The sequence below is a fragment of the Psammomys obesus genome, unplaced genomic scaffold (genome assembly GCF_907164565.1).
Source record: "Psammomys obesus unplaced genomic scaffold, mPsaObe1.curated_primary_1811, whole genome shotgun sequence".
NCBI lineage: Eukaryota > Metazoa > Chordata > Mammalia > Rodentia > Muridae > Psammomys > Psammomys obesus.
The window spans coordinates 34,111,227-34,183,315 of NW_026596069.1; the positions used below are offsets into that span (position 1 = coordinate 34,111,227).

The 72,089-nt window shown below is 41.1% G+C and overlaps 1 protein-coding gene across 1 annotated transcript; it reads right to left on the reverse strand.

Moving 5' to 3' along the window:
• Positions 1–5,645: 5,645 nt before the first annotated feature.
• Cmya5 (cardiomyopathy associated 5) lies at positions 5,646–54,611 on the reverse strand. Its single transcript, XM_055625286.1, has 16 exons — positions 52,643–54,611; positions 52,167–52,564; positions 50,664–52,115; positions 49,439–50,333; positions 45,066–49,030; positions 42,124–42,219; positions 40,347–40,580; positions 38,576–38,598; positions 34,651–34,766; positions 32,072–32,221; positions 28,668–28,814; positions 27,251–27,398; positions 14,230–14,363; positions 12,963–13,062; positions 10,444–10,617; positions 5,646–6,449 (listed from the first exon to the last, which is right to left on the reverse strand). The coding sequence occupies exons 1-16, from the start codon at positions 54,594–54,596 to the stop codon at positions 6,203–6,205; spliced, it is 10,233 nt and encodes a 3,410-aa protein (XP_055481261.1). The 5' UTR covers positions 54,597–54,611; the 3' UTR covers positions 5,646–6,202.
• Between the last annotated feature and the right edge of the window lie 17,478 nt (positions 54,612–72,089).

Consider the following 72,089-nt stretch of genomic DNA (forward strand, 5'->3'; position numbering starts at 1 on the left):
CTTCCTCTCTGGGACACGGACTACACTCCTGGTAATAAGACTGTTTGATCACTTCTGCATCCCTATGCACCTACCATAAGACCTGGTTCCTTTCACTGGGTAAATGTTTGTTATATGCATATATGAACAACTTTATGGCATGGTACCTATGACTAATCCTATATTTTTACAGTGAGTCTCGTAAGAGAGACGAAAGTTTGTCCAAAGTCACAGAGCAATGAAGCAGAGCCATAAGCCCATATCTCTGAGACTCCAGGAGCTAAGCTCTGAGCTGTTCTTGCATCAATTACAACCCACCTGAAGTCAATCTAAGTGAGAGGCAGTAAGATAGGACATGACATCTTGCAGGATGGTTTCCTTCTGACTAATAAGTTTGGAATCTTTGCACATAATAGTGTTCCATCTTCTGCAATAGTCACAGAGACAGTCCTGAGGTTGTTCACATCAAAGGCAGGAGGCAGGGGCTTCAAAACTCACATCAGGCATTCACCGATTGAAGGAGAAACAACAGTCTTAAAGGTGGTCCCATTTTATTTTCTTTTCCAGTGCACGATGTTGAAGATGGGGACGATTTCATAAGAGTGCCTCACCACCCAGTTACACCCACAGCCCAGGGTCTCTATTTAAAGCCATTTTTAAGGAACAGATTGCTTTGAACTCGGGCAGAAGACATAGGAATGCCTCAAAACATGAGCTTTTCAGGGGATCCCTATGCTGCTACAGGAAGAACAGACAGACAAGTAAACCCAAATGGATCTGGGCCTGTGGCCACTTGGCTCAGGAATGCTGACCACGACCGTCATCCACTTAACTTGCCTTGATCACCAAGCAACCCTCAACAGGCCTGGCACTTCTCCAGGGTATGTGGAAGTTGGGAGGAAAGTAGTCTGAAGCAGCGTGCAGCCCAGCACCAAACCAAGTTGGGAGCCTGTGGGCAATGCAGCCTGGGGGTCCCAATGAAACGAAACCTCTGGCCAGTGGGTACATGTTCTCCAGCCACCTTGGACATTCGATTTTATACAAGTCACACAATTGCCATCCTGATTTGTCAAGTTTCCATGGGTTGGTTAATGTAGGACACAAGCACCCTGACTTTTGGGGAAATACTAATAAGCTCAGCTTTTAGATCTTCAGGAAAACCAACCATGCACTCTGGTGATAATTATGACCCTGTACTCTTTCAACCCCAGTGAACACACACTTTCCATATATGCACACACATTAAACAGCCAGACATATTTACACATGTGTACACACACTTGCCTGCATGTAGGAGACATCTGAAGTCCTGCTGAGCTAGCCACCTCCTTGGGTGACAACTTCCTTTCACCTTTCCTGGAACTGCAAAATGGTGCAGTTGAAATGATGGGAAACCTTTGCACCTGCCTTTCTCCATCTTTGGTGTCGCTGCTTTGCCAGGGAGGGTTAGCAGGGTGCTCAGCACAAAGTCAACCTGGATACAACAATATGGCTTCCCTAGGGGTTCTAAGCAACCAGGCCGTGGGGGCTGCTCCTTTTGAAGCAGGGAGTGAACAGGGCTACAGAGTTCCTGGGCAGCGCTGAGAGGAAAACAATGAGTGTCTTTTCATCTCTCTCCTTACATGAGGCCTTTTTGGACCTTTCTCTGCAGGAGCTGAGACCTGGCAAAGGCCAGCCCCAGGGGCCTTTAGAAAACTCCTGTTTAACATTGAGAGAGACAGCACAAAAAAAAAAAAAAAAAAAAAAAAAAACATAAGAAACTACATCTCTCATGTAATGACCCCCACCACCACCACAATAAGAATCAATAAATGTGGTCAATGAACTAACTGTGCTTTTCCTTTCCTGTTTCCTGATTTCTTCCTTTTGTAGTTATTTCACCTACTTCTCCTAACATTTTAAAATATCTAAACAGCATGTTGGCTCTAGAAGGCTGTTGCAGGGAGTGAAGGAAGCCTTGAGTAAATGTGTAAGGTGTTGCTGAAGTCCTGAGTGAACGTATATTATTGGCATGCGTACAGCCATGTCAAGGACACCAATTCATCAGACTGTGAGACTGGCAAAGCCTTCCCTAGGTGAGATTCTGAGGCTCAGAGGGATGGCAGATCTTTCCTGTGCTTCAAGTACTGATGTTGGCATTGAGTGTGGGAGCCAGCAGCCCCAGCTGTCCCCTCCAGGGTGCCTGTTCTCCTACAAAGACTTCAGTTAAACCTACATCCTCATTCAACCATATACAATAAGCCTGCCTCCTCAATTCTTATGTATTAAATACACAGGCTAAAGTTCCAGGCTGCTGTTACAGTGAGTGCCACTCACCAGAGTGGGCACAGCCCACCAGATACCAACTTTTGTGTATGTTTCAGGGTGTCTGTCCTTTCTTCGTTCCCTCATCACCCCAGTTATGGCAATCCCCAAAGACACACACAGCCATGCAGACTGTCACCTCTCTCTGAAGTCTTCTATGGAGTGAGGTCCTTCATGGTATTGGGGGGGTTCAGCCTGGAAGATCCACTTGTCCGCGAAGATAAATATCCCTGAGTATAAGGAATTGCTTTAATGCAACTCTTAGTTCTGAGAGGCCCAGAGACTTGTGGAAGATAAAAGAGGCAGATACAAAGAAGGCATATTTTGCTCTCAGATTGTTACAAAAGATGTCTATTCTAGTGAGAGGTTTTCCCATTTTGATGTTTTCTAGTTCCACTGTCTGACCTAAAAAAAAAAAAAAAACCCACAAAACCAACTCAAGAGAGAAGAAGCTGGAAGTGTAAAGAAACAAAGTTAAGCAGAAAGGGGCTGTTTGCTACAGCAGGAAGGTCACGCTGAAGACAAGATCAGAAGAGACTTTGAACAAAGGTAATGTTTCAGCTGAGTGTTTTGTGTTCTTTGAAAATGTCCCCCACTGGCCCCAAATCTTTTTTTTTTTTATAAGTCTCACTAGCTGTCCTAGAACTCACTATGTAGACTAATCTGCCTTAAACTCTCAAGAGATTCACATGCCTCTGCCTTCCAAATGCTAGGATTAAAGGTGTGAGCCATGATGCCCAGATATAGCCCCAAGTCTTAACCCAAGTTATGTCAACTACAGCCTTGTGTTAGTGTCCTGTAAGACATTCAAAGGCACCATTTCTGTGTCTGGGGACAATACTGACCAAAAGGGCCTAGGAAAAATGGCACAGTGATGAAATGACCAGAGGTGAGGAGGGAGAAATCTGAAAGCAGAGAAAAATGTAATCATAGACAAGACATCCAGAACTTTGGGCTAGGAGGCAGAACATTGTACGGTCAGTGTTATATCTGAATGTGGATAGAAAGAGATAGATCCTCTCCAGAATGGGAGAGTACAGCCTCTTGGATCACCCTGAGTCAACAGAGAATGTAATCCAGTCATTGAAACACAGACGCCCTCTTATCAAATGTATTAAGCCATGTGAAATGGGTTATGGAGTTTGAACCCATGCCTACTTGGCTTTCCCATCAGATGGCATGCTGGGTTCCAGGCATCTCTGTGGAATACCATCCCACATACCAAGGGCAGTTTCAAATCATGGATACAGAACCCAAAGCAGGAGTCTGTTGTTTTTTTCTTTTTTGCTTACTTGCTTGCTTTTTAAGTCATTTCTTAAGTCATGATCAACCTTGCAAATGCAGAGCTTTTATTGGTTCTCTCCTTTCACCATGTGGATTCTTGGTTACAAACTCAGGACTTCAAATTCAGCAGCAAGTGTCATGCCCTAACTGTCATGCCCTCATGTTGATTTTACTGACCACATTATGGAAACATCCTAGCAGCTAGGATGGACTATAGGACCATACATTTCTAGCAAGAGTTAGGCCACTTTTAATTGAAAGCATGCATCCCTGCAGAGCCACTGACCCTTGGGCAGTGTCAGGGACCCTAAAGTCTGAAAACAAGTGATATTCTATAGTCATGTAACCACTTATCATTTCAGAACACAGTATCTTGGCCTGTGAGCATGACTTAATAATAATCATTGAGTATTTAATTTATGCTTGGTTTTGGTGAAGCATGGTCAGAGAGCTGAGATTCAAAGGTTAGGGCTAGTCACATGACTAGAGTCTCACCACAACATGCCATCACTACCACAAACAAGATTTAAGCTTTTTGGTTCCAAGGCTTCAATTACACAGTGGTGAAGGTTTAAGCCCGGAGACAAGGTGAACACTTTCTCTCAGCAACTGGACACGTATTGGTTCATAAACACAGTGTGTTGAGAAGGGATTTCAGAAATCCATGAGATCTGAAGGATGTTGCCCATTTCAAAATGATGGTGTCTGATCTTTAAAGCATTTGTGTTGGTTTGTGAGGTTATGGATGGCAATGTTTCAGTGCCCATTCAGTGTTGCTAAGTGGATATGCAGAAACACGGGAAGGAGGAAGGGAGAGAGAACACAACCGCAGCATTATTTTCCTTTTCTTTTCTCACATCTCCTTTACTAACTATGATGATCTGCATCCATGCCAGAAGTAGTATGTGCTTTCACATGACATGCCTTTCAGGAAAACTTCCAGCCGCTGAGGCTTGTTGCATGTTCACCTCTGCTGTTTTCCATGTGACCTCCAGCTAAAGTAACCCCAGACCATTGCCTGCCAGAGCTGCCTTCTCACTTTGCCCAATTCCTTGATTGCCCTTCCTTGGAATCTATATGAACAGGTAATGCTAAGTTTTAGGTCTACATCTGGAGAAACCCAAACAAACTCTAAAGTCCATGTGATTGCTTAAACTGGTATTGTCTTTAAAAGCTACATTAACATCCTCATTGTTAAAAAAAAAAAAAAAAAAAAAAAAAAAAAAAAAGCATGGTGGCTCATCAGTCAGAACCCAAGGCAAACACTTCCGAGTCTTGAATAAAAGTGGGGATTACATTCACCACAGGCAGCAGGGTATTCCTGCAGTTTCACCAAGAACCATCTTGCCAACAGCTGCTCTAATTTGAAAAAGAGGTGTCAGGGGCTCTATAGGGCAGGAGCAGATACAGATTGGAGAGATTGGGTTTTCTAGCTATTAAAAAAAAACCCAAACCCCATTTTAGATACATTTTAGAATGTATCAAAGAAAATGTTAAATGTGATTTCTTAAGTCAAGAAAATAACTGAACTGCCAATCACAGAGGCATGTGCTTCTAATGCCAGCACTCAAGAGCAGAGGCCATCAGACCTCTGAGTATGAGACCAGCCTGGCCTCCATAGCGAACTCCAAGCTAGCCAGGACTACACAGTGAGTATTACTAAAAATCCTACAAAATCCTAAATATGATTAAAGAAAGCATTTACATCCCCAAGAGAAGATCAATCAGCACACCTTCTAGATTAAAAAATATTTTTTACACATACTTTAGGAAGATTTTGAGGACTTTGAGTACAACATCTAAAAAACAAGTAAGAGTATTTTTTCATAAAGAGAGATTTACAACTCCTAATAATTGGCTTTATGAACAACTATATACACTCTATGGGCTGAGAGCACTTTTATTTTAAAAAAAAAATCTGTGTGCTAAGCTATCTGATGAGAATCCATGGTAACACTGCTCCCTAAAATGTGATGGGTATTTTCTCTCTGCTGTGTCTTGTCTGAGATGCCAGGCTGATACGTCACGTGCAATAAGTTCACACAATATATTTTATTTTATAAGATGCTAGCCATTTATTTAACAAAATGGAAATCTCTGATATCTAGTACTTTTCTACATTTCCAGTTTCAGAGAAGTGAGGCTTCGCTTTATAGCATATGTGATAATAAAAATTCATTGTAAATTTAGATCAGCTAAAGCATCTTCTCTAGTGACTAGGACTCATCCTCTAGTGAAGTAAGGTGACATTTTCTTGTGGCAGAGTCGATGTCTCTTTGTCAGAGGTGATGTGCCAGTAACACAACCTTCCCTCCCCTCTGACCTAGCTACCTGGGAAATTGTTTGATCAATATAGCAGGTAGTCCATTTCTCTGGTTTTGGTTCCTGGGTCAAGTGTAAATCCTTTGAATTTATGAAACAACTCAACCAAAGGATGGAGGCTCCATTTCCAGCCTCTCACACACTGTGCCGTAAGTCACCATGTCCCTGGCTTTTGTCACACACTGACAGTGGCATGCATAGCCTGTACTACTGCAGGTGTGTATATCTGAATAATATGCAGAGCATGAGAGAGAATGACAGCTCTCTTCCCCAAACTTGACTTCTTACTCTTAGAAACTCTGAGTGCTCAGGATCACTTGTGCCTGACAGAATCTGGGGGCTCTAAGCCCAGATGCAGAGTACATTTCCCAGGCTTCTCCAGAGCAAAGGCAGGGTGTGCACCCTCACTAAACCTGTGCCTCACGGTGAAGAGCAGCTGTCCACTCTCGGCGTTTATAAACACAAGTCTCTGGTTGCTGTAGTCCAGCAGAATGCCCACTCTGGCTGGGCGCTCGGTCGCATGTACCTCGCTCAGAATGCCACTGTAGAAAAATGTGTACCTAAAATGAAACAGAATGGGAAAGTCAGTTTTTAAAATCTCTGGAAATCCTTAAGATTTAATAAGAAAAAAATCGCTTGGAAAGAATCAAGGCCTCACTTTGTCAATTCGGTTCACAGTAACAAGCTGCAATAATGCTGTCCAAAGTACTTTTGCAAGAGTCCTTCTAAGCACTGGAATGCGTGGCTTATCCCAGCAGAGGTGGGTTTTAACCATCTACTCCTTCCGTGCTGGGGGGCAGGCCCAGAATAACCAGCAAATGCCCCCTTTGTGATTTTTCTCCACATTCTAATTCTTTTCCAGCTGCCCACATGTTTTAACTGCCGCATTCATGGTGTGTCATTCTTCTGAATAAAACTCCTTTGAGGCTGCCATGTATTTAAACAGTACTGTGGGCTTCCCTTCCATACAATGTATTAATTTTACAGTTTTAAAGATTTATAGGGAACTTACATAAGGGCCTTTATGAAGTTCAAGAGCAATGCCATTAGTTTTGCCAACTTCAAGATATGAATAAGCTCCCCTTGCCCAGACCAAGTTTCCCTTTTTATCCTAAGTTTTCAGCAGCCTTACAGCCAGAAGGGTTGCCTTCAGTGTCTCTCCCCAATACAAACACTTCACAGGTATTGCATGGGAATGTCTGTGTGCCTCAGTCCTCCCTGGGCCCTCTGGGGGTGTGGAGACTCACCCTAGCCCATCAGGAATGGACAGGACCAGAGTGGGGGGAAGAGGAAGGAGAAAGCTCAGGAGAGAGAGCAGTAGGAGTGGACTGAGACAGCAGAATAGGCAAGGTGTAGGGAAGAACATAGCCATCTGCCTGGCAGTGGGAGAGGACATGGGACACCATCATAGGTCTGGGAAGTGTCTTCAAGGTGGCAGAGATCCCAGGGTTGGCAGGTCCGGGATCGCACAGGTATTAAGACTTGAGGTTCCAGGTGATTCTTGTTTGAATAGAGAGAGACTAGCAGTCCCAAATAGCCACTAGCTGCATCTGGCCATTTAAATTAAAATGAACATTTAACAATATATAAAATTGTGATTTTCAGTCTCATCAGCCAAAAGCTGTAAAGGCAGATGATAATGATGATGATGATTATCATTATTATTGAAGGTACTATGTACAACATAGGTCTAGATCTGTGGGTCCCAACCTTCCTAATACTATAACCCTTTAATACCGTTCCTCATGTTGTGGTGACCCCAACCATAAACTTATTTCCATTGCTACCTTATAACTGTAATTTTGCTACTGTTATGAATTGTAATATAAATATCTGCGTTTTCCAATAGTTTTAAGAGACCCCCCAAAGGGGTCATGACCCTCAGGTTAAGAACCACTGGTCTAGAGGGTTTTGAATGACCAAATGAGCTGATGCCCTTCACCTGTGGCTTGGAAAGGCCTATTCCCAAAAGGCCAATCACCAATTGGTTCCAAGACAGCCCCCAATATGGAGACAAGAGAGGAAGATACCCCGTCAAGTCTTGACTCCATCAGCGCTAAAGGGCCTGGAATGTGTCCCTGCTTCTGCTGTTTCCTCCTTAGCACATTACTCCTCCAGTGGAATCATGTGGTTATCACAGGCCTGTATCCCTGTGCTACAGCCCTGGCCAGCACCCTGTGCAAAGACAGAGGGTGGATTCCTTAGGAAGCAGGGTTTCATGGCAGGAAATTAGGGCACTGGGGGAGCCCTTTGACATAGGTAGTGAGCCATGATTCCTTCCTTTCTTTCTGCTCAGTGGCCTTGATGAGGCAAACTGTCTTCCTCTGCAGTGTGCTGTCACAGGTCCAAACCAACCAGGCCAAATAACCTGGAGAGGAAAGCCTAAGCCAAACCAGGCTTCCCTCTGCTGGAGTTGGCTTTCTTTAATCTTGCTCGGGCATGACCCTACCCCACCCCCATATCCCACCCCCATGCTCAGTTTTTGCCAGTTCCTATTTGGGACTGCTGGTCGCTATTCAAACAAGAATCACCCAGAACCTGACCTTGACGCCCTGGGTCTCTGACCACCCAAACATGAGCTGACCTAGGCTCAGCCGGACCCTTTTCACACTGGAGACAACTTTCCTCTAGCTTTCTCCTCCTTTAGGGAAGCTTTCTGGTTTTCCTTCTTCACTGTGTCCTGTAAGTGCCCCTCTATCTGAGTTCTGCTACCGCCAGAGATATTTATGGACTGATATGATGAAATAAGTTATAAAACACTGTCTGCTTGCAGTAGCCAGGGCATCTTAGACACAGATGGCATGGCTAGGATGAGACTGATCAAGGATGAATGGCCTTGAACTAGCACATAGAGTTAGGAGGGACCAGGAATGGAACCTCTGATGTCTCTCAAAACCATCTTCATGCTTAGGTCCAATCAAGGCATAGAGCTGGTTTAAAGTCACGAGAAAGCTGAGGCCCACAGGTGGGTATGCTGCACCACTCTCCCAGAATCCTAAAGGCCACGGTGCCTCATATAACATTGTCAGAGCCTGAGACTGGCCTCTGCGCTGTGACCGCAAGGATATATTTGCTTTCCAGTAGCTCACACTGGGTCTGAAAGAACCAGTGACCAGAGTTGTAGATAGGACCTGTCACAAAATATACAATTCTGTCTTCTACAAAGTAAGCTCCAGGAATTTGGGATTCCTATGCATGTGTGCCAGGGTCAGAGCAGAGCTTCTGGCAATTCTCCCCTTTAGCCATGGATTCCAGAGATGGAACTCAGGCTGGTCAGGCTTGCATAGCAAGCAGTTTCACCCACTGAGCCATCTTCCTAGCCTGGAAAGAATTTTTAAAAATGAAATTAATACCTATGTTGGGTTCTGATAATTTTCTAACTGTAAACTCAAGGTTTAAATGATTTTAAACTCTGGGCATGGTTGATTCCTTAAGCTCAGCTCAGCACTGAATATCAATTAATCATAATTATTCTAACTTGATGAAATGCAGCTTTAAATAGCATCCTTATGAACCATCTCAGAGAATCAGAACTGTCAAGTAGAATGTGGGGGGAAATGTGCAGCTGAAGATATGTGAAATCCCAGTCTGGGGGCCTCAGCTGAGATGCAGGAGCCCCCAAAAGACAGCTTCTTGTTTAAAGTCTTGTATTTGAATAATGTCTGCCACTTAGGAGACAAATTACAATGCCAAAGCTTCTCCTTGTCTCTGATTTTATGTCATGCTACAACCCCAAAAGGTCAGGCCTCAATCCTACCAAGCATTTGAATTGCATAAAGAACTGCTCCAAGGGCTAACCAACTCATGGAGAGTAACCAATAGGTGGCAGAATTAAAGGTAAAGCCAGGATGAAAATCAGACCATCCTGTAAGCATACTGAGATCACATCATTAGTCCTAAAGACCAATGGCTAATGGCTTTCAACATTCACCTGCCAAACAATAGGAATCATAGAAACCAGGGTTTGGCAAACTTATTTATAAAGAGACTGTTTTCTAATAAAACTTTATTTACTAAAAGTGAGCATGGGATCAAGTTTGGCCCTATATGCTATAGTTTGTCAGCTCTGTTATAAGTGAAAGCTGGGCAGAGAGCTGGGGAAGCACCTTTCTCATTTCTGCCAACTCCTTCTCTGTAGAGGAAGCCCTCTGAGAACCACCGTGGCACTTCTCTCCTCCTGGGAGAAGGTTAGAAGGGAAAACTGCCAGAGTCTTCCTCTCCTTGTCTCTTTGTCATGGCTGGTGAGGGGACATACACTCTACTCTGCCTCTCCAGAGAGCAACTGTGCCTCACAGAGCAGGAAGGCTGACTCTAACATGGCTTCGGGCTGGCTAAATCTGTGTGGTAATGATGTTGATATAGGATGTCCTCCTGTCTAGTTTCTGCAGAATCAGAGTGATGCTTTAGCTGCCATACACTTTACAGTTGCTGTCTTACTTATTTAGAACTTGGGCAAAGACATGGGAAGCTGCTCATTAGGTTGCTCAAAGCTTCCTGCCTAGACACTGTAATTGACCTATGGATTACGTTAGGAGAGGCAGGGCCCCAGCTTACCTCTGTGACTCAGAGCAATGCATGTACCATGAGGTCTCCCCTTGTCCCAGGGCACCAGCCCTCACAGCTGAGCTGGAACAGATGCCAAGTCGATATGCAGGACAGTCTGTGACTGTGGTTTCCCAGTAATGCTGGCCACAGGCAGGCAGCTCCTCACCCAGCACTGAGGGGATCCTGCAAGCAGAGTTGACCAGATGAGGCTTCTCACAGGGATCACCAGCCTGTGTTTCATGAACATCAACCTTACATGCCCTTTAGGAAGGGGTCTAGCTTCAGAAATTACCAGCAATTGACTAAAGACACCTTCTTCTCCTTATGTTTCTAACTCTGGCCAGATTGCCCCAGGATTCATCTACCTCCAACATGCATTTGACATATGCCTACTGTCCTGCAGCATGCACATGTGGTACACTGTGTCTCTTAAGGAGCCTGGGAACCAGGAGATGACTGGAATAATGATAAGAAGGAAAAGAAATTCTATAACCTCTGTTTTTAGGGAAGCAGAAGGAAGGTAACACAGGCAGGTGGGAGAGCATGGCTGACAAAGGTTTCTTCTTCCAAAATCTGCAAAACTAAAAATGCAACCTCCAAAATCTTTCACATTTTGCATTTCTGACACATAGGCTCACTATATAGCTCAGGTTGGCCTCAAACCATATGATCCACCTGCCTCAGCCACTGGTTGCTGGGATTACAGGTGCACACAATCAAGCTCAGGCTTTCAAACCTTCTAGAACTGAGTTTGAGTATGTGCTGACCTTCCTGTGACTGCAGTCCTGTAGCACAGAGCTTTCAAATGTCATGACCAGGTAGCATGGCCCGCACGAGGTATAGAACTGAGCATCATGACCAGTGACTTTGGGGAGTCGCTTTCATGACTGTAGGTGTCCCTGGAAAGTGAGTTCAAGGCCTCTTTCTGCCTGACCATAGCTATTTTGATAAAGAGCACAGGGAAAAAAAACCCAACCACTTTCAACCATAGACAGGTGGCCTTGTTTATGTGGGTTGCTCAGTTTTGTTAGAAAGTGCTGAGACAGCAAGGAGGTATTGTTTTTAACTTGATAGTGTTAACATTCCGGCAGCGCTCTCTCCCTCTACCCTTGAATAGATGAGAAAATGATTAATACAAGTCTTGTATTTTATTTGTTCTATGTCTTTACCCAATAACTTCATTTCAGAGAGGTACCAACTGACAAGCCCTCACTCCCTGGAGCAAAGCCAGGCTTGCTGATATTTATGAGCTGATTTTCTTACTAATAATAAATAAACAAAAGTCTATAAAATATATCCCAGTTTCCATCAGATAGCATCTATGAACTCCTGCAAGTCCAAACTATCCAGTCTACTTCTTTTTTGTTATTATTCTTTTTTGGAGAAATCCCATGGGTTTTGTTTTGTTTTACAATTTTTTTTTTAAATTATGTGTATGTGTTGTTATGTGTCTCTGCGTGGATATGTGAACACGAGTGAAGGTGTCTACAGAGGCCAGAAGAGGGCATCCCAACATGGATGCAGGGAACCTAACTCAGGTCTTCTGCAAGAATAGCAGGTTCTCTTAACCATGGGGCATCTCTCCAGCCTCACTCCATCTATTCTTCAATCATTTTTTAAACAGGTATATTTTGAACACCTACAATGTTTCAATCCCTATGCTAGATTGTGGGAATTCAAAGAGACATAAGACAGGGTTGCTGACCAGCAATTACTCGTGATTAAATGATGGGTAAACAGCCTCATGGATACAGATCAGAGGTCCTGGGGCCAGGGGAATACTTGGCCATTTGCAGGAGCAAGCAACACCTAAATCTGGCAGTGGACAGTAGAGCACCAAGATGGGACCCTAGCATGTACAAGTCACCAGGCACAGGGGCGAACGCTTCACCGCTGCTCCTACTGGCAGCCTACACCTGTGCATATCAGTGTCCTCTGCAGCATGTATTTCAAAAGCTTTACCCATACTTTCTCCAATTTAGCCACTTCAACCCTCAAAATAGCTGAGAGATAAAGGAGATAGACAGAGACAGAAAAACAAAAAGACAGAAGACAGCAAGAAATAGAGAGATAGAGCAGGCAAATTGGCAGGCAATCTCCTACCCAGCCCAAGCTGTTTGGCTCATGTTTTTTTGATATCACTAGCTTTTGTGGAAGGTACTGGAGGACAAGATTTTGTGGCCAGAACTAAGAACTCAATAACTTATCCTATTCCTATCCAAGCAGTTGACACCTGGGTTGCTATTGAAAATAACAGAACCATTACTGGATTTCTGTTTTTCACTGAACCAGAGATAACATCTTAAAAGCAGACAGTGTTTCAACCAAAACCATCTGCACTTATGGTCCCAATAAAAATGTTGACACTTGTTCCAAGTAGTGACCATTCGCCCAACTCCACACCGCACGTTTCCATAACCGAGCGAGCTCATTAAACCAAGAAGGCATTCGGGTGATGTGACGCTCAGGAAACTGATCCTGAGTGCAGGATGGGGTGTCCGCCCAGTGTGCTTGCCTCTTTTACTTACTCCGTCAGCCGTCTCCTCTCAGAGAAGCTGATCACCGTCCCGTCGGAGGAGATCTGGAGAGCTGGGTGAGCTGTTTCTCTCAGTAAGAGAAATCTAGTTCCTACGGCAGTAAAGAAAAGATGACAACACTGTCACATTGCTAAGCACTAGGCCAACACATACATTTCAAACCCTAGGCTCCCATTCTCCTGAAGTCAGAAGTCCTGACCTGGTACTTTTCACAGCTAAAACTCCATTTGTGAGCAAGCATTAGTGGGCACCCGGGGCTGGTCATGCCCACCTGCTGCTGCAGGTGCAGGTGGGCCCACACAGGTGGATGCTATGCCAGGCAAAGCATGGTCTTTGTACCATCCACATCACCTGGAAATGCAGACCCTACCCTGGATCTACTGACCCTGAATGTCTACTTGGACAAGATGCTCAACTGAGCATGATTTAAAATTGGGAGCATATTAAAACAGCTTATAGGGATTCCATTGATGGAATGTGCAAGCAGTGTGCTGAGATGGTTGGAGGAAATTCCTGGATAGGCAGACCTCCCACCTTTTCCTATAACTCAGGTAGGTCCTACTGGCATCACATACAGGGCATAACATGGTGATTTAGTGTGACCCCTCAATCTTGTGCCATCTGTGGATCTAAGGTAAGGCAGCATAATTACTACCTTCCGATTCCTCACTCCTCAAAGCAGCCAAATGCTTTTGGTTAATGTTCTCTGGGGATTCCCTCCCCCCAAATGTTACCGAACCGTTTTGTCACTTAGTTGAATTACTCATTTGTTCCATTCATTTGTTCACCCATTTGACAAACATTAATTAGCACAAATGAGGATAAGCAGAACAAAACTAGAAACTTGTCACAGAGTTCAAAGGCTAACAGAATTAGAAAATCATTGCACACATCCCATACCTACAAATTACAGAGCAGTAAGCAAACCATGAAGCACATGGGAAGACTCCTAAGCCTACACATGTTCCAGCCTGCCCATCTCCAGAGAAAAATAAGTCCATCCCTCTGAGGTCACGCCGGGGATCAGTGTTTTAAGCACCCTGACTTATTGCCAAACACAGCAAAGCATGGAAATCTATGAAGAATGGAAGCAAAAGAAACATCTCGATGCTGGATCTGTCTTGGGAACTCATAACAAACCCTCTCACTGACAGCAGATGGGAGCTTTCTGAAGTTGCCTTAGGTGTCTCCTCTGGATGGCAGAAGGTGGGGGGATGGAAACACCCAGATACCCTGGCTCTGCACTAAGCCAACGTACCTCTGGTGGAGATGAGGGCAGCTTCGCTCTGCTCACTTGTCCCGAATGCATTGATGGCTCTCACATAGAAGAAGTAATTGTCATTTGGTGGGAGGCTGACTCTGAGCTGGAGTCCTTTAATTCCAGAAAAAGATCTAAACACAGAGGGAAGATAATTCTGAGTATAATGTCATGTGACCGATACTTCACTTCTGTAGGAAAATGACATCTTTCATTAGCAACAAGTAACTTATTTTCTTTCTAATCAATGGACTTAACAAGACACATTCCTTTAAAAAAAAAATCACCATTGTCCACTAAGATTATTTCACTGAATTTTTTTCTATTTCCAATCATCTTTTGTTCAGTATTATGTCTTCTAGAATATTCTTCAGGACAAAAACAGACACCATCTTGAAAATTTTCAGGAAAAAAAAAAAAAGAATGCTAGTGGTCTTGTGGTTGGTGAGCCCAAGAACATGTCATTTTCTTAACTGATCTTGGATGAGGTGACTAAGACGGTGTTAAGTCAATTTACAGTACAAAGGACCCCAATCATCTCTTCAGCACATTCAAATTGTGGACATCTTAGAGTGCTTGATGATTTTGTACCTAGACTCGCCAATGCCACCAAGGTTAACAAAAACTGCAGCTCTTCAGAGAGGACAGTGTCTTTAAAAACCTTTATCTTGGCAAGAAGAGAAAATTCTAATTGCTGTCTCCCTCAAAGTCCTCAAAGCTGCTATTATTCCTAAATTGCCCATTTAAACGAAAGGGAAAGCACAGGTCTTGGCACCTAAGTGGTCTGCAAGTGAACTGTAATAGTCCAGCCATTTACACAGAGAATTCTCTGGACTTGAAGGCAGAGCTCTCTGGACTTGCCAATGAACTGGCATGTTTTGGGCTTCTTTCCCAGTTTCTATTCTTCTTGATACCCTGGCCTAGAGCTCAGCTACAAGTCCAAGGGCCTCTCTGCTTCAGACTGCATTGCAAGCTGGGATGCCTGCTAATGGAAGGACTATTAGCCTGCTGCTGGAGTGAAGATGTGCTCACAGGAAAAAGAAAGGCACCCTGCTCCAGCTCATTCTCTGGCTGGGGAGTTTGTTGTTATTGTTAATGAATGTGTTCCAAAAGCATTAAAATGAGATTCCCCCACTCCTCCTCCCAGAGGAGTTCTACATCTTTCTCTCTTCAATACCTATTGTGGAAAATAACATAGAAAACCAGAAAGAGAAAAAAATGCATGGCAAACCCAGAAAACAAGCAGATTATTGTCAGTGTTGGGGCTCAAACCAATGCCTGAGAGCCACTAAGCAGCATCCTCAAACCTTGTTCTTTTAGAGTACCCAGACTGACCTCAGAGCAACTCACAGTCTTCTTGGCTGCTGCCTCCTGAGTGCCAAGATTAAGGGAGTTCATCCAGAGCCTAGAATGTTTTTAAGGAAAATCAATGTCTCTATGGAATGCAATCCTGTCCTCACTTCATGACTTGCAAACACAAAATTCACAGTGTGGTCCTCAGGAGTGTGGGAGTAGGCGGCAGGCTCATTCTGCAATTCTGCTGGCTAGTGCCCAGAAAAGGTCAGCACATGTTCCCCTGATGATACTGGTTGTTGTTTCTGGGCCTACCACCTTCCCCAGGCCTCCAGAGAGCAAGGACAGGGTGAAACTGAGCCGTATAGCCATTAATGACTAGCTGGGCTACAGTTAATTTAGGGAAAACACACATCCTTCAGTGGCCAGTGTAACCCCAGCTAATAACTAGAATATTAGCCTAGGCAGATGCATTGCTTATCTGATTTAGGTTGGCAGCCAAAGAAATGTTTTAAATAAACACTGATCACAATCAGTAACAAAATTATTGTTTTAATACATGCACTCAGCATGAACTGAATTTTATACTTCATTTACTCATTAAATAACTGTGGATTGATCACTTGTCATTTTCACAGGCCCTGTCACCTTGGAGACTAAGGGGGAAGTGGCAGACAATGGAGAAACTTTAGCTCTAGAGACTAGATGTAATATAGCAGCCCTATTTTGTAATGACACAGTTGGTATATATCAAGAATGTTTTCTGAAGTCTGTTAAGGAGAGCAAATGGCACAATGCTACGTATACCATTACACACCATGTGCCACTATTTGGCTAAAGAGCAGAGATTATATGGCACTGAAATCAAAACACAGCATCTCACCCTATTCTCTGCATAGGAGGTGACCACACAGACGTGTGCAGGACCCTTGCCCTGTCTGTAAAATAAAAGCACCAAGCATAAAAACAGAAGATAGATTATGAACTGTGGTGGCATTTACTGTGACAAGCACTGTCTTCTGTTCTTCTGTTCAAGCTCTGGGTCAGGTGCAAATGTGCATCGCCCTATCTCCTTAGCTAGAGGTCACCCAAGTTTTCATGTTAGCCATGCCTGGTCTTCAGCCAAATGACAACTTAAAGGTTGCAATCTGAAGAGATACTCCCTTTCACAGTTTACAACTCTATTACCTCAAAACCAAAAACATACCAGGACTTCAACTGACTCCAAATGGAGCATGCCTAGATTAAAGCAGAATTTAGGTTCACAAAACACACAAAATGAAGTAAGTGAGCAGAAAGCAAATGGATCCGCAGTAAACTGTTGCTCCCTAATTAAAAAAAAGATATGAGGTGAGCATGATACTATACATTTAAAAACATCAGTACTCAGGCTAAGATAGGAGGGCCCTGAGTTCAAGTCCTAGCATGTGCTACACAGACATTCTCTCAGTGAGGGTATGGATGAGATTATACCAGGAAAAAGGGGGATTGTGATTAAAAGTCTAAGATGCCCCACAAACTGAAGAATGGATGCAGAAACTGTGGTACATCTATACAATTACTCAGCAATGAAAAATAAGGAAATCATGAAATTTGCAGGTAAATGGTGGGACCTGGAAAGGATCATCCTGAGTGAGTTGCCCCAGAAGCAAAAAGACATGCATGGTATAAACTCACTCATATAAACATACAATATAGAATAAACCCACTATATCTGTACATCTAAACAAACTAAGCAAAAGAGAGGACCCTAACTAAAATGTTCAATCCCCATCCTGAAAGGCAAAGAGGATGGACATCAGAAGAAAAAGAAAATAGGAAACAACCTCAGAACCTGCTACAGAGGGCCTCTGAAAGCCAGAAGAAGAAAACAGGAAACAACCTTGAAACCTGCCACAGAGGGCCTCTGAAAGCTTCTGCAGTATAGACTGTCAAAGCAGATGCTGAGCCTGATGGCCAACTGTCGGGCAGAGTGAATGGAATTCTATGTAAGAAGTGGGAAATAGTAAGAGCTGGAGGGGACGGGAACTCCACAAGGAGAGCAACAGAACAAGATAATTTGAACACAGGGAACTTCCCAGAAAATCATACTCCAACCAAGGACTATTCGTGGAGATGACCTGGAACCCCTGCACAGGTGTAGCCCATGGCAGTTCAGTGTCCAAGTGAGTTACATAGTAATGGGAAGAGGGACTGCCTCTGACATAATCTAATTGGCCTGCTCTTTGATCACTTCCCCCTGAGGGGGGAGCAGCCTTACCAGGCCACAGTAGAGGACAATGCAGCCACTTTTGATGAGAACTGATAGACTAAGATCAGAAAGAAGAGGAGAACCTCCCCTATCAGTGGACTTGGGGAGTGGCATGCATGCAGAAAGGGGAGGGAGGGTGGGATCGGCAGGGGAGGAGGGAGGGGCTTATGGGGGGATACAAAATGAATAAAGTGTAATTAATAAAAAATTTAAAAAAAAAGAACACAGCAAATGAGTAGCATTTAAAATAGAATGTAACTGGTTAATTCGACTTAAATTTTGAAATATATTTGCTACTATATGGGATAATTTTGTGATTTTTGTAGTCAATTTTCAACATTATATTCAATCACATATACAAATTTTTTTTGCTCCATCATCAGGTTTTCAGCTCTGATGATAAGCCCTGACATAAGCACAATAAGTAAGGAAGAATGAAATTAGAGAAATAAAACAAAAGACTGTACTAGTAAAAAAAAAAAAAAAAAAGTCTAGAACCAATAACACAACTCAAAGGACTATTAAAAATGGTTTCACTAACTACCTAGAGTCAGTTGAAGCTACACAACCTAACTCTGAAAATAAAATATGAACTAGACATAGAAAAAATATGAATGAGCTACCTAACCCCCAAAGACCCTTTGGGGTCCAAAGGAAAACTTTGCTACCAAAAAAAAATGTGCATAAGCACATTGGCGGGCAATGGAACAGAGTACAAAGTCAGAAGTGGAGCCAAGTGCATAGACTCTTGGGTAAGCATTTCAGATCACAAGAAGAAATAAGAACTTCTTTTAGCGACAACTATTAAAATATTGAGAGAGGGAAAGAGGTAGGTAGGGATGGAGAGAAGAGAGAAGAAAGAAGGGAGGGAGAAAGGAAGATGGGGAGAGGGAGAGAACGAGCACAGTGATACACAGCTGTAGCCTGTAACCCCAGCACTCATGAGGCAGATACAGGGAGGCTGGAGTAAATTCAGGCCAGCCTGCTCTATTGAGCAAGTTCCAGGCTAGAAAGAGCTACAGCAAGATCCAATTTCAAAATCAGCCAACCAATCAAAAAAGTTGGAATCTCTACTTCATACCTCCTACCAAAGTAAATCCCAAATGATAAAACATATTTTTAAAACAAAATTAAGAAAATGGAAGGACATGTATAATATACATGCATATATTCAGGAAGAAGGCATTTTAAAATATTATAAAAAAAAACCTAAACACTGTTTTTCAAAAGAAATTGATAAATTCAACTAAATTAACATGTTAAAATATTCATGACAAAATATGCTTCAAAATATTCCAAACTCACACATGGAAGCTAACTTCCTTTAAAACATACACACACAAAGAAGAGGATCTATGAATAAAAAAGAAAATGTCATAATCTAATGGGGGAGGGGATGGTAAGAGATGTGAGCAGCCACAGAAAAGAAAGTGCACAGCTCAAACCATCGGAAAAGGCCTCAAGCCAACATAGTATCCCTATGCACTGCTGGCCAGAGACAAGCCCCAACAATCCCTATGAGGTTGGTCATATCTACTATAAAAATTCAAAAGATACACACCTTTCCAACAGACTTTCTATTTTGAGAAATTCATTCTCTCTCTCTCTCTACATAGATATAGATATAGATATATACATATGTAAGTGAACTTGTATGTGCAGAGGGTTGTTTCCTACAGCATGTTGGGGACAGCATAAGAACAGAAATATGTCTCTCAGTTGGTCAAATAAGTTAAATAACACCCTGGAATTCTTTTTTTTTTTTTTTTAATGGAAGTGGTCCCATGACATGGATATGAATGTTCACAAAGGTATATGTTCAAGCAAAAGAAGCAAATTGGTAGGAATATGTATAGGATTGTTAACATTTCTTGGGAAACTATAGATGTTTTATTTGAAAGTTTAAAAATGAATTGAGTGACAGTCATTGCCTTTGGGGATGAGAACTGAGAAATAAAGAATAAATTACCAAAAAAACTAAGGTTTTTCTGCCTTCCTCTTTTGCCTTTTGCTTTTGTATCATAAATGCATATAATGGACCCAAAATTAAAGAATTAACTTTTGAAAGCAATGTTACTAGACAGGAAGGAGTCCAAGAGTAGACTGAATGAATTTCCAGCATCTCAAATGCATGCGTGCATTTGAGCACTTTGAAGCAGCTGCCTTAGGCGTTTGATAATGCAGTGACATGACACAAAGGCAACTGTACATGCTTAGGTGACCTGAGAGACTAGAACTTGTGGAATAGTTATTCTCTGTCCTGTCATTGCTGGGCAGGGGTGGCCTGTGCGCAAACCGTGTGGAGGGTTCCAGTGCGGCCGCTCCTGGGAGCAGCCGCAGGACGGTGCCACCACAGTACACAGCAGAGGGCTGAGTATGAATTGTTGTTTAAAAACACAGTTGGCTCCTACTGGCATTCATGTTGGCGGCACCAACATCCAGCGACAGTCAATACCGCTTGCTGTGAACTGTGAACAGACACTTGCCGGGTCTGTGGGAGCAGAGAGTGAAGCGGCATCTCCCAACCTGCCTGGGCATCCAAACTGCTACATTTTGAACTTTTATTTTTAATTAATTATTTTCAAATTGAACCTCATTCTGAAGTCCAAGCTGGCCTTGAATTCACTATGGAACCTATGCTGGCCTCCATCTATGCTGGCCTCCATCTCCTGGTCCTCTTGTCTCAGCCTCCAGAGTGCTGGCATTCCTTGTATGGGCCACCACGCCCAGCTTCTGAACTGGGTTCCTGAGGAGGGGTCCAAGCATCTGAATTTTGCCAGCATCTCAGCTGACTTTTACAACCAGGTTTGAGAAGCACAGCCCTAACTGTGTGAGGTAGAGAGGGAAAACAAAGAAAAGGGGAACTACGCAAGCAACATTAAATATAAAATCAACTGGGAAGGCTGAAGCAGTGGGGCTGGTGGAAGTTCCACCCAGCTTTGGCTACAGTGTGAAACCCTCTCTCAAAACAACAATAAAACCAAAAACAAACACACAAAAGGCAAACATGTTTGAAGCTGTTCACAAATCCTTAACTAACCATAAATATAAAAATTTTATAAAATGGGGGAAAAAACTCAGTTAAATCAGGATTAAGAAGAAAATTCTTTATATACTAATTTTCTATGATTAAAAAGACTTGCTAAATAAAATTTTAATATAACCATTTTTCTTTTGATAAATAAGGGTGTTATGAGACTTCATGATACTAAATATCACCATTATTTCAAAACAGTGCAGAAAACAACACAGGCACTACATGCTGACAATGATAGGCTTGCACTTTCCCAGGGCTCAGATCTGTCAGAAAATCAATGTGAGCCAAAGAGTCCAGGAGAAGGGTCCTGGATTTCTGTTTTCTCCATCTTTCCTCTTGAAAGCCTGAACAATAGACAGTGTTTTTATATTTCAGAAAGAGGCTCCCAGGAGTCTGGTAATATTCATTTCTCTGGATCCTCCAAGCTCTCCTTTACTGCCCCCTGGTCATCTGTGTGGACAGTTACTTGAGATACCCCAGGCCAGTCTGCCGAGAAGAGCGATTTAACACTTTGCTTTCAGACACTGTTTGGAAATGATTAATAGGAGTGTTTATACATCTTTTGTAAAACTGCTCTTAGAGACAACCACTATTATCTTAAGAGCCCTTATATAAAGATCTCCATGAAAAATTCATCTCAAGTTGAATGTCATGGAATATAATTGTCTCTTAGTAAAATGTTGTGCTTCCTCTTTTAAAGAGAAGTGAGTTATGTAATCTCTTTCCTCCTCTCGCTCAGTCTCTCCCCCTCTCTCACTTTTCATTTAAGCTGCCAGGAAGTTCAGATTTGAATCTTCTGTTGAGGTTCTGTTCTTGGCCTTATCTTTGTGACAGTCTTCTCCCCTTGCATTTGTGCCTACAGAACCCTCACAGGGGCTCTGTTATGTCAGGCTCCTTCACTGGGAATGCTTTTTGAGGAAACTGACACAGCATAACTGAAATAAAGAACAAGTTACATCCCCATTGTTTGAGGTTCTATGAAAACAACCAGGAGGAAGTAAGATATCAAAGTTTGGAGTCTTTTAGGTAGAAAAGATCTGCTTAAAAAATGCTGAATGCCTGGCATAGAGAGGTGGCTCAGCCATTAAAGGCTAGACTTAAAACCAAAAATATAGGAAAATGTTAACTGCCAAGAACACTGGGGGATAGGGTGGAATCATCACATTACTCCTCTCCCAAAAGTGAAGAAATCAGGGAAACAACCCCACATAGACATAGGTCATTACCTCTTAACTACTCTCAATTTGACTTCAGTCTTGTCAATGATCCTCCTGTGGCCCTGAGAGACAAGCCTGTAGCAGGAGTTTTTGCCTCTTTTATCACAGGCCACACAGAAGGTCAAAACCCTTGCTGTCGACTGATGGTCAGTCACCACATATCTACCTGCAAGCCTAATAAGAAGGTTCCTAAAGAGACGGAAGTTCCTCCCAGCAGTAGAACAAAGCAGTAGAAGGCCCAGTTGGAGCACCTGACTATGAGTGGCGACTCTGTTCCTGCTCCATAACTGGCCCTCCAGTTGGTTGTAGTAGAGTGAACCCACAGGCCTAGGCAGACTTTCCTAAGGATACCCACCCTCTAATGTATGGCCCAGAGAGGATCTCTGGACAGCACAGCCTAAGGCAGAGGAGCAGGGACAGGAAGCTCACTCCCAAATGATTTGTGGAGTATTGGGTCTCACAGGTTTAACATTCAATGCACAACTTCTGCACAGCCCACATAGCTAATCCCTGTACTGTATTTCTCTCAGTTTTCTTCCTCCACCCACACTTCTGCTGACTTCTCTCTGCACAGGAGAGATAGAGCAGCTGAGTAAACAGCGGAGTGGTGGAAAATTTTTGTAAGTGTTTTGAGCCCACCCAACCTGAGGAGAGCAATCAAAGAGAAACATGAAGAAGCTGAATAGCAGAGCCTGCATCTCACATACAAGCTAGTGATTGTCATTCCTGCCCGCCTCCAGTCCCAACAGGGTCTAACTGATGGGACCAAAGTTTGGTGCCCACATTAAAAATAAAAATAATAAATAAAAATTAAGAAGCACATTTTTAGGAGAATTATGGAAGAGACTCCTGTGTCATGGACCCATAAGAGCATAGTAGGCTCACTCATTCCATTCAACACCCTTCCTCCCTCTCCTCCCGCTTGAAGAATTCAACCAACACCATTGGTCTTAAGTTAGAGTATCTCACACTGGGAGAAGGAGCACAGGTCTTCAGATAGAATGGATGACTTCATTCTGGCAACTAAAATGAGAGTGCTCAGCCTAGGGCACAGTCGATGACTCAGTGCCTTCCCCTCGTGAGCACAAGTGTGTGTGTGCATGTATGCGCATGGCTGTGGGCATGATTTGCTATTACTCATTCTTCCTTCCCCTTTCTTCATTTCAACTCTTGTTCCTACAACACTCCAGTTTTTAAGGCTCCCCACTCTTTGCAAGTATCTAGGGTGGAAAAATGGAAATGTATATAGTTCTTGCTCCTCTTTTGCTGGAGATTTCAGCTAGTTTTATCACTCTGGGTAAAGACCAAATGACACTGACTCATCTCATTCATTCTCCTTCATTGAAAGACCTTTGGTGATGTCTACACAGATGAACTTCCAATTCCCACCCACTTTGGAGTCTCTGGTAAACAGAGTCGCATGAGAAATATGCCATCTTTAGTCTATTTTATTCTTCTTTAAGAACCTCTAAATTAATTTTCTACAGACTTGGAACATATGTAGGTTATGTAACCAGTGGGTATATGGGATTCTACAGATTGCTCTGTGTTAGTGATCTACAGAAAAGTTTTCTGCTAACAAAGTAGACTCATCTTTCCCGGTTGAGTAGCCAAACACTAAAGTGAACTATTAACCATTCTTCTCTACTTTGCTGGCAGTTTACTATTTTGAGATTATCCTTAGAGCTGATCTAGCTGCCCTTATGGAAAGCATTATGTATTTGATGCTAATTGATATTTATCCATCAAGAAACACATATATTCATTGAGCAGCTACAATGCAGAGACTGCCTGAGACACTGGGGCCACAGCGCACATGTTCATCCCTTTAAGGAGTCAACAAATGGAGACCAGACAACACTCAACACAGCTCTTTCCAACAGACAACACCATTTTAACCAGTGGCTGCTGTGCATGAAGCCAAATGAGGTTCTGATATGATAGGGGAAAGTGGGAATTATTAAGTAGAGCTGATAAAAAAAACAATTGTGGTTCTTTATCTATTGATTGCACCATCTGACTAGTTCTCCATAGCTGGCATCATAAAAATTAGCCATATATAATATAGATAAATAACATTTTACAGAGTTTCAAAACAGCAGACTCTGATGTGATGTTTCATCGGAAGACCTGAGGCACATGAGGCACATGTCCACAGAGCAGAATTCCCCTTACCTCTTAATCTCTTAGATCAGAGACTATCTCGAGTGTCTGAGAATAAGAGTGAGTCATTTCAGAGTCTGGTGAAGGCAGTCTGGGGTATAAAACACTGATTAGAGATGGCACTGATATGGTAGCTCAGCAATAGACTTGGCAGATGGACATGGCAGTAATCTATAGCCCAGAAAATTCTGCTTGCTTCAGAAGATTATCTGCTCTCAGACTCAGCAGGAACCCAGACTTGGAACATCAATGTCTAGCTGTGGCTATACATTGCATTTCCTGCCACCCAAGGCCTCTGAGTACCCACGTACTCTCTAGACGCTCCATAGTGTGTGGAACTGCCCCTGGGTTTTAAACTTGCTAGACTAGATCCACCCTGTGACAAAGGATCTCCATATAGTTATAACACTACTGTAAACTTCTGCTTATCCAGACCCTCAGATATTTATTTTCAACAGAATAAAAATACATTGGAAAAGTCTTAAATAGAACAAACCATTGAGTAGCTTTATGCCTCAATAAATTCTCACTGGCCTTGGCAAAATTGGTGGATAGCCATTGTCTTCACTAAAAATGGAACTGCCACTTGTCTCTTTGGCTTTGATAGGAGGATTTGTCTGGAGTCATTATTGACAGCTAATAGGCTCCTCTTTTAAAGTTTTGAGGGCCCCTTCATGAGCAGGTAAAAGAAAAAGATCAAGCGAAGGAGATCTGAATGATGGTACATTATCTTTTCATATATGTATTCCTTGTGACAGAGAAAACTAAAGATACAGAGTAACTCCAAGCTGCCAGGCAGATGTCTGGGATAGTTCTGTCTGTAATGACAAGAGTTTGAAAACTAATGGAATGAATAAAACAGACCTCGGTTTGAATTCTAACCCCAAGCCCACAGTGCATAATTTAATAGAGTGCTAACGCATGTAAGCTTTGTGGTTCTGATTTAACGGAAATCATTACCTTCCTCACAGGATCACCGAGAGAGTTCAATAAGAGCAAATACAACTTCTGGTGCTGTAATGGCCCTCTGTGGACATCATTTCCCCTCTTCCCTTTTCCTTCTCTCCTAACTACACTTAGGAGATGACCATGCAATCCCTAGATAAGATGGCTACTCAGTCTCAGGGGTTTCAGAGTTTTGCTGATTGAAGTATCCAACTGTGTGGAAAAGATTTATGTAAATGTCAGCTGGGGATGAATGCCATAGGAAATGAATCATTTCAGAGCACTCTGAACAGGCTGATCTTTTCTGAGAACTGGGCTTCCTCACGGACGGTGGGATAGACCACCCTAGGCCTCAGGGTTCCTGAAATAACATTCTCACAGCATCAAAGTCTGCACAGAGAGTACCAAACTGCCTAAATAATTTTACCCAGGGGCTAAGGACCTGAACCTCTAAATGTGACCGTCTGGGGTTGAATTCTGATTCCACTTGCTAGCTGAGGAATCTTAGAGTCCCTGTGAGGATGAACTGCAGCAACATCCCTGAAGCACCTGGGACGTGCCACCACAGTCCCTTATTCTCTGTGCTGGCCAGCATTCACCTCCCAGATGTTGGCTGACTCCTGGGGACCTTTTTTGGGAATTTGCTGGCACAAGTGCCAAAGGAAGGCTTCCTTCTAAAAGCTTTGCATTTGAGCGCCTTTTATAGTGGCAAACCTCTTTTCTGTCTCTGATTTCATGTCATCTTCCCAAGCCCAAAAGGTAGCAGACCTGGCTTTGGTCTCTATCAGGGATTGGCAAATGAAAGATAGAAGAAGTGTGTAAGAATTGCACAAAGATAACCATCCTAGGTAAGCAATCAATAAGGAACAGAATCAAGGGAAAGCCAGGACTGAAATCAGACTCTGGCTCCCAGAGCAATGCCCTCTCAGACCATTCTGTAAACATACTGAGATCACAGCATGCTTGTCTGAGCTCTTAGACTGACATAAACTAGTAGCTTTATATAGCAATTAACCAAACAACATGAAACATGGAATGTATAATAACGTAGTGATTCCTGAAGTTCGCCTTCCAGCAGTCCGAACATAAGCAGATAGGCCGCCACTTGTCTGTTTCCCACCTTTTCAGTTCTACAGACGTGCCTGCATCCCACCCTCCTCACGCACGCAACCCCAACATACTCTCTGATCATTATTAGCCTGTCTTCAACCTGAAAGAAACTATAACTATTGTTCAGTCATATGAAACCTTATATCATAACTAAATAAATAGCTGCTTGATCATGGTACTAATCAAGAGCTTAAGTACACTTTATTAAAAGGTTGTTTAATTTTATACCATTACCCCTAACTTCCTGCCAAAAATAGCTTATCACAGTGGCTAAAATGAAAACCCAAAAATATCTTTTATCAAAATGTAAATATCAGTTAGTAACTAGTAATTAGTTACTAAATATTCATCATGGCATGTACAGGTGCTTTCTATAGCCAGGACTTTAGGGGTTAAGGACTACCACCTCATAGAGGGGTTAATTTTTACTAACTACCTTGAAGATGTATGGTCCTTTGTTGATAAATTTTAGCTTCATCATTTTAGTGAGAGAGCCTCATGTTTCTTTTGTACTAGAAGAATCGCTATATTCGTCAAGTTCTTGGAGAGGCAGGTCTTTCCCTGTGACAGTATATGTGCAATTAGCTCCTTTATGTTGCTAATATATCGTGGAGACATTCTGATTTACATTATACATAAGCTCACTATTAGTTTCCTGAATTAGGTGGTAGCTATTCTGATAGAGCTAGTAAAAATGGCACAAAATGTGCATAAATCCTGACTAATGATTCAAGTTAAATATACCTCAAAGAATGTTCTACCTTATTAAAATTCACATATATTTCTTCTTACAAGGGAGTTAATATTCTGCATTGTAGCATGTGTTTTATTATAAACGCAGAGCTCATTGATGAATAGTGATGGCACTGCAAATCAAGTCAACAGCTTCATTGGCTCAGCAGGATTCAAGGATGCTTTTCTTGCTGGATAAGCATAAACTCAGATAGCCTGGGGCCTGGAGCATGTTTCCTGGGCTCCTGGCAGTCTAACTATGGAGGACCTTACCTCAGGCCCTCGCCCTCAGGAGAGTGTTGTCTGCAGTACTCCAGAGTGTAGGTCTCTGTGGCCTCAGGGTTAGCAGACTGCCATCTGACAGTGGCCGTATTCCAACACACAGTACAGTCTTCTGCATGAATCACAGGGGTGGAGGGTGCTGAAGAAAAAGAGGCAAGTCAGGTTCAGAGCAGTGCCAATTCTCAGGAGAATACTTAGGCATGGTTTATTTTTAATTTTTCCATAAAAAAACTCAAAAGAGATAAGCAGATAAACAAACAATCCCACATATAGCTAAAGGTCTTTCTCCCTCCTATATACTGTTAGGTTCTGCTCCCCTTCCCTATCAATCCCTAACAGTTGCTTTCCATAATGCCCACCCTGTTTTCATTATATGGCTACTACATATAATTTTCCCTCCTCCTTTTACCCAAAAGGTAGACATGATCTTGTCCCTAATATGTGGTCAGTAAAGATTTGAGTAAAAGAATTGTCTGTTATTGTGTTTTAAGTTATTGAGATAGGGCTCAGGTTGCCATGAAACTTGCTATGTATCTTGAACCTCCCAAGTGCTGGGATCACCCACAGTGATCTTAAAGTAAGACAGCCCCTTTTTAAAAGATTTTACCATGAGAATATATTCCCAATTGAACACCATGGTTTAAAGCATTCTGGGTTCTCTCACTTCTATATAAAGTAGAAGTCTTACCTTGCAATTATAAGGTCTACATGCTAACCCCTTTAAAAGTGACATCTTTCTGTATTTTTAAGCTTTATGAATAACGAAGAGCTTATACTGCCCCACACCCCAATATATACTTTATGTCTGCTCATGTTTTCTTCAAGAGGAATCTGCTCCAATAATGCATTATGTCACAGTGGTTCTCAACCTTCCTAATGCTGTGACCATTTAACATAGCTTTGTTATGCCCCCTCAAACATAAAATTAATTTTGTTGCTACTTCATAACTTAACTTCAATACCATTATAAATTATAAGGTAAATATATGCTATGTGACCCTGTGAAAGGGTAGGTTGCCACCCACAGTTTGAGAACTGCTGATCTAAAGCTTTCTGTGCAGTTATCAGCACTAGGAAACCATTCCTGATCTTGCTCTTCCCCTGTCTGTCTTGGTACTCTCTTGAGTGCTATCATAATGAGAGCCTGCAAATGATCTGGTTTTTGCAAATAGCCCAATATTACTGCTGTTGTTATTGTACTTGAGGAATGATCCTAGGGCTTCATACTGTTAACTCCATGCTCAATCGCTGAGCTCCACCCTAAACCCTAGCTCAGTCTTACTTTGTACCCAGCATTTTGCCCAACACCCAAGGCATAGCTAGTGCTTCCTAAATACTTCTTGGTTGATCTCAAGAGTGTGTGAATAACTGAGTATCACGTCATAATAACATCTTAGCATCTGCTTACCTGTTCTAAAAATTGCTCTTTCGCTGGGCAGGCTACATCCAGTGAAGTTGACAGCCATCACCCACACTTGATAACATCGATCAGGTTCTAAGTCTTCAAAAATGCAGTAACTTTCCTTCACTGTCAATCTGTATTCTTCTATCAGTTCTAGCATAAGATGTAATTATTAATTCAAAGGTATCTTATAAAGAAAACTAAAAATTAGTTAATAGAAAAAGTAGTCTATGATTTTTACAGGACTCAAACTGATAAATTTACAGATATTATTGTGTGCTAATTATCTCTTCAGGATATATAAGCACTCTAAAAACTGATTCTTAGAATGACATAGTATTACTAGTGAACACTTATCACAAAATAATAGTATGTTAATACATTTCTGAGATTCATAATCCACAATCAAAGTAACTGATTTCAAAAGCAAATATCAAACTTGTATAGAGTTTATACAACCCTAAATTTCGGTAATATAGTCTCAAGAATAGCTTCAACATTCCAACATTCCACAGAAGTCCATCACCAGAAAGGACAACTATTTGCTTTTACTTAAGACTTTGTAGAGCATCTTTACAGACTAGTAAACAAGTTTGCTACTCAGTATGACTGTCCTGGTTTCAGACCCTGAAAGTTTTTGGGAACGTCACTGCCACACTCTACATAGCTTTAGGGATTTACCCAACTGGTGTGACAGGAACAGAGAAATGACTGACATACAGCCACATGTATGGAAAAGCTGGGATTGGATAGGCTAGGTGCTCTAATGGAGATTCACCACCGGTAGCAGCAACTGGGCATTTAGTACATTTATTTTATACATCTGAGGTAAGGGGGCAGATTTATAGCATACAGCTGAGCAAAGGGGCAGGGTTAGCTAATCTTGGTAGATCTTTGCAGGGTAACAGCTTCAGGCTGTAAATATCTCTGAGGGGAAGGCTGAAGTTAATAGTTTCAATGAATGCTGATCAATAATTCCTAAACACTTACACTTGGAACAGCAGAACACTTTGCCATCTGTCTCAGCCTTACATAGGGAAGTCTTTGCCATTCCCATAAGTCTGAAGCATTGGTGTTCCCAACATGGCCACGAGTTTGTCAAGAACACACACTTAGGACTCACATATTTGCCCAGAGCTTTCTCCACACCCCTCCACACTCCACATTTCAGAATCTTTTAAACTATACATTTCTACTTATATAGAGGAATATTTAAATTTGATAGGATAATGAGCTATTATAAGAAGTTAAAATTGGTTCAATCAAGACATTTTTTCCTTTTAAATTTTCTTAAATGATTTTACCTTAAATATTTTTATAGTAAATATTGTTCAATATTGTTATGAATGCCTGCCCGTTTGGTTTTTTACTTGTGTGGGCTTTGAAGATTTTTGCTACAGGGTCTCACTTTGGAGCTCAGACTGGCATGGGATGCACCATTCTCCTTCCTCCACTTCTGGAGTGCTGGAGTTACAGGTCCAAGCTACCTATGCATCCAATTACTCCTTCCACCTTAGACCAATCTGATTATTTTTTAGTAAAATGCTCTCTTCCTTAAAAAAAAAAATCTTCTCCCTGGAATTAGCATTTTAGCTATTTTTCTGCATTGCCTCTGAATGTTACCATCCCCTAGTTAAGAACCCAGATTGTTTCCCAAAAGAAACATAGGACTCTTTGGTTGCCTCTCTTTTCCAATGAGCTCTAGTTTAGAACAATAGTTTAAAGAACATGGCAAATGCTAACACATTGGAGAACATTTTCCCTATAGCCCAGAAAGCAACAATCGCTGCTTCTACCACTGTCCTTCAGACACTCCTTTTAACAATCGCATGACATGTGTTCCCGGAGACCTACATGCACCACAGTACTACCAGGTAGTCCTGCCGTCATCCTCAGCTACACGTGAATTCCGGAACTGTCTAGGGTATGTGAGCTGCTTTCTTTAAGAAAAAGTAATTAACTTTAAAAGATTATATTTAAGTCTTAGTAACAGTGAAATATTCTACACTTCTTTCCTTGTTGTAAGCTGGGCTCCTGAGTTTTTAAATGGGGTGCTGATGCTGCCACAGGCTCATCTAATTTCCCAAGCATGTGGGTCTGTCTTCAACAAGCAACACAGAATGCCAGCACTCCCCACACTGATTCATCACAAGTACAACCTTAAGCTGCCTGGCTCTTAGGTTTTATCGAAGCTCTAAGCTTGTGAGGCCTGCCATTTGCTCATCCTGCCAAACAATTTTGCTTCTATCTCCCATTATTCTGAGCCACTGGATGACTGTGCCATGCTGAGAGCCACACCTTCAGAACTGTGAACAGTGAATTAACCTTTCAGGCTTCTTCAAATCTGCAAACCTGGCATCCGGTGTCGTGTGTGCATTAAACTTTCTGTGGAGGACACTGGCCTGTGTACAGCTCATTTCTCTTCTGTAGATGAGGACACATCATGCTGTCTTTCAGATTTCAACATCTGTTAAACTCTGTTCTCTCTGAAACTTTGGAATAATACTTCCTTCATGAAAAATGAGCATCACATACTTGTTCCTGTCATTTCGAGAGGTCAAAGTCTAATCTGAATTTCAATTTCAATATTCACATTGACCATTATGATGATATGTATATGCTTTTTCCTGATACCAATTTCTAAACTGTTCTTTTCTGCTAATACTGTATTATGTCATTGTTAGGGATTTTGCTATCATTCCTGGGTTTTTTGTTTTGTTTTTTTGTTTGTTTGTTTTTTGAGTCAGTGTTGCCTTGGCTGTCCTAGAACTAGCTCTACAGATGAGGCTGGCCTTGACCTCACAAAAGGCTGGCTTGACCTCACAGAGATCCGCTTGCTCCTGTCTCCCAAGTGCTGAGATTAAAGGCATGCCCCACCACCGACAAGCATCATTCCTGTTTCGTAAGCAGCTAGAAATGCTTTGTTAAAGTGTAGATATTTTAATATGTTTGTGTGTATCTATATGTATACATAATATATATGTATATATAGGGACTTTACATTAAGATGCAGGAACATATGCATCCAGATATATAGCTGAGGGACCACCCGGGAATGAGAAAAACAACTGTGATTATTTGAATTGAAGCCAGGTGCAGATAGCTCTTGAAGGGGTGAACTGTTCTGAGAAAAACCATAAGCAACCAGCTGTAAACTATCTACAACCAGCTGTAAACTATCTTCATGCTATTCTTGCGACCAATCAATGTAGAGAGCAAAAGTGGTCTGATTTTCAGGTATAAAAACCCTGTGCTTTGCATGTTCGGGGTCGTCTCATGTCTTTGGAGGGGTGACCTCATCGCTATTGGAATAAACCTCTTGCTTTTGCATCGAGTTGTGGTCTGTGAGTATTCCTGGGAAGGGCGCAATCGTGAGCTGTGAGACTCCAGGTCTTACATAGCAGTCTTACCATTTATTTCTTGGTCATCTTGAGGCTCCTCTGTACAGTACACCTGGAATGCATCCACAACATCATCCTTGTTCACACTCCAGTACACTGAAATCGTTGTGCTGGTGGCAGAATTTGGTTCCTGGGGTTCTAGTCTGGGAGGCTGTGGAACTGGAACAGAAGCAAAATTCACTATGATTAATGCCATTTTATTGATTGCCTGTTTTGTTTTAAGCATATTTAACATGTTGTTAAAATACCAACAATATAGAAATCTGTGGAATGAAAGCCAAGAGAGTTTCCTGTTTCCAACATACAGCCCATCTCCATTCCCTCCAGCGGGTTTCCCAGGCATCTAGTAAGAGTGCAAGCAACACAAATAGAAATGAAAAAAGTGGCCCAAACTAAGATTACTAGTCTGTAGTTTTCTACTCAGAGAAATAAACTTCTAGTAATGAATTAGCCAATAACTTGGTCTTACTTCTTAAAATCCCCTTATATATGCTTGTTTAAGATAGGAAATGCTACACTGTTCTATACTGATATAGTTTATAACAATAAAAAGCAGTGAATCCTTTTCAGATATTGTTATGGGAATTTCAAGATGAAGGAAAATTGAATTAAAGATTAGACCAGAATCTTTAAAGCTATAAACCACCTCCGCTTTCTAACATTTTATCCCTACAATTCTTTAAAGTAAATGTACAAACTGACAGGGGTAGATGGAAATGGCTGTAAATTGTAGATACTAGTGTAAGTCTGTGCTTCTGAATTTTAAAGACAACAATATTTTTAAGTGTTTTACTGGAGAGTTTTAAAACTTATCATCATGTACATTGAATATTAATGCTGCCTCTGCAATTATCTGATTATTACACAAAATCATTGAACATATTTTCTACACCACACAAAAAGGTTAATCTCATAGTTGAAAAGATGTCATAATTTTAAATTTTGTGTGTGTGTCTTCCTCAAGACAACACTCTCCCAAGAGATTGTTATAGGAATAGCTTATTCCTATAGCTTATAGGAATAATGTAGGTCGAATTTATAAGTTGACACCCGGGGAGAGGAAAACAAAGGTTACTTCAAAAATAAGATCAAAATGAGAAACAAAATAAATTGTTTTGAAGAATGAAATAAAAAGGCAAATTGAAATGATTTGATAGAGATAAAGAGATAGAGAAATGCAGTTATAAAAAAAATGAGGAGCAGACTAGGAGAATGCTCAAGTTCATAAACCAGAACAGAGGTTGCCATCTAAATGTTACAGCCCCAGGTATCTGCATTATACTAGCCTCAGTTTCCCCAGTTTTAAAATAAATGACTGTTAACATTATATCCTAGAGTTGTTGCATGAAGCAAAATAATGTGTATCAAGTAAATGTACCTATATCAAATAAATGTGCCTGGCTAGAGGCAGCCTCTGCATGGCAATATAAGCCCAGGAGGAGCATGGAGAATGTAGAGAGAGCAGGGATTCCTGACAGTGCAGGCCGAGCTGAGTCCTAATACCTGGTAGAGATCAGAGAGCAGGCTGCTTGGCAAGGCGGACACCCGCCCGACTCAGCCTTTTCCCAAAGACTGCCAGTTGTTCTTACAACAGAGAATCAGAGCTACACTCTAAAGCCATGGCTCTCAAGCTTTCGTAGTTTGTGTTTGTTGCGCTAGTTTAATGCCTCTGAAAGACGTAAGAAATCACCCATATAAGGGTGTTCAGAATGTGGGACAATTCTGAAGACAATTCATTAGGATAAATGACTGACTTGTCTACTTTATTAAAGGTGTTGAGGTTTGAGTGTTTTGGTGTGTGTGTGGGGGGGGGTATTTTGGGGAAGTCTATCTTTCTAAAGCCATGGTAGCTTCTAGCTTGTTACTGAAGCAGAACCTTTTTTACATGAATGCAAATTTTAAAGACACTTGCTGTATGAGAGGTAAACTTGAATGACAAGGGTACCTCTTGATAAGGACATATGAGCACCTGTAGAGTAAGCAGAACCAGTAACCAGGAAAACGACAGCTCTGAGTGTTTAAATGTTGCATCACCTTGTTTGCTAAAATAGAACATTAAAAAAATAATTTAAAAAGCTGGCAGGGTGCTCTGACAGCTGAGTAGGAGGCTCCTGGCTGCAGGCCATGATGCTGAGCTGTGAGTTCTCTAAGCTAATCTGTTTGGTTGGAGGGGGTGGGGGAGTAAATAAAGAAGAGGAAAAAGGAACTGAATTGAAGAGGAAAAAAACTACTTATAAGGTAAAATTCGTTCATGGCATGTGAAAATACTTTATTCCTTTTTACCTGTATGTCAAGCTGCTGTTGTGAAATAAGTAATTCTCTTACACAGAGGGAGCAAAATTCTAATTTTAAAAGAATAGAATAAAGGGAGAGTGGACTTTTCAGTTCCATACACTTCATCTCTCCTGACCCCAGCAGCATCACAGAGCTTCAAAGAGGAAAGTACTGCATCACAGAGATGGGCTATGCCTCTGCTTTAAACCTTTACAGCCCACACCCATATTCACCCAGTTATAGAAATGTAACAAAACAGGCAAGCAAGAGCTGCCAGGTTTTGTCGAGGTAAATAACATATTAAAAATGCTCACCAGCCACTTGTTTCAACATCTGGTCACTCTGCGCCGAGCTGTCATAATGTTCAAAAAGTGAGAAGGCAGCAGGCATGTTCTCTAAGGAAGCTGTGCTCTCCATTGCAGAAAGCAGCCTGACAAAGAACAGAACTTTCTCAGTCTGGCAAGCATGAACCCAGAACCAAAGAGTGTGTTCCTCTTTAGCACGAAGCTGGTGGGAGTAACTGGTTTGTATGAGGCCAGGTCCCACCAACTCGTAGGGAATTCAAGAGCATTGCAAAGTGCACACTTAAAGTCATTTATTGTTAGACACCTGGTGAGACTAGAAGTCTCATCCCCAGGCTCTCCATTTGAAAAGTTCCCAACCATCTGTGCCTTCCGTTTCAGGACATCCAGTGTCCTCTTCTGGTCCCCTCAGACATCAGGCATGTGATGCACACATATATGCAGGTAAATCCCCATCTGCACAGAAGCTACCTGTAGATGCCTTGGTAAAATGTCTGAATTTTGTCTTGTACACCTACCCATTCAATTTTAACAGCAAGTTGATATTCTTTTACAAGTCAGTCCTACAATGTTTGAGACTCTCTTGTTTATAATTACAATGCAGAAGAATAAAACATAGAGGGAAATGCATCCCCTTAACAAAAGAGCATTTATAAGGCAAAAAAAAAAGTGTTATTCAACATATGCAAACATTGGGTCTAACCATGCTTGACAGCACTCCTTAATTTAGGCATTTCAGTGCTGAGAAAAAATCATTTAATGTACAAGCACTGTCTTCAGAGATACGACATGAAGTGGGGAAGAAAAAGCAGGAAAGAAGCAAACGAGAAAATAAACTAGATTTAGAATGTCCTATAGAAAGAATGCAGAAGTTGTCTTGAAGATTTAAAAATCGTATGTGTGTGTTCCTATTTATAGAACTTTGTTTAGTTCAGATTTCTTCACCAAATCTCATAGTTTTGTTGTCCTTTCTTTCCCTACATAAAAATGTTGGTTATTCCAATATCTACACAACGCCTTGACTATGGACATATCAAGTTGGTGCCTACATAGAATCTCCTATATTCTAGTGCTTTGGTACAGGAGTGGATTCTGCAAGCCACCAAGAGAGAAGCATAAACGCCAACCCAGCCACGAACCCTTTGACCTACAATGGTGTCCAGCCTGCAAGATACGCCAGGGCGACAGTGGTGTGGAGCCTGTGGGGCACACAGCCAATATCTGACTGGACTTAAGGTCCACTCCAGGAGCTGGCACTCACCCAACACTGCTTGGATGGCCAAGAACCAGAGACAAGGTGCCCATGAACCTAGGGTAAAACTGAATAATACTTTTCTGAAAACAGAAGGAAAAAAAGACCACAGGGCCTGCAGAGGTCTGTACCAGGTCCTCAGTGCTTATAGTACGGCTTCCAGTTTAGTGGTTTTAAGTGATTCCCTGAGTGTGTTCTCAAGGGCTCTCTGATTCTTGTGCCTTCTCTTGGGCTCTTTTCCTTCTGTTGTTTTATCTTGACCAATTTGATATGATATTTTTTGTGTTATTTTATTATATTTTATTTTGTTAGGTTTTTAAAAAAAAATGAATAAATGAATGAATGAAAACTAACCACTAGGGTAAAGGTTAACAACTGAACTGTCATTTATACCTGTTGGGAGAGGAAGTCCGTTTTTTCCAGTGGAGTGACGCTGGGCATACTAACCACAAGGAAGCTTCATATTCAGGAGTGGTTGATCAACATAAAATGGACTCCACTGTTTTTTGTGCGTGGTTTTATTTGGTTACAGTTGGTATTTTATGGTTTTTTCTCTGGATGTTTTATTTTTTTCTTGATTGGGGTGGTGTTGTATTGGGTTTTTGTTTATTTGAGAAAGAACTTAAAGTTGGGTGGGTAGGAATGTGGAGAGGATCTGTAAGGATTTGGGGTAAGCGAAGATCTGCTTAAAGTACATTCAAATATAAAAATTGTTTTAAATAATAAAAATATAATAAAAAGAAAAAATATTGGTTATCCCAAGTGCATTTCCTTGAAATGATATGCAGCAGTAGTAAAGATTAATTCATTGTCAATTGGACATGAAAAAGAAATTAATTAAAATGACATGTAAATTACCAAGTTAAACCATAAAACCAAAGAAACGATGTTTAGTATGCAATGGCTTTCAAATCATATTAGTGGTAATCAGGTGTTTAGAAAAGTAAAACCATCCTTCAGCATCTTTACAGTACAAGCATTTATAAATTTTCATCCACCAAATTTTCTTTCTAATCAATATCTTACACATATGGATTGGATAAAAATAAATACATCTACATTGTCCAATGTATGTGCAATGGCACTATAAACCCACATATTTTTAACTTAAAAATCAATAGTTACATTACTGATCTTTAAGTTATATACATATATGGATCACTGCTTGAGTATGAGTTTCTCAAACTCATCCATGAGAACTGGTAAGGAGCCTTGTCCTACCTACAAATCCCCAATTAGTGGCTGTGGGGTTCCAGCGTCTGGGGCATACACATTAACCAATTGATTCAGGCACAGTCAGTTTGGGAAGCCATTGAGCCTGAGGACAGTCTACTCTCAGCAAGAGGTCCTCATCCTTGCCTGCCCATCACAATCCCCCAGGAAGCTTTGAAAATACACAGACCACAGTTCAAACCAGTGAATCCCCAATGTTAGGACATAAGAATCAGAAATAATCCGCATCACTGGGTTTTGTTTTAGTTGTTTTTGTTTTTTTTTTTTTTGTTATATTTTGTGTTTGTTTTTTGAGACAAGGTTTCTCTGTGAAGTTCTGGCTGTCCCAGAACTCACTCTGTAGACCAGGCTGGCTTTGAACTCAGAGATCCACCTCTGATCCACCTCTGATCTGCCTCTGCCTTCTGAGTGCTGGGATTTAAGGTGTGCACCACCACCCCAGGTTTAGTAACAGTGGGTTTTAATGCTCTTCAAGTAACTATTCACAGTACCTCCAGTTATAAAACTCTGGTCAATTAGTGCCAACACTAATATACAAATAGGTTTTATAAAGTGTATTGGCACTATATTGTAAACAAATAAGATTCATTCCTGCAGCTTCAGTTATCTAGAAAAGATAAGGTTTCCTATTCAAACTCCTTTTTTCATATATTCATCCCAGATAAACATTTCCAGTTTAAGTCTTGGCTCTTTACTCTCTGCCATTGAATGTCAGTAGAAATAAAGCCAAGATAATACAACTTAGAAATGGACATTTATGATCCCACTAATATGATAAAACCTTAGGCTTAACTAGCAAAAAAGATCTTGAGTTCTTGCTGTGGGGTACAAGGAAAAGGGGTGAAAGAGTGCTTGAATGTCAACGGTAGATGATATAGAACACACATAGAAATCTGATGTCTGCTATTTTTATAAACAGCACTTTCTAATCGTGTTGATGTTTTGCCTCTTAGAAGAATGAAGAATCTCTTAGCCCAAGTGTTAAGAGCATCATCAACACAAAACACAATCAATAGGGTAAGATTCATTGGATTAGCTGAGCAGGAAAAGATGAGGACAGAGCTTCCTTCTGAAAGGAAAACAATGAACATGATATCAGGGTGACATAGGTCCTAAAGTTGTTCACAGCCACAATGAATGATTGCTTCGAATACTCATATTTAACCAATAAATCTAGTCATTTATAATTTTTTGTACTCAGAAACGGGAAAGATGGTTGAGATTAGATAGAAAATACAGGCTACAACTCAGGAAAGCAGTTAAAATTCTACACTGTTATTTAACCAAAGCACATGCAATTTTCTTCTGAAGCTGTCCTTTAACTTTTAAAAGCAATATGTCTAAGAGTGAAAACCCAGCAGCTCCCTTATGTGTGTTTAATTGGCAGCTCATCCCCTAAAGCGTCCCATCATGCTTTCCTCAGCCCTGAAAAGTGCACCATGTTACATATACCTTTCATTGATTTCCTCAAACGACTTGGGTTGGGGTGGGGAGAGAGACAGAGAGTCTAATTAATAACAGAAAGTAAAGCAACTGCGAACATTAAGATCAAACATTTTAAACAGTCTTTACCCATAAGCATCCCTGAGGCCATTTGTCTTTGGGACTTTAGGTTGAATAGGGAAATGGCACTCAGGGAAGGTGAGGACTGTGTGTGGAGAAGGGCTGGCCTACGTTTGCAGTGTGCCTCGCTCTCTTTATGGGCGAAGCTGGCAGTGGGCTGTCGTATTCCTCTTCTCCTTATTAACAATGTTTTAGAATTCTGTGAGGCAATAAAAAAAAATGACTTAACTTTATTCAGTGTGGGCTTTACATATAGTGAAATCAGCAGTTATCTTTGAGGGATAGCTTCTCTCTGCTTCCTATGTTCTCCATTTTTTTTCTAGAATTGATAGATATTGCCACCAAAAGCAGAAACAAATGTTTCCCCCTTCTAATTTGTTCTCCGAGAGAGAGAGAGAGAGATTCCAAAGGCTATTATGAGACACAAACTGCCTTATTAATATTATACTTCCTAAGAGGGTCCTGATTTAAAAAAAAAAAAAACAAACTAAAGCTGTGCTTTAATTAAACATAAAGCCACATAAATATTTTAAATTCTCCTTTGAGAATGGAGACCTACATTTGTCTGGCCAGATATGTCCCCAGAGGCCAATCATGAACTTTCTAATGCTGTTTGTTTATTTGTTTATTTTTCAAGACAGTTTTTCTCTGTGGGCTTGCTTTGTAGACCAGGCTGGCCTGGAACTCACAGGCCTGCGTCTGCCTCCCCATTTGCTGGGATTACAGGCATGCCTGGGATTACCACCATACCTGGCTCTAATGCCTATTTTTGCCTCACTCTACCTTCTAACTTCACTGGGAGGTCTAGGAGTATGGAGAACTTTGAAAGAGGGGTCCCCTCTCAGCATCTCCGTCTGGAGATTTCTCATTTGACAGGCTTGTGTCTGCCCTCTGGACAAATATCTGTATTGCTCATGGTTCATCATGAGTCTACAGAGAGCCAGTATCTTCTGGAACATTATAGGGTTTATAAGGATTTATGCACTAAGGTACATACAAGAGCGTCTCACTCTCCACAAGTCCCTTGTTTGAATAATGGAATCTTGTCAACAAAAACCTACTTCTAGCAATATCCCTGTCCTATTTGAGGAAGGTGCTACATCACAAAGGGAACCAAATGTTACTGCTAGCCACTTGGTAAGGTCAGATGGAATGAATGGTTCATATGAGAGGTCACCTCAGATGAGAGAGTTAACAGGACAGACTTAGGGACCAGCATGAGACAACAGATGGCAAGGTGGATCCTCAGAGGAAAGGCATAGCATAAATAAGGTTGCGAGAGAGCACTTTGATTTTAGAAGCTGATCAATCTTCAGAAACATGATAACAGAACAGCCTCTTTCTATGTATCTCTCAGGGATCTAGGGAATTGAACTATTAAGATTTGTGGGGCCTTTTCTATAGTACAGGCATCATGGATTTTGAATTTTTACATACTGAAAGACAGGTTTTCTTTGGAGTTGTTGCTTGCTTTGTTTTTGAGACAGAACAGTCTTGCCTTATACCTGTGACCATGCTTCCTTGGCTTCCCAAGTGCTGTGACTATAGGATTGTAACTCTGTACCCAGTTTATAAACTGGGTAGTTTTAGGAATAGTTTTAAAGTAGACTTCTACCAGAATTGGCACCAGGTATTGGGCCTGCTTTTCTGTGGTACTTACAGCCAGGAAAACTGTCTCGTCAAGCTCCTCAGCTTCTCTCACAATGGTCTCCAGGGTGTCCTTGGCTGTGTCCATGCTCTGAAGAAAGTGGACCATCTGGTCATGTAGGAACTCCATCTTCTTCTTCTTCACTTCCTCAAAGCTCTGGGCTTTCTCATCATACCTTGCCAAAACCTTCTTCATCATTTCCTCATTCTGCTCTTCTAGTCTTTTCTCATTTTTGCTACAGTTTTCCTAGAGGGGTAGAACAAAAGCACTTTATAATGGACCAAGAAGTAATGTCTTCATTTGCCCTTCATCTTTATCCCCCCTGGCCTCTACATCCCAGTAAAAGAATGAAGTACACTGAGTACATGCTCTAAGCTTTCAGCTTATATATTTATCTTGCTATAACTAGTTTTGCAATGGAATTCACTGTAAGAGTATCATCAAGAAGTTACAAAATATCAAAATTTAGAAAAGAAAGTTACATCTGGGGAGGATGCTAGCAATCAAGCTGTGAAAAGGGCTTATGTGGTTTTCACTTCTCCACATCAATGTTCTCCTATGAGGAGCAGCTTTACCACAGAGCAAGGAACTTTACTGTCCATTTAAACACAGCTAGTGATTGGCTATCTTCACTAGAGTGACTGAGGAAGGGGACAATAAAGCAGGTGTTCACTGATCTACAAGGGGAGCAAGGGAATTGTACAGTAGTTTTCTGCAGTGGCCTGGAGCCTCTGCCTTTCCCTGTTAACAACCACCTCTGGATGAGGACAGAGCATTCCATTATATATTTTATATTCCTAAATTAATAAGTGAAGCTTTAAGGAAAATAAGTGCCTGCTGTGGTTTGATGAAGCCTCTGAATATCTAAAAGGTTGAAATGTCAACAAGTGGCTCATAATGATTTCCAGAATCAAGAGACAAATTAATTTGGTCAGTCTTTTCATATCTTGCCTTAAATAGATAATATTTTGGAAAAATTGTAAGAGACAGATTGTCCTAATTTTAACCTTGGCCTTTTGCTTCTAGTTGAAAAAGAAAATCTCAGACTGAGTTTCAGTTTTCCCAAGTCTACAGGTGGACGTGTATCTTTGAGCAGCTCTTGCCAAAGAAGCCTTCTCGTTTCCAGTGGCTGGGTGTTGGTCTTGCAGATTTGAATACTTGTCTTGTCCACTCCCTTCACAGTGGAGGGGCAGGAGCTAAGAGCCAGAAGTATGTGTGCTCAGAGGTTCCTGAGGCATCCACTGGCTCCAAACAAAAAATTTAAGTCACTGACATACAAGATTTCTGGAGGTCAAGCCAGTCTGAGGCAGGAAAGTAGAGCAGAAGTTGCTTGCTTATGAAATATAAACACCTCTTAGTAACTCTTCCTGAGGGTTAACCTTCAGAGAGCATCTGCCTTAGTGTGCCAGAGCCCTCAAAAGGGCATGTCTTTAGAGGAAAATCTTTTATCCTTAAACAGAAAACAGTCTCATGACTCATAGTGAGGGGAGACTATAAGAAACCTCACTTTGAATTAAGATAAACAACAATGTAAACCACACACATACATACTACATATTATATGTCCCCACACACAAAACTATGTACTACACACACTCACACCACAGACATACATATTATACCCCTACACTCTATACCACACAAACATACATATACGCTACATTCACATACACGCTACATACTACATACCACACACACAATACAATGCACACACCAATTCAGTTCTAAATGGTTTACATTGATACAATGAATAAAGTAGGATAGAGAAGAAAGAAGTATGTTAACTTACCTCAATAGTATTAAAAAAGGATTCAATCTCACTAACAAAAGCTTCAATCCTCAAAGATTTTTCTTGTAGGTTTTCAAGAAATTCTCCTAATTGAATCTGAAGGAAATAATTTAAACTATCTTTAGAGTATAACATTAGGGGAGACATTTCAATCAGTGAGTTCCAGTTTATTTAATATATTTGTAGAGACTTACCATACCATATTCACTAACAAATCAATTTTGGGGTATTTTTGCTGGTTTGCCTAAATAAATTGACACACTTATGTATGAGAAACAGTTGAGTGTTGTGGGGCTGGAGAAGCAGCTCAGCTGGTAAACCCCCTTCTTTGCAAGCACAAGGACAGCAGCTTGATCCCCAGAAGCAACATAAAGCTGACTGTGAGTGGTGGTGCATGTTTGTAATCCCAGAAATGGGGAAGCAGAGACAGACAGATCCACCATCTCACTAGCCAGCCAGCCTAGCCTACTTGTTGAACACAGGGAAATTGAGGGACACTGTCAAAAGTTGAAAAAAAAAAAAAAGGTGCATAGTGCCTGAAGAGAAGTACTTGTGGTTCTCCTCTGGTCTTCATATGAGTGTAAGCACACATGCATGAGTGTTCATGTTTGAGAAACTCTAGATTTGAATTGTCATTGTTCCTAAGGACCTGAGTTTTATGTACTTTAAAGTAGAGCCCTATAGTGTTGGTAATCAGTTTAACAAGCTCTGCAATCACCTGTAAATAGACGGTAGAGACAACGTGTCCCTCTAGCTCTTGCCACCGTGACTGTCACACAAGCTGCACCTCCTTGTAGTTTCTTCTCATACGTTTTTTTTTCCTGTTTTCCTCTTCTACAGTGACCTCTTTGCTATTGACTATTAGAAGATCTCTACTTCATTAAGATTCAGCCAAACTTTAGCTTTCAGAGATACCTTTCCTGACCCCCCTCCACTTCTATCCAACTACTAACCCCCCAAAAAAATCTTGGTCTCTCATCCGCACTCCTGAAAGCCAGTACTGATCTGAGGAGCTTCTAAGTACATCTTCTCATTTTTCTGTCTTTCTTTCTCACTCCTGATGACTGGCACCCTTCCTGACATAGAGCAGAAGATCAACGAACACTGTGAAAGCAGAAAAAAGCGAGCCAAGGATGAAGATAAATAAGGGGAGTCACCATGAGGAAGATGGGCAGCCAACAGCTCTGGAAGAGGCACAGAAGTCTACCCAGAAAGTACTACCAAATTCTCAGGTTACAGCTTTTTGTGATATCCTTTTTTCTTTCTTTTTTCTTTCATTCTTTCTTTCTTTTAGATTTACATATGTGTGTGTGTGTGTGTGTGTGTGTGTATGTATGTTGCCTACACGGATGGCTGTGAGCTGCCATGTGGATGCTGGAAACTGAACCCCATTCCTCTTACAAAGAGCAGCTAGTGCTCATAAATGTTGAGCCATCTCTCTAGACCCCCATTTTTTCTTTTCTTTCTTTCTTTCCTTTTTTTTTTTTTTTTTTTTTTGGAAGTTGCCAACAACTCTTAATCTAAGATAACTTTAAGATAACTTAAGAAAAAAAGAAAAGAAAGCCTTCCTGGTTTTAGTCAACTGTTTTTCACTTTTCTCCTTCTCTTTAGAGAAATTCAAACAAACAAACCCTTTTAAATGTTGTTTTAAAGATGACATCATCCCACTTTTGAATTGTTTTTAAAAATTTGAAAGAATTATATGATCTGAAGAGATCACAGTATCACTTTTGGACTTTTAAAATTGTCAACATTCAGGAAAAACTTAGCTAGAAACAAAATCATAAGAATAATAACAATAAAAATATGGAAAATCGAGCCTTGTCTCTATAGACAGTGACAACTGGCTGCTTTTCTTCAAAGCAGATACAATTATAGAATGGGACACATTTTGGTGGGGTTAATGCATCTGAGAGTCCACAAAAGAGGTTGCCTCACCCCTTCATCCAAATTTCAATAGGAAAAATGTAAATAAAATTTCATCCTAGAAAAATAAGAGGGAATTATAATTTGATAGGAAAAAGTACCCAGATTCTAAAATGCAATCCAATTTAATCAAAATTAGTCTGACAATTCCTTAGCAGCAACATCACTGAAGGATGGTTTGGGGATCACTGATGGCAAAGCAAACAGTGTGGACATACAACCAAGAACATAAACGCCAATGTCAGACCAACCTGGATATCAGTCCCAATTTTGTCTCTGTGACCTCTCCAAATCATTTAAACTCCCCAAGCCCATTCCATCGCCAGCAAACTGATGGCAGTGATGGGGAACTAAGGAATTAAAATGTATGCTGTATATAAACAACTCAACACAAGCCTGGCCCAGAGAGAGTGCTCAAGTTTTGTTATTTTGTTATTTGCTACTTCTAAATTTCTTCTGGCTGATCTGTGTAGACCAGAGGTGTAAAAACAGAAGGTGACTGGGAGGTAGATGGGTGCTCAAAGACTCTGTGCTTCTCAACAGCATCTCTGAGGAGGTGGGATATAATGAGAATCAAAATTAAAATCTTACTGTTTTTAACATATAGAGTAGAATTTTTAACATATAGAGTAGAATCAGTCTGTGCAGTAGATGCTTATTTTAAAGGACAATATTATTGATGACAAAAAGTAAGTTACTTTGTGTGCAAATGTATAATCATTGAGGTTAAAAACATTTCATTTTTTATAACATTAAGGGTCTGTTATGAGATAGCAAGCTGCTCAGTAGCAATGACCCCACAGTATTTCTTGGTATCCTGAGGGCCCAGAAAAATGCTCTGACATATAATATACCTGTCAAAATAATAGATAAGATAGTCTTGACTAAATTCTCAGGGATACTTTTCTCAGACTCTTTTGCTGAAAATGAATGTCAACTATCGGTCACTTTGAAGAAAACGTGAAAGCACACTCAACATAACATGTGCATTACTTGTGTACATTGAGTTGGCTTACCTTTACAGCGGCTACAGCTGTATCAAGGGCTGAGACCTCGTGGTCTTTGTGAACGTCCAGCACCCTGTCCACGTCAGAGACTGGGCTTTTGCAGGTGTAGCAGTAAGAGTCAACCTGTTGTGTCTTAGCTGTAACCGATTCTGATACTGACTGCTCTTCTGTCCTGTCGAACTCTCCCCATGCAATGGACATACTTGGTTCTCCCTCACTTATGAAATCTTGTTCTCTGATGGGCTTGAAGGTTTCTGTTCCTTGAGATAACACACCTTCGGGTGTGGATTCTGAATCTTCTGGTAAGATGCCTTGATTGACCGTTTCATGATTCAGAGAGTCAACAAACTCATACTCATCCTGTACAGGGACATTGTGGAGTCTCTCTTCATGTGGCACAGATGGGACCAGCTTTTCTTGCAATATTTCAGGGGCATAAGTGGCTGCCAATTCTTCCTCTGGGAAAGACACTTGTTCTGGGACATTCAGATTGCCCTCTGGACTTGCACTTCCTGCTTCATTACCCTGGCTGCTTGGCTCATCTACACTCTCCAGAACACGGCGGGTGTCTTCAAATGGAACTGCATAGCTCATCTTCTGGGTGACCACTGTGACTTGCTCTGTAATGGGAGTTTTTTTCTGTTCCTTGTCAAGGGTCTCCATGTGGCCTATGGATTCTCTTTCCCTGTAAACAGCCTTGTGTTCCTCTTCTAGATTCTTCTCCCAAACACTAGTTTCTGGCTTTCTCCCAATTTCTCTTTCCACAACTCTCTGTTGATGTGAATCATCTTCACCCACTGACTTCCCTTCCAGGCGTTGGCCTTTATCCTCTTGAGTTATAGGTTCATCATGAAGAATGTCATCTTTGAGTATGTACTTCTCAAAATACATACCTGTTCCATCATCAGTGTCAGAATTCCTCCTTGGAAATGCTGCCTCAGACTCCACACTGTCTACTTCAGAAGCTGTTTCCCCTTCATTTTCCCCCCCAAGTGTCTCTTCATACAGATCCTTATATAAGAATGGGAGTGCAGGCGGCTCCTCTAGCAGCTCAGGGTTCACAGGCGTGGGGGTGGTGGGAAACATCTGGCTTCTTGACAGAACTCCTTCCTCTACATCAAATAAAGGCATCCCGGGTGACCTGCAGTCCACATCCCTACTGATGCCCTTTGAAGCATTTCTATCATCTGGTTTTTTGATAACCAAAGACTTTTGCATCTCTGCATGAGAAAATGTGCTGCCATTCTTTTCTAGCCCATAAAAGCTTTCATCTGACTGTCCTGAGTCATATTCATGTTCTAGGACACACTCATCTGAACTTGCTGGGAGAGAAACCACTGCTTCTGTGGCTTCCTTTGAGAATCCCTCAACAGTTAATTTCTGTTTTTCTGATTCTGGGCACAGGTTATAATCAATCAAAGTATATTTTTCAAAATAATCCTCTTCGCTGGAAACTGTGGATTGAATAGGAGTGAAATCACTCACTTCTGTGCCTGTGGCTATCTCCTCCTTTGTCTCATGAGTCTCTTTTGGTTCATTTTCTGTCAGTGATGTAATTTTCCTATCAGAATCTTCTAACTTGCTTTTCTGTGTTTTACAGGAAGCAGCTTCCTCCCTCTCATCATGCAGGGGTATGCGTTTAAAGGAGGCTTTTTCTTCCAAATACTGTAACTTATCTTGCATTTGCTCACTTTCTTCCTGATCTACTGAAGGGATGAAGGCTGGAGCATGGATATTCAATATCTCACAGCCTTCGGAAATGATGCTAAAGGCACTCTTCTGGTCTTCAGAAAGTCCGGCTGGCTTGCTGGTTACTGCAAATTCTTCACCTTTCACAGAGTTGTCAGGCTCCTGGGGTGTGCCTCTCATAGGAGTCATTCCATCAGCATGGACTGCTGATGAGCTAAGCATAAACTGAGTATAGTTGCTTGCTGCTGAAGAGAATGGCTCATTTCTGTGTATGTCCTCCACAGCTTCCAAGTGACACTTTGAAATGAGAACTGACTGTTTCACCATCTCAGCTGGGTGATCTTTAGATGTCTGGATAGTGTGGACTGTAGGCCTCTCTGACCATGTTTCTTGTTTTTTCATTGTGTTTTCTAGAGAAGTCTGTGGTTCTACAGGTGACAGCTGAGTCAACGGTGTTCCTATATGCTCTGTTTCACCAGTCACGTGCTCTGGTGTCCTTTCGGCATCCTTAGATAGAGGTCTTGCCTGCATACTTCCATCTGCATCAGCCACTGAAGCACCAAGGGACAACTCAGGCATTATGAACTGCCTCCTTTCCTCTTTGAGACCTACTCTACTCTTATTTGACTTCTCCAACTCCAGATTTCCTTCCTGGGTAGAATGGCCATCCATTTCTTCTCCATGGGGCGGCTCCACAAGGGAAGCCTTGATTTCCTCTACTAATATTTTATTTTCTTTCTGGAGATATGGTTGGGTTTCTGCTGCCTTTCTTTCCCTAATTTCTGGGTATACCTCTATGAATATGTGTTCCGATTTTTCAGTAACTGGTGGTTGTTTAACAAATGAAGGAGACTGGGCCTTATCCAAAGAGACAGCTGATGTTCCAGGCATAGACATGGCTGCAGTTGGAGAGTAGGGGAGGTGTCCCTGCTTCTTTCCTTCTGAATACACCCATGCCTGCTCTTCCTTTTCTCTCCTCTCCTCTGAAGCAAGAGCCTCACTGGGTTTTTCCATGAGCTCTTCACTTGGAGAGATGTGAGGTTCCTGTCTCTCAGCAGCTTTTGATTCTTCCAATTTAAAAGGTCGAGATTCCGGCATCATTTGCAACTTTCCTACTGCTTTATTTTCCCTAAGTTCCAAGGGAGCCATGATTTTTCGCTTCCCTGCCAGCATCGTCTTCTCTGCCAAGGAAAATGATCTAGTTTCCCAGCAGCTATCCTCCTCCACTGGGCATTTCACCTCCTCTTCACAAAGTTTCCAAGAAGCAGGTTTTGGCATTTCTTGTCTTAGTCTGTCTTCACCAAGATCAATTAGGCTGCCTTTTGAGTCCACGGGCAAAATCACTGGTGCTGGCTTCTCTGATTCCTTTGTCCTTGTGAAGTCAGACAGAGCTGACTTTGGTTGTTGTGGCATTTTATCTACTATGTCAGATGGCAAGAGCCACGGTCCTTTGTGATCACTACTTGGCTCTTCCTTAAGAGCAGAAATAGTCCACATAGATGGAGGAGATATTTGTGGCTTCTGATGTGTTTGGCTCTCAGTAACATGAAGGGGAACAATGCTTTGGGATTCTTTCCTAACCAGTTTCTCACCCATAGGGGAACAAGTCTGAATTCCAACATGTTCGTCACCACCTGAAGTACCTAAGCTTACATCCATTCCCTCTGAATTGTCTGCAAGTTCTTTCTTAACATAATTTTCAGAGTTTGATTTAGGCTGGTTTGAAACTTCTTCATTTGATAAAGATGTGAGTTTTTCTTTAAGGTCTTGATTTTCCCTGGATTTAAGTGAAACATCCTTGGGTTCCTCAGCCAGTTTAACTGTGACCTTGAGTAACGAATGAACAGCTGGCTTCTCAGCCGCATTGACCTCGGCAGGAACTGCAACTTTAGTGTCTACAGTAGTTGCTGCTTTCTCTACAGAGGGACTTGGCTGGGTTTCTAAATCTTCGTCAGTGACTTTATTGTATGGAGTACTTGTTCCAAACAATAAACTAGACATCCATGATTTGAAAGATGAAATTCCTTTCTTCCCCTTCTCTGCAGGAGGGCTTTGCTCAGCCACCAATGGCCTCTCAGGTGGCTCCTGATTCCCCTCTGGTGCCTCTGGGGGTTGAAGCCTGACATCTGCTCTGATTGCAGGGACAGATTCACTTTGGGTGGATGCTGCCACTTCAGGGGCTGGGGTTCTCCCTTCATCAACATCATCTACTGTTTTTGACTGAACCTGTTTGAGTTCTTGAAGTGGCTTCTCACCAGACACTCCTGCCAGGCTTTCTTCTTGGTCTCCACCCAGTGTAGGTTCTACAACTCCAGTCAGGAAATATGGTGCTTTGGCAGAAATGGGGGTCATTTCTGCCTTTACATGTTCCACTGGTAGGCTAGACTCTGATTTCTGGAGAGTTCTTTCAAGAGGTAGTGTGATTTCCTCCTGGACATCTTTGCAAGGCCTGGGAAATTCTGTGTTTGTTTTCTCTGATACTGAATTCTCACTCTCTGTGAAAGAACTGATCCATCTCTCCTCTGCATGGCCTCCCTCCACCTTTCCAACAGGAACCACCACAGCCTTTATTTCTTCAGAAAGGTAAGTCTCAGTGGATAATGCTTCTACCTTGCCAGTAGATACATGAGAGACAGATACTTGCTCTCGAAATGGCAAATGGAGTTCTTTCACAGCTTGTGGTAGAACCTGTTTTCTGATTCCAGATGTGTGATCAGTATCCAATGGAGCAGCCTCAGGTTTCCCTGTCATCAGATTATTGCTATCAGAGAACTCCAGCTGCCCAGAGCCTGGTTTTCTGTCTTCACACTGATTGGCCAAGCCATCTGGCTTTTCCAGCATACAGGTGTTATCCTCCAGAGAAATGAGAGTCTCCTTCGATGTTGTTCCTCTAACATTGGCAGGCTCAGTTGTCATAAATGGTTTTGACTGCTCCAAATTCTCTTTCCTATCTGAGAATTGTTTAACACCCAGATCTGGCTTATCCTCAAAGAAGCTGCTCACATCAGGCACTTTAACAGCTCGAACCTTACAAAGGGTCTTTCCAGGCTTTTTTTCCTCTATAGTCTCTACTGGAGATGTAGCAAGCACAGGAAGCTCCCTGTTTTCTTCTTGCTCTCTGCCTGTGCTCCTAAGCTCAGTGGGGCCCTTTCCTAAAATGGAAGGCCCTGGTTCCGTTATAATGGGTTTTACTGGTTCTATACCTAAGGATCCATCTCTATCTGTACTATCAGTGAGTTCTGACCCAGCAGCTGGTACTTCTGACAACTGTTTGTGTTTCTCAGGCTCTGGGGGGAGCTTTATGAGCGCTCTCTTTCCTGACAGGAAGCCTCCCAGCACTGGAGGAGATGTCTCTTCTGCTTGTTTGTTCATCTCATCCCTGAGGGCCAAATCATCTGATGCTAAATTTTCAGGCTCAGGAGACCTTGTTTTCTCCTCGGGTTTGTCATTTGGAACTGTGTGTTCGTGAGCAGGTGACGCTTGTGAGGGAGGAAGCTTGCTTTCTTCTTTCTCTACCTCACTACCTGAGTTGATGGGAAGTTTGGGTTCCAGCCTTAACACCTCTGACACAGACACCGAGTTCTTTTTCTGTGATGAAATGGAGTGTTCAGAACCAAGAACTGTAGAGAATGAAAGGCCTTGGGTGTCTTCTACCCTGGCTTCCTCAGACACATTGGCTGGTACTTTGGATATTGGCAACTGGGGTTTAATTCCTTCAGTTTCTGCTTTTGACCAAATGGAACACTCTGATAGAGATGATAGATTCAGAGATGAATCTAACTTCATTTCCTTCTCTGCCTCTGGCCAAGCTGAACCTCCTAATGAAAAGCTGTCAGTGACACCAGCAGCACCTTTAATTGGTCCCATCTCCTCCCCTGTAAGAGCAGAGTGCTCGGCTATAGATGTGATAAGCAGTGCCAAACCACTTTCTAATTCACTCTTCCCTACTTGCCTTAACCCTGGCTGTCCCACAGGGCTGGCAAGAGATGAATTTGTTAGGATTTCATCTCTGCCTGATTCAGTTAAACTTGAATCAAGCTTAGTTACTGGCACTGTGGTGGAAGAAAAGCTGGCTTCAGTTTCTTTCTTCATTTCTTCCAACAAAGCTGGAAATGCCGGTGGTGTGGGTGGATGGTGTTCAACTTCCTTTTCTATTCCAGATGAAGCTGCAGGAAGTTCCCTGGCTATTTTGGAATTGTGTTTCACTTCCATCTTCACTGCAGATAAAACCTTATGTCCAGAAATAGATGTTTCCTCTGGAGGTGAATATGGTTTTGCCACTTTGGGCTCATTCTTTGACAATGCTCTCTGTTCTAGTTCAGAAGTCACAGTTGGAGCTAAATTGGGTTCGACATCCGCCTTTGGCTCATCTACCAAGTCAGACAAAACTGAGTACTTCATCCCAGACCCTGGAACATTTGGGGGCTGCGGTTCTTGTGCCTGATCCTGTGATGCTTGTGAATCCGGCACAGTTTCTTCCCTTCTGACTTTGGGCAGAGCCATCTGTTCTTCTGCACGTGTTACAATGAGTGACACTTTGGGTTCCTGCTTTGTCTTAAGTACACAGGCCGGCTCAGGTGAAACTGAGAACTGAGATGTGAGCAAAACAGGTCTGGTTTCTTCCTTTTCCACTGATGAGAGCGCAGGTGAAGAAGCCGCCATTGTAGCTGCTGGTGAGCTGCTCTTACCATCTCCCTTCTCCCACCCACTGGTTAACAGTGGTGGTACCAAACCTTCAGCCTCAGGCTCCCAAGATGCTTGAGTTTTGCATTGCTGTGCCAGGATAAGATATTCAGATACAGAGGTTGAGATTGTTGAAGCAGCTGGCATAATTTCTGCTTGGCCTATTTTATCTGCTGAAGGTGGCAGGCTCAGGTTTTCAGATACAGGCATGAGAGCAAAAGGCTCAGCTTTTTGCTCCTGTGATGGCTCAAAATGCTCAGGCACAGGTGTGCTGGCTGAGGATCCAATCTCTTCTTCATCTGCCTCTGAGAAGTAGGCATGTTCTGGAGCAGACCTCGTAGTTAGTAACACATGTGGCTTGACTTCACCTTGCTCTATTTCTGGGATTCTGTATGGTGGGATTGAAACCTGTGATGCTGAATCTGGAGAAAAGAGCCCAGCCTCTTCAGTGTCCTCATCAGACAAAATATTGTGCTCAGATGCTGATGTTAAACACAGTGGCGAATCAACCCCCAGCTCTCTTTTCTCTACTTCCTGCATTGGATAGGGTGAGAATGAGAATTCTGACACAAATGCAGAATCAGGGGAAATGGGCCCAATGTCTTCCTCTTCCTGCTCTTGCTCTGGTAGCTTTGTAGGTGAGGAGGCACCCTTTAGGAGCAGGGAGGATGTGTGGACAAGCGCTTCCTCCTGGGACTCTGGTATTGCAGACAGTGTTGGCCCTGAGAGTTCAGAAGCAGGTGTGGAAGAGATTGCACCCTGCTGGCTTTCTATTCTCCCTTCTTCTGATAGTACCACATGCTCAGATGAGGACGCTGAAGGAAGTGGGGCCTGGCATTCAGAAAGGGTCTCAGTGGCACACAGTGGGAGAGAACATGCCAAAGCAGAGACCACATCCAATGAAGATGGCCCAACCACTTCCTTTTCTGCCTCTAGCAGAGTCCTGGGCTCAAAAATGCCCTTTGGTTCAAAATGGGACATGTCGTCTATTGTTTTTTGGGGGGATACCTGTGTTGTATTTTGTGGAATTAAGGGTTTAATTGTCAGTTTTGAAGATGATATGAAACTTTCACTTTCTATATCCTCATCCTCTAGATCTTCACCTGCATGTCTCAGCATGGCAGACAGGGGTGGTAGTAAATGGGATTCAGAAGCCTTCTCAGATGGCAATGGTGAATGAGGGTATCCAGAAGTAGTGCCCACAGCTGTGGGATGTGGCCCAATGGCTTCCTTCTCTTCTTCTGTCTGAATCATGGACTTTGAAACATGTTGGGACTTTAATGGGGGCTTATGGTCACCTGTTCTTACCAGCAACTCTTGGGCAGCAAGCAATGGAACAGAATATTCAGAAGCAGATATGGAATCTGGTGTGTGGCACATGTTCTCTGAGGCCTCATCTCCAGACAGCACCAGATGGTGTGGTGAAACTGTTGAAAAGACTGGGGATTGGGATGTTGCTGTCTTCTCTGTGATGAGTGGAGAGAGACTGTGTTCAGATACAGAGGCCACAGCTGGAGAATAAGACTCATGTTCCTTGTCTTCTTCTGAAAAGACTGCAGGTTCAGAGCTGGACTTCACATCCAGTCGAGAAACTTCTTCGGCTTCTTGCTTCTCTGGTTCATGTTTCAAATCCTGTAGGACTGCATACTCAGATACAAAAGCAGAATCAGTAGAAACAGACTCACTTTCCTCTCTTTCTTCATCAGACAAAGTGGTATATTCAGGTGTAAATGTCATCTGTGATGGTAGAATGGACTGTTCTCTGTGTTTCACTTCAGGGGACAAAGGTGATGGGGAAGGTCTCTCAGAAACTAATGAACTTTCTGGATAATCAAGTTCTATGATCTCATCTTCTAGACTAGAATCTTCAGGCTCAGCGGTGTCCGAGACTGGCAGGGAAGTTTCCACTTCCTTCTCTAGTTCTCGAGATGCAAGGGCCACGAGTGGCTCCAGCACGTGTTCCTCCTCTCTGTGGGGTGTGGGCTCAGGCGAGGTCTGGTGTGCAGATGCTGGGCCTATCCTTTCTATTGAAGTCGGCTCTAATCCTTCCATGTGTGGCTCAAACCATTCTTGGATGGATGGTGCCAGTCTTAGTGGTCCTGTTTCCAAAGATTCTTCCTCACATGGCATGGAATGATTGACAGAAACCATGCCTTCCTGATTTACATCATCCTCTAAATTTTCCATCGCTTGTGAATCTGGTTCCACTTCTTCCTTTGCTCTTTCGAAGACCATGGTTGCCAGAGTGCTCGGTGGCTCTGTTCTACAGGTCTTTGATCCATCCGCTGGCTGTTGTGACAGTGTCTGTGGAGGTCTGAGATGTTCTTCTTGAACTGCTGTGTCATTTTTGGAATAAAAAGAAAATGTGTGTTCAGTTGCAGGTGTGGCATTTAAGGAGGAATCAACATACGTTTTCTTTTGCTCTTCATGACTAAATAATGAGGTCATGGACTTTGATCCTTTGGAGAGAGCATCTCTCCAGGGTGGAGCAAGGTCTCCTGCCACATCAGCCTCTGGGCTCTTGGCTACTAATTTAGTTCTTTGGGAAATTCTGTTAGTGCCACTATTGCTCAAATCCGGCTCTAGACTAAGGGATGCATCTTTCCCTTTCCTATAATGTATTTCCTTAATTACATAACCTTTCGGCAATGTCCCATAAAATTGTAGAGGAATTAATTCTTCTTTAACTGAATTGAACATCTTAATTTTGTATTGTACCGTTCCTATGTAGACTGGCCTCAACACTAATGGCTTGTGCTCTTTGTAGATTGCCCCTGTGATGGGAGGTATATTTGATGTAGTCTTCTTCCGTTTTGTTTTATCGTAAGTGCCAATAGATGACTTCTCCTTCTCAGAATTTAGCACTGGACTTCCTGAAATTAAAGGACCATCTTCTTTGTTTGCCAGAACATCCTGCGATTTTAGAGAATTTCTTTTCTTGCTGCCTTTCCGACGCAATGAGCCATGCTTAGACTTCTGGGTTCTTTTTCGTTTTGTTTTAACTTCATCCACAATAAAGGAAACATTTCCTGGAGGAGAATTCAGAGCTGACCCTTCCAAACTACATATACCAGAAGTCTGACTTTCTTCTGAAGCCCAAGGAGTGGAAGATCCACTTGAATTGGTCTCCCAGGTTATTCCGCTGTCCTCCCGTTGGACTGTCACCATGGAAAAGGATGGGTCAGAGATGATATACTCCTGCTTGGTCTTGCCCTCTTCATCCTCATCTGAGAACCTATAGTTAATAATGTCGGTAATTATATTAATAAAATAATGTTTATAGTAATTATTAGAATAAATATTAAATATAGAAATCAATATTGCCATCTACCTCAAATATAGGGGTTAATATAACATAGGGCTAAATCAATTAAACTCAGGATATGCAATATAGCAACATATTTCAGGCCACAATGACTCAACAGCCCTTAAGCTAAAAGGAAAGCTGAGGTTCATTTTCGCACCTTTCCTCTTCTGGGTTTCTCTCCTGGTGCTCCCTTCATGCTCCCTTCATGCAGCAGGACCCTCACTGTGACGCTGACATCTGTGCTCTTTGCTCCCACAGTTCCCACCAAACCTGGCTTTGGACCACCCACACCATCTGTTCTCTAACTGGCCAGGGGTTTGACGTTTGCCTCTTTTATTTGCCAAATCACAGCTCCTATATTCTTTCCAGACTGGCTTTATCAAGCATTTTATTATCACATTCCTCATCGAAACAAATCTCAATACATTCTTCATAATCACAAAATAGGAAGATCAAAATCCTTGGGAAACTCTGTCAGAGCCACTATTGCTCAAATCCAGCTCTAGCTCAAGGCATGCATCTTTCCCTTTCCTGGTTTTATTTTCCCTATCTGGTTTTATTTTCAAGTACTTGCCTCCTACTCCTCTTACAGGATTATTATAGCAACAGTCATGTACCGCAGAATGATATTTGCTTGACCGTACACCATATAAATAGCCATAGTCCTAGGAGATGAGAACGGAACTGGGGACTTCCTTTCGCCCAATGTCACTGTAGCCATCACAACATCATAGCTCGATGAATTACTTACATATTTGTGATGATGCTAGGAAAAAAAAACCTACTCCATTTCCAGTTGCATAAAAGCATAACACAAAGGGTATAAAATGCTTGATCATTATTAAGCTTTGTTATAGTTTATGCTACATAATCTTTAATTTGGAATGTATTTCTAACTTAAAAAACAAAAATCAAACAATGACAACAATAACAACAAAAAACAGCATTTGTCTAGCACATGAAAGACTGTGGGTTTGATTCTCAGAACCATAAAGAAAACTTTATGGAAGACCATATGCATGACATGGCATGCCAGCAGCTGTGTCTTCTGGACCTCAGCTCTTAGTTGCATCTAGAGGCCACAGGAAGTGTTGGCCTATACCATCTGCTGCAAGCACATGCTATGATGCTCACAGGATAATTACGTCACTAACCAATGTTTGATTAGTGCATGGTCGCGCCGTTAGTGTATCTAATTCTCTATATAGTAAATATTTCATGGAAACTCAGTTGCCACCTCGCTTTCATCATTCGTCGAATAAGGATACATTATGGAGGCAATATAAGGATTAGTTAATACATAAACAGAATGCTAAGAAAACATGGCTGGTGTATAGTTGGTGCTCAATAAATGTTATTTGCAGTCAGGTGTTCCATGAAGTCCTTGAACTTGAAACTAAAGAAACCTGGACAAAGTTGTTTTCTGTGGTACATACATTTGGAAGGGCTGTATGCTTGGCCTGCTTCCATATGCCCTCCGAGACGACCAGCTCAGGCCACCCGTGCCCTGCCATCAGGCCCATCATCAGGCTCTGTGGCTGTTCTTTAGGATTTCCCTCTTCTTCTCCTTTTCGTTTGCTGTTCCTCCCTTTGAGCTGCTTCTCCTCCACCATTCTTCCACCTCCTGTGCATATCTACATTTTATCTATCATCAAGACTTGCATTTAAGACTTCTGCTTTGACTATTCCTGGCTGATTTCAGCAGCTGTGTTGTATATTCATAAGCACTATGAGCTGGAGATTTAGACTCCAGGAGTTTTTTTCTCCCAGGAATGTATCTATAATTTGAAATAATTCCAAAATGCTGATTGGCCTGTTGTCTTCTTCTACAACAAAAGAAATATAACTATAGAACCATTGTTGAGTGTAAATATTAAAGTAAAACACTTTAAAAAAAAAAAGACATACTAAGTTTCAGGCCCTATTGACATTTAAGAAACCATTTGTCTCTGCTTTGATGCCTGGGTCTAAACTCTGAAGTACTTTAGAAACATCTGTAGGAGTCTTCAGGAGTACTATTACCACCATGTCTCTCTCTCTCTCTCTGCCACCACCTACTTCTCTCTGCACAGACACTGATTTTACTGTGAGGACAGACTCTGGATGTTGCCGTGTGTGTGTGTGTGTGTGTGTGTGTGTGTTTATAGTTTTAAAGCTCTGGGCTGCTTCAATACACACAGAGTTGTGAAGCCCTTGCCTGAACAGATCTACCTCTAAAACTTAACACAGCAAGTTTACAGAGTCTTGCTTGCCTTACCCCCTTCCTGATACACTGGATTTCACTGAGGACCAAGGCTGTAAGTGCCTGCATGTGTACTCAACTCCCTTTGCTAAACTTTTAACATTGCCCGGAAGTCTATTGCAGGGGGCATGGGCATGCTCAGCCTTTCCCTCCTCAGTGCCTAGCGAAGTAAGGCATTAGCCTCTTCCCCTGCTCCAGTCTCCAACAAAAAGCAGGAAGTTCTGCAGGTGTCCAGGGTAAAAAAGACTGGGAAGAAGTGGGAAGAATCTATTCTTCCATTTTCCTGTCAACTTTTCTGTCCTTTACTTGTTTTTGGTATTAAGCCATTAAACTTAATTAGGAATTAATTTTGGTCCTAGACCGAATCTTATGTTTTCAGGCTCTTTAAAGTATCTAATTAAGGCTATTCCTCCAAATGTTCAACTCATGCTACTCTTTCTTTCATGTCATGTCACTCAGCAGAAATAGGATGGAATTTAAAAAAAGAAAGAAAGTTATGCTGCAAAGTTAGGAGTCAGTATTGGGAATGGCTGTGAGTGTAGCAGCATTATAAAAGCAATTAGAAATTCAATTTAGAGTTCATTATTGATTGTAAATTCAGTGTGCTCAAGCAGAGACAGTTTCATTACTAGCTAGAATGAGTTCAGGAGTACTGAACAGAGCACCCAAAAGGTAGTAATAAAAAACACAGAGCCCTGCTGAGATAGATTCAGCTAATCAATCACTCATGTATACATTTACTAATTATTTTGGCATATAATAAACTTTAATTAAGTTTAGATAGTAAAAAATATAAATACAAATACATAGGTTCTCACCCCACACTCTACCCCAACTGTAGAGATCAAACCCAGAGCACTGGGCATACCATGGGCTTACATGCCCAACACAGGACTTTCCTCAAGAAACTCTAATAGAGTGTGACATGCTATCAGGGGGGAGGGGAAAGGGCCAATGAGGACCAGGGAGAGGCTTCACAAAAGAAAGATGCTTGTGTGGGTTTATGGAAGACATGGGAGTTTGGGAATGGATGAGAAAATGAGGAGCTATGAATATGGTAGAGCTTATTCCAGGAAAGGGCATGGGACGTGGAAGCCGCACAGAGGAACAAGTTGCCTGGCGCACTGAGAGACTAAGCTGATTACCGGCAGTGTCTCATTCAGTGTTCTACTGCTGTGAAAAGATACCATGGCCATGACAAGTCTTCCAAAAGAAAACATTTAATTGGGGCTGGCTTACAGTTTCAGAAGGTTAGTCTGTCGTCGTCCTGGTGGGAATGAGGCAGTGTGCAAGCAGACATGGTGCTGGAGAAGTAGCTGAGGGTTGTGCGTCCAGATCACAGGAAGCAGGAAGACAGACACTGGGCCTGACTTGGGCTGTCAAAACCTCAGAGCCCACCCCCAGTGACACACCTCCAATAAGGCCACATTTCCAAATCTTTTCAAGTTGTGCCATTCCCTAGTGACCTAGCTTTCAAATCTGTGAGCCTACAGGGGCCATTCTTATTCAATCAACCACAAACAGCAGCAGAAAATGACTGTCTTAGCATGTTTTTAGCCATAACCCAAAAATCTATATTATAGTTCATCTAAAGAAATAACTGTGTTAACAGAAGAGAAATTGTCCTCAAAGGGCTCAGAAATGTCCCAGGGCTGTTTCTCATTGTGCAACACGAGTCTTTGCATTCCACTATTACCTGCTTGACAGAACTCCAGGTACTGGCTACACAGATCATCTCGTCTTTTCTCCCACCGAATCATCTCTTAGCTTCCCATGCAGATTTAGGTAAAGGTGTGGGGTGGACTCCCTTCAGAGTTGGACAAGAGAAAGATTCAACAGGTGTGAGTCAGATCAAGAGAACAATAGGCCAAGAGCTCAGAAGGCTCCTCTGTAGGACTCCCTTTATCTAATTAAGGAAGGTTTTTATTGTATTTGCTAAGACCATTATAAACATCATGAATCAATGTCAATTTTATTAAAACAGTTTCTATGTGACTAGAGACATGATTGTATTTCCTTTTTTATCTTGTTCATATGAATTACAGTGACCAATAAAACCAACTTTGAATTTCTGAATTATACTCAAAATGAGTATGATATTAAGCTTTTTATATCATGCTGGATTTGGTTCTACTACATGTTCAGGAATTTTGATTTTTTGATGAATAATACTGAACTGTAATATCCTTGCTTATAGTGGTCTTTTTTATTTTCATATAAAAATTACATTGCTTCATAAAGCAAGTTGGGAATTAGTCCCTGTATTATTATCTGGAGGAATTTGTTGCATTATTTCTTCCTCAAGTATTTGGTAGAAATCTTTCAGATCTGGAGTTTTTTCTTCATGGTAAGGTGTTTATTTGATTATTTATTTGTTTTGGGTTTTAGAAAGTCTTTTTGTATAACTCAGACTGGCTTTCAACTTGTTATCCCCCTGTTTCACCAGGGATAACTGGCATGTGGACTATGCACAGCTCATAGTAAAGTTTTTAATAAGTAAGCTATTCAGTAGATAAATAAATATTTAGACCTCTGTTGGAATGTGTTTTGCTTAAACTACATCTACTTCAACTAACCTTAATATTTGGGAGAGGGGTGGAATTGTCTAGTCTCTCAATACCTTTTAAGTATTTATAAGGCCTAAATTTTCATCCATTATTTTTTCATTCTTGGCATTTATCTTGTAAAATTTTTTCCCATCATAAATACATACGCCAAATGTTAATAGAAGCACAAAGAACTAAAGTGGAAGTTTCTGGACTAAGTTTGAGCACATGATGTTTTGCCCAGATTGGCTTGTGAAAGCGCATGTGATGTTTTTGCTTTCTCATGCAAGGGGCAACTGAGAACTCTGAATAGAGGACATATATAAAGGCTCAGGCAGAGGAAAACATCACTTTTTGGATCAACATCACTGAGCTGATCTTCTTGCTTCAACACTTGGCTTTGCAGAGAGAAACATTGCAGAGAGCTTCTCTGAGCAATCTAAATGAGTCTTTTGTCTTTTACTGCTTCATGTTGTTACTCTGTGTTGGCCTTTGGACTGGACTGCTGGTATCATGAGTCTGATAATCCTATAATGACCAATCAACCCTGATCAGCAGGAAGTAGATAAAAGAGATCTACAGCCCTTTCCCCTACTAATCTCCTACCTAAGGTTGTAGGAAGGTTGAAAGGGGGGTAAAGGTGCTTAAGAACCCTAAATTAAGTAGGTTTGGTAAAAAATCTAAGCCTACAAAGTAGAGACTGTAACATTTCTCTCTAGTGTTAGAGCAACTGAACAAAAAGGTCACTATTGAATAAAAGCAAACCAATAACACAACTAATTAGATGGATTTGGTTGTCATATGTAATGCATCACTGAAGGAAAAATTTATTAATATTTTCAAATAAATTATGGATTTGTTGGTGTTTTGTATATTATGACTGTCATCTCTTTTTTTCAAGTATTCTTGGATTCAATTGGCAATTTTTCTAACTTCTTAAGATAAATTTTTATATCATTAATTTCTGAACCTTCTCATTTTCTAATATGTAAAGTCAAGGTTATGTACATCACTTTAAGTATAGCCTCAGATATTTCATGTAGAAGTTTTTGTGCAGCATTTGATTTATTATTAATCATAAAATGTTTTTAAATATTCTTTGTGATTTGGTTCATATGTTCCATAAAAATCTATTTCACAATTTTAAACTATATGATGATTTCCTAGTCATCTTTTCATCCATACTTTCCAGTTTGACTGCATTAAGGTTGAATGATTCTTTTTTTATTATGGCATACTTTTAACTTTGTTGAAAGTTTACTCTATTTCTGTATGGTCATATTAAAAGGTCTTTGTGTTCATGAAAACAGCTTATGTTCTACAGCTTTTCAGCAATGCATTTTACATGTCAACTAAATCAATCTGACTAGTTGTACTACCAAGCTGCTTTTGCCCTTAGTGATATTTTTGTCTGCTTATTCTAACACTAGAGAAAGATGTCAAGATTCTATGACAATTGCATGGATATTTAGTTAGTTAGTTGTTTTTTCTTGTTTTGTTGAGGCAAAGTTTCTCTGTATAGCCCTGGCTGTCCTAGAACTTGATTCATAGACCAGGCTGGCTTTGAACTAAGAGCTTCTCCTTCCCCTGACTCCTGAATGATGGAATTTAAGATGTGTGCACCAGCATGCCTGGCTGCAAAGATTTTTTTTTTCAAGCTTTGCAATTCTATTAACTTTTTATTTATGTGTTCTGAAACTGTACTGATAGATAAAAAGATCTTAGAGCACTTGTACCATCCTAGAAATTTAATTTTAATCTTAATAAAATGTCCCTTTTATGTGTAGGGAGTAATTTTTCCTATCTACCAAATATTGATACTAATAATCTATCAAAATACTGATATGAATAGAACCTGCTTCGATTATTAATAAGTCTATACCTGATATATTTTGGCTATTTACACGGTTATCTTGTTGTATTTTAAATTTACAATTGTCCTATATCCTTATTGTGATGGTTTGAATTTCCCCACATTTCATATGTTTGAATATTTGGTTCCTCATTAGTGAAAATGTTTGGGAAGGATTAGGAGGTGTGGCTTTGTTAGAAGAAGTGTATGATGGACTTAACAGTTTCAGAAGCCATTGCCATTCTCAGTGTGGTCTCTCCGTCTAGTGCTTGTGTTTCAAGATGTGAGCTCTCAGCTGCTGCTCCAGTGCCATGAGTGCCTGCCCGCTGCCATGCTCCCTGACAAGATGGTCATAGACTCACCCTCTGGAACAATGAGCCCCAAATAAATAAATGCCTTCCTTCTATCAGTTGCCTTTGGTCATGCTGCCTTAGCACAATAGGAAAACAACTAAGACACTTGTGTTTAGATTTGTCTCTTACAAAAAATATGTAAATATTTTTAAAATCTATTCTTTTTTTCATTTTTTTTATTAGTTACAGTTTGTTCACTTTGTATCCAGCTGTAGCCCCCTCCCCTCCCACTTCCACCCTCCCTCCCTCTTCTTCTCCTATACCCCTTTCCCAGCCCACTGATAGAGGGGGTCCTCCTCCCCTTCCATCTGACCATAGTCAATCAGGTCTCATCAGGACTGGCTTCTTGGTCATCCTCTGTGGACTGATAATTCAAATTAAACACTGATTCATTTAAACACATTTAAAGCTAAATTTGCTATCTGTTTACTATTTGTACCTGCCTATTCTATAATTTTTCCCTTTCCTTTTTTGTTTTATTTTGTATCTAATATTTTTATTATTAAATGTCCCCATCTATTATAATAGTCTGAAGTTATACCATATTTTACTATTCTTACAGTGCTAATCCTAAAAATTACAAGATGCACCCTTGACTCATTAATTTCTAATATAAATTGGTACTTTCACTTTTTCTTGAACAATAGGAGTAATCATGACCATGAATTACTTTAATTTCAACTTATAGGCCACTGTAGTTATATATTTTAAGTCTATACATTTTTAAGTTTCATAAGAATTAATTACTGTTTTGTTTTGTTGGTTTTTTGAGACAGGGTTTCTCGTTTAGTCCTGGCTGTCCTGCACTTGCTTTGTAGACCAGGCTGTCCTTGAGCTCACAGAGATCTGCCTGCCTCTGCCTCCCAGAGTGCTGAGATGACAGATTATCACCACCGTGATCAGCTTACTTTTGCTTTTTAAAGCTGTCAATATTTACTTAGCTTTACCTACACACTGAACCTTTGTTCCTGCATTTCCAATACTCTCTCAGGTCTGTCCTCCTTGAAGAATGCCTCTTGATGTGTTGGTGACAAATTCTTAACTATTTTTTCATAAAAGGTCTTTTAATACCATTCTTCTTGAAGATTTTTTTTTTTAGATTATTAGGTATTTTATTTCAGCACTTTAAATCATCATTCCATTACTTTCTGTCTTCCATTGTTTCTGTGGATAAACTAACTGTCATTTGATTGTTCCTTTTTTGGCAAAGAACGTGAACTTTTCCCCTAGCCAGTTGTCTTTGGGGGATTTGACACTATCTTTTATTCTCAGAAACTATTTTAATATGCTTAGCTATATTTCTCAGATTTTATATGGTTTCTCAAGTTTGTCCAATAACGCCTTTCCTCGTCACTGAGATATTCTTGGCCCTGTTCTCTTTTAAATACTGCTTTTACTACAATATCTCTCTTCTATACTAATATTCCAAATTTTCATAAATTCTATCCTCATTATTCTCATTATATCCTATGCACGCTGTTTACCTGTTTTCTCACCCAGTATGCTAATTCTATACTTGATCGTGTCTGAACTGCTTATTAAAATCATCAAACATTGTTTTGTGCTGTTACACTTTTCAGCTCTAGAATTTCCATTTCTTTGTTTCTAGTTCTCTGACAAAGTTCTGTCTTGTCATTTATTTCTGTTCACTCAGCTCCATAAATAACTTAAGCATTACATAAGCATCACTATACTATAGAAATCTCCCTTCCTATAACAGGCTAGCTGTGGCCTGAAGAAACGCTGTTCTTTGTGGAAGGAGATCTTAAAGGGCTGAGCGTGCTCTGCTGTTCCATACCCAAGCTTCCCCCAATGAGTTAATTTGTATTTCTATGTGACCACTCCCCATAGGGAAAAGTGGTCTCTCTATGGTGTTTTATATGTTTGCTGTGGATACCTTTTTCACTTTTTTGTTGCTTGACAGTGTTATAGATTTGTATGTTTAATTTCAGTCATTTTCACATTTATTACCCGCCCTTAGCCTCTTACCTCTCCTGCTGCTATTCTCAGTGAGTCCCCCTCCACTCTCATGTCTTCTGTTTGGATGTGCTTACCTACCCAAGCATGGGTGTAAGTTTTTCAGTGGGGCAAGGACAATGTATCTGTGGATACACTACTGAAGAAAGTGGCATCACTCCTGCAACTAGCATTAATTGCCAATAGTCTCTTTAGGAGGGGTAGGGGTGTCTAAGGGGTCCTTTTCTCATCCATGGTGAAATACTGATGGGCCTAGTCTTGTGCAAATCTTGTAGCAACAACCACAGCTTTGGTGAGTTCATCAGTACAAGGCTGTGCCATGTCCAGAAGAAATCTTTTATGTTGTATATCTCTTCATCCTCAACTCTTACATTTTTTTCTGGCCCATTTTCTACAATGTCTGAGCTTTCTGTGGGTAGTAGAGCTGACTCAGCTGTGAAAAAGCACCGCATCTGTCACTTTTTCTAGGCACTTTGCCCAGTTGTGGGCTTTTGTATTACCTGCCACCTGCTACAGTCAGAAGCTTCTCTGACAGAAGTCTGGTCACAGCGTTAATCCATGGGTATAAATGTATTTGTAAACTACATGACTGTTCATCAACAGCAGCAGGTTCATCTCTACAGCCTATGACCTCCCAAACCAAAGGCTCTTGACCAGGTTCACAAAACCAGCCATGAGTTCCCTCCATAGAGCAGGCCTCAAATCCTATCAGAAAGCAGTTGATTGTGTCCATAAGTCAGTCCACTACTACACTCTCTCTCAGTAGGTCATTATCGTGGGTCACAGAGTACACAGCTATGTAGAACTGTTAATGGCTTTTCTCCATTAAGAGCCTACATTGCACCTTCTGGGATCATGCAGCCTACTTGTTATGGAAGCCTTCAGCTCAGTTCCAGCTTGATTTTTCTATGACCTGTAGCCAAAGTGTATCATATTTTTATCAATGCAATGGCAATATCCTATATTGTTTCAGGAAGTACCTTTGGAGCCTCTCTTAAATGAGCAACTCAGGGACTATCCCACACATGATACTAGGATTTTGTTTAACAACCAGAGGCTTCTGGGAGGACAGTATCCATCCTTGGAGAATGTGTCCATTCAAATTCCTTTTTTCTTATATTTTTAATAAGATTATGAAACACTGGGTTTCTATATGGCTTCTTCACATACCTTGAGTTTTAGTTACCCTCCTCTTTCCTGTCCTCCCACCTCCCTCCATGTTTTGATCTTTCTAACCTCAGTATTCTTCCTCCATTTCCATTACTGATGTGTTCTACTATCAGCAACAACTGTCTAATGGCCCTTCTGTCATTCTGGTTTTTATGCTAGTAATATTCTTGTATCTCACCGTTAAAATGACATTTTGGTTTTGTACATGGTGATAACTTAAATCATATGGCTTTCACTAAAGGTGCAAAAAAATACAATTTCTTACATTCCTAAATGATCAGGTCTGGTATATAAAGTTCATGCCAGAAATTTCCACCTTTCTGTTCAGGTTTTGATTGCTCTTCCTGGGCATACCTCTGTCTCTTTCTTTTCATTTCACCTTAGCTCAAACAGATACAAGTGCCTTATTTAAAATGAAGTTAAGAATCATGAGGACTAAGGAGATGGTTGAGTGGGTAAGAGCGTGAAGACCTTACTTCGGATCTCCAGAAACAACACAGAAGCTAGGTGACGTCATGTCTGTCTGTACAGTACCAGAGAGACAAAAAGATTGAGGGGGACTGCTGGCCAGTCAGACTAGCCACAAAACAGCCAGTTCCAGAGCCAGTGAGACACGCAGTGTTTAAGGAGAAGTCAGGGGTTGACATGGGAGGTGCCCGCCGTGCTAGTGCGTCCTTCACATGACACATGGGCACATGCGCCTGCACACACGTGTGCACACATAGCACTCGGCCACAGAACAGAAAGAGAATCAGGAATGGAAAGAATCTTATGGTCTTGTAATATTTCTTAGTTCATGAGGACAGAGAGACGGCTCAGCGGTTAAGAGCATTGAGTGCTCTTCCAGAGTAACCAGGTTCAATTTCCAGCACCCACATGGTCACTCCCAACAGCCCACAACTCTGATTCCAGTATCTAACACTCTCCTTTGGCTTCTGTGGACATCAGGCCTGAACATGGTGTATATACATACAGGCAGGCAAAATGTTCATTCACATAAAAATAATATTTATTTTATAACATAGGAAATGAGAGAGGGGGAATAATTATATCCTTGGTAAGTCTTAAAGAGAGAAGTGTATTAAAGTAGAGAAGCCGACATAATGATCTTCACTTCATAATCTCTATTTCTGTTTCACATTGGTGCTCTCCATTCATTCCTTAAAGCACCATACTTGTAAGCAACTGAAATAGGGTCTCAAATGACTTTCATATGGAAGCTGAGATTTGTAACTATTATGTTTTGTTTCTATTGGCATCCAGACTTATCTTCTAGGATAAACAGTTAGGGTTGCATTAGAGTTCTCTATAGGAATATAATGATGGACAATACATTGTGTTTTTATGATGCCTATTTCACTTGCAAGCAATTACCATGTGCTACCAGGAAATGCATCAAGTAAAGAAATGCAATGGGCCATTTTTTCCCAACTAATCTTTTAAATACATTAAGTATCTATTTTAATAGCATAACAATGGGAAAGTCACATATGATTCTTAATACTACATATTTTGAAAATTATATTTTGAAGCACAAAATGCCTATCAGGCTTGCAACCTTCTAATACAAATTGTTAGTATTTTATCCATCTTTTTAAAATGGAAATTGCTTAAAACAATCAGTAATTTTCTAGTTTTCATTTAATCAAAAATTTGACATTTTGTCAGGTGTGGTGGAACACTTCTTTAATTCCAACACTAACTAGGGAGGCAGAGGCAGGCAGATTTCTGTGAGTTTGAGGCCATCCTGATCTACATAGTGAGTTCAGGAGAATCAGTTCCATGTAGAGAGACCTTATCTTAAAACAACAATGACAAAAAAAAAAAACAAAACAATTTAACATTCATGTCCTTAGCAGAAAAAAAAAATTCCTAAACAAAAGATATAAATTGTTAAGTTTAAAATTAGTTTATTTAAAATTAGCCCACTAAGGAGATAGGAAAAATATGGAAAAGCACAAAAACAGAGAAAAAAAATTATGACTCAATGAGTGAAGAAATTACGTTATATATTACAGATATCCCAAAGGCCATTTAAGTTCACTGAGGGCACAAAGAGTAAATACTTTATTTTCTTGGTGACCAGATATTTTCAAAGCCTGGAAGCCAGGGCCTTCTTCTCTCCTCTGCTGACATCTTTCTCTTCACTAGGAACGACTCATCTCTGTGCGGATTACTGCATCTTTCTTCAGAGACCAGCTCATATAGCAACTTCTCCACATAACTGCCGATGCAACTTCCTTCTCTTCAGCACCTAAAATCTGGGTGTTACTGTCTCACATGGCATTTGCTATCCTACATTCAAGTTGTTTTTACACATTCCTAAGCTCCTCTCCAACACTGAAGCCTTGCTATGAGTAAACATTATGTCATTTAGCAATTGTTGTCTATAGTTAGTTAGTTAGAGTGCATGTGTATGTGTGTGTTGTGTGTAGGTGTGTGTGTTGTGTGTAAGTGTGTGTTACGCTGTGCATGTGGAAGTTGAATGACAACTTTCAAGTGTAGGTTCTCTCCTTCCACCATGTGGGTTCTAGAGACCTAACTTGGGGCATGTTGCCATGTTTGGTAGCAAGTGCCTTTTACCTATTGAGTCATCTCACTGGCTCCTAGCAATATTTCCTCAATGTTCTTCTTTTATAAATTGGCCTTAATATTTACCTTTATTTTCAGATGAACAAATTTCTTTTACTTTTGGGCTCACATTTTATCACCGTAAGTAAAATTTAATTAATTATGTTGTAACTACACAAATATAACCAGTATAAAAAATGTCCAGAAACAACCTCAAATGACCTTACTTAAAAACACAGCTTAGGGCCTAAAGAAAGGGCTCAGAGGTTAAGATGCTAATTGTTCTTCCAAAGGACCCAAGTCTGCTTCCCAGCACTCACATCAACAGGCTTACAAACACCTATAACTCCAACTCAAGGGGAATCTGACCCCTTCTTCTGGCCTCTGCAGGTACTGCACTCACATCTACAAACCCACATACACACACATAACTGAAAGATGAAAATTAGAAATAAGTCTTTAAAAAAAATACAACTTAAAATAAATAATAGGTGTTAATAGAGAGCAGTCTGCTAAGTGGAGTGATTGGCTGGCCCTGAGCATCAGTCTCTTCTGAAGGATAGATGAAAAGCTCAGGTAACTCCATTAGGTTTAGTTACAGTGGCTTAGAAGTACCCTTCTTTTCACTGCTAGTTTCCCTTCATTGACATTTCCCTCTATGCAGTGTTTGTTGCTTGTGAAACTTCAGGATTTCTGCAAACCACAGTGGTTTCCAGCTGACTTCAAAGCAGTGGAGGGTCATTCATTCAACAAGTCTTTATTAAATCAGATTATATACTAATATTATTTTAAACATGGGCTTGATAGCAAGATTACTTACTGCTCAATGCAAATATTCTAAAAGTTCTTAAGATTTCATTTAGAATTAACCAGTTCTGGATGAACTACAGATTTGTAGAAAAAATTTAAATTAATTTTGTCACGTTTCCATCTTCTAAAACTTAAGATGTATCTGGATAAAGCTGGTTGAGGTAGCTCCATAGTAAAGCAAACTGGGCGTTTGCCTAAGCCTTCAGCTGTACAAGAATGTCACTAGACACAACAGCACCCTAGCTAAGCTTGAGAACACTGTTTCCTGCTCCATCTGTATAGGAATAAAACGTGTGATATAAAGATTTACATCTTCTTAGTGCTTTTAAAGGCGCATTTTATCTGTAAAATATCTTAAAATACATGATGGCAAATTACTTAAAATAATCAGTTGGGACACTGATTTCTTATTCCAAATGTTTCTTTTCAGGGTAGAAAGACATTCGTTAGCATGACTCACCTGGCCTAACCTTTTCTCACTCGTCCCAGCTTTACCGTATTCCTTCTCCTATGACTTAAAAGAAAAAAGCCTGCAGTTCTCTGTGGCTGGATGCATACATTTTCATCCTAGACATTCGTGCCATACTCTCTGACATCAGCTTTGTCACTTATACTTTATCTATTGTTCCTTTGATTTACCTATGTTTGAGGTCTTACAGAAAAAGAGAGAGTCTCATGTTGTAATTCTCCTTGCCAAGTCCAAATGCAAATGACAGTTGTTGGAAGGACCCTGAAGAATACTCCCTGACAGGAAGAATAGCTGTGATACACAATCCAGATGCTGGTAAGTGTGCACCACAAACTGATGTGTCAAGCTGACCAAGAAAAATCCACCAGTCATAAATCAGCAATACCCCAATCAGCTGCAGGCTTCCCCCAGACACCCACACAGCCACATCACACATATGCTTTAAAAACTCCAGAACTGTGGTGGCTGTCATAATTCTTCAGAGGCAACACAGATAAACTGTAAAGGTATAACCTGTGATCAATTATAAATATAATATATATACTGAAAAAATAGCTATTAGTTTGGATAGACTAGGCTTGGGTGTTTGATGATAGTGTGGGGCTTAAATTTGGTATTCTTAAAGGAAATGCCTTAGGTCATTTTATCCTCAGGACTATATGACCATGTGATAACATGAGCACAGAAATCTGGAATTTGGTTCTCTGGACACTCACCTAGTATTTGGTTTTCAGCAACAATAAGTTATACCCATGTATTACTTAGTGGTTTTCAAAATACATTTACATATATAACATCGTTTTATCTAAGAATTCACTGTCCTGGCTGGGTTTACATCAACCTGACACAAGCTAAAGTCATCCAAGAGGAGGAAACTTCAATTGAGAAAATGCCTCCATAAGACTGGGCCATAGCTTCTTTCTTTCTGAGCCGATATTGCTCCAGTGAACATGGTGAATGTTCCTAAAACCCACCAGACATTCTGCAAGAGATGTGGCAAGCACCAGCCTCACAAAGTGGCACAGTACAAGGGCAAGGATTCTTTGTATGCCCAGGGGAAGCAGCGTTATGGCAGGAAACAGAGTGTCTTGGGCAGACTAAGCCTATTTTCTGCAAAAAGGCTAAAACTACAAAGAAGATTGTGTTGAGCTGAACTGCAGATCTAAGAGAATGCTGGCTACTAAGATAAAAGCACGGGGTGACGATAAGAAGAAAAAGGGCAAGTGAGCCAGTTCTAGTGCGATTTTGTTGTGAAGACAATAAAATAAAATCATGAGCTTTTGTTCACCTAAAAAAAAAAAATAGGCAATATAGGCTAGCAAGCCTATAGGACATTTTCTTAACCAGTGACTGATGTGGGAAGGCCAAGCTCTTTGTGATGGAAACATTCCTGGGCTGGTAGTCCTAGGCCTATAAGAAAGACTGAACAAGCTGTGAAAAGCCAACAAGTAAGCAGCCCTCCTCCATGGCCTCTGTCTGTATCAGCTCCTACCTCCATGTTGCTTCCCTGTTTGACTTTCTGTTTTCATTGCCTTGGTGGTGAACTGTGACCTATAGGCAAAATAAACCCTTTCTTCTCCAAATTGCTGTTGGTCATGTGTTTCACCATAAGCAGTAGAAACCCTAAGATATTCACTATTCTTTTTTTTTTTTCAACAAAATTTAACACCTACTGCATTTCAGGCTCAGTTCTAGTCCATGAGGGTATAGCAGAAAATGAAGGGTCAGCTTTCCTGTTGCTTAAGTTTAAGAAAGATAACTGCTAGCTGGGCATGGTGGTGTACATCTGTAATCCCAGCACTTGGGGAGGCAGAGGCAAGGAGATCTCTGGGAGTTCAAGATCAACCTGGTCTACATAGTCCAGGACTGCCAAGGATATACGGAGAAACCCTGTCTCAAAAACAAAACAAAACAAAACAAAAAGGAGAAAGTAATTACACCTATGAGTTGGAACACTGAATTGTATGTAATCAAGAAAGACCTGTCAACTAAAGAGGTATCCTGAACAGAGCCATGACAGAACAAAGGGATTAAGCATGAAGAACAGGACAAAGACAGCCAAGGTGCAGAAATGGGACTGGGCTCACCATAGGTAATAAAGAGCAGAGCTGGCTGTTACTTGTAACAGAATAGGGAATCTAAGATGAGGGACAACTATAAATAGGAACCAACACACCGGAGCTTGTAGGCTTTTACAGTATGTGAGAAGTAAGCCACTAGGCCTGCCATATTCCCATGAGTCAGAGATAAACAGCTACCCACACTAGAATAGCTGGGGACTCAATAATCATTAGACATCTTACCCCAGTACTCAACATTCATACTCTCAACACATAAAACACTTTAATGCTTATGTACATAAATAGTCTTTTAAATACACAAGTAAAGACATTTTTATTACAAGTAATTTAACAGCTAGATAGTTTTCTTAGTTGCCACCACTTTAACCTCTGTCCTGTACCGTAGATAACTCAATTAATAAATGACTGTTTAGAATTTTTTTAAAAAGCAAACATAAAAACCGAGTCTGGTAAATAAATCATAGAAATTTTTCTTTTGGGTTCTAAAAAAAACAAAAACAAAAATCCTCAACTTCCAATGTATAAAGTCGTGGGAGCAGAAAGAGGAGCCACAGAGGTGGTTCCTTCCCGGAATGCGGTGACTAACAGGAAACTGAGACCGCAAACCCGCCTTGTAGTACAGTGTGACACCAACTGTAACAAAGAGAAGGCAATTTTCTTGGAAACTCATTATGACACAGGATGTTCATAAGAGAATGAAACAAACCTTCCATCCTAGAAGAATTCTCCTAAAGCTCAGGAAGTAAACAACTCAACGGCTTCAGGAAGTGCCTGGAACTGATCAGATGCACTAGACTTTTCCTTCCCCAAGCATATATAAGCATTAAGGACTGCTGAGAGAGACTCCCAGACAAGCTGAGCTGTCTAGAAGAGACAGGAACCAGCCAAGCTGCCAGCAGATAGGACGTATCCACCAGGTTTCCAGCTTTCATGAGCTTCCACCCATCCTGGAATCTCTGTCTTTGAATCATTTCTTGTAAGTTAGTAAGGCTCCTATAAGTAACCGTTTACCCACATTCCTAAAACTAACCCCAATAAAACACATTGGTTCAACAAGTCGGATTTTGGTGTCATTCTTATTTGTCCTGTTGTCAGGTCCCTATCTGGGGTGAGTAGATGTTTGTTCATGTCCTCCCAGGAACAGAGTCACACAACAGCCAAAGGCACTAGATATGGTATTTTTTTTAACCTTTGAGATCAAATGAGACAACATATAGGTATGAGAAGAAAGGTAGAATAGAAGCACAGAATATAAACACTGATATAATATTTCTCAAGGGAAT

What these genes read in the sequence shown, in the direction of transcription:
- Cmya5 (XM_055625286.1), bottom strand. Translation starts at nt 54,596, where the DNA reads ATGGTGACAGTCCAACGGGAGGACAGCGGAATAACCTGGGAGACCAAT. An exon ending in GTGAATTAGAAAGTGGTTTG is followed by an intron (nt 50,334 to 50,663) that starts GCACTGCTTATC and finishes ATTTCATCACAG; the next exon opens with AAAAAGAACTCGGTGTCTGT. An exon ending in TCACACATCTGGAATCAGAA is followed by an intron (nt 49,031 to 49,438) that starts AACAGGTTCTAC and finishes CACTGGGTGGAG; the next exon opens with ACCAAGAAGAAAGCCTGGCA.